This window comes from Thermobia domestica, chromosome 18 (assembly GCF_964235325.1).
Source record: "Thermobia domestica chromosome 18, izTheDome1.hap1.1, whole genome shotgun sequence".
In the NCBI taxonomy this organism is placed as follows: Eukaryota; Metazoa; Arthropoda; class Insecta; order Zygentoma; family Lepismatidae; genus Thermobia; species Thermobia domestica.
This window is the reverse complement of record NC_137471.1, coordinates 105,838,258-105,910,346: the sequence shown is the minus strand read 5'-3', so window position 1 is coordinate 105,910,346 and position 72,089 is coordinate 105,838,258.

Below are 72,089 nucleotides of genomic sequence, written 5' to 3'. Positions count from 1 at the left end.
TTTGTAACTACTCCTGATATGGCTTATACCAGGAGGGACATGTTTCCTTCTCCAAACAGGCAAATAAGAAATGTCTAATCTTGACCATTGTTTCAGGATTGAGATTTGGTTGGTTGAAGACTGACTACCTTGCACAATTTTTTTTTGTTTTTGAAGGATCTTGAGTGCTGGCAACTATTCTCTCCCGAGTATAGCTGAGGCCTGTTGCATCATGAAAAAAGTGAAAGCACTCTTTTAATGACGCAAAAGTTACTTTAAGTTTAATGATTTCGTAGCACTTCGTTTAATAATTTCGTAGCATTCCTTTCGGTTCTGCTTGTATGTGGCTTTAAAAGAATCAGCAACTGCTCATGAAGTCTTCTACCGAGTTTCATAAAAGATCTGAATGAGACCAATCAACAGCTATAGATTTCCCATTTCTAGTTTCTTCCATTTCTGTTGTACATATGCAGCTACCTTTACTCCTCCGAAACTAGTTTACATCATTTGAAGTCGTCTAGTATTGATCTCCGAGTTTATCAAGGACGGTGATTGAACTATCGTGGCTTCAATGGCTGAATTAAATTCGATCGTTGCAGATATTTCCCGAAAGGTCTTTTTTCTCTTTCGGCACTTTCCGTGTCTAATTGTAATTTATATCCATAAAATATATGGTGAAAATAGAGACGTACTTAGCGCAGATTTGAGTTGCCATTTTTAGTCCGATTTGAGTTGCCTTTTCCTTCTGCGTGTGGGTTTTAAAACACAAGACAAGAGAGACTGCAATATTCACTGCAGACGAATTGACATTCTTGCGCATTGAGACTATCACGGAAGGTAGTATTAGCTTGTGTCGCTCTGATGATAAACTGAGGCCCACAAAAGTGCTGTAGAACTTCTGTTATCGTAACAGTATTTGGGAATCAAGGATTAATTTTCCTAACGTTGTGTCTGACGTTTAGTTAATCCCCGAGAAAATTTCGTGGCCTTCATTAAGAACTGATCGATAATCATATCAGTTGGAACTTCGCTCAAGAAGGACTCCTTTTCCGCTAATTGTGAATGTTCCTTGAGTTGTTAATTTCTTGTAATTCTCTGAAACTGTATTTGCCTCCAGGGCTTCCATCTGAGTAGAGTGATGGGCAAATTTTTCATAGAAAAGAGTACCAGATGCGTGAGAAAACGGAAGCATTAATTTAATTGCCTTCAAATGATTATGACCTTTTCTATATACTGCAGCCAAAGTTAAAGGTTCGGAAAATGTCATCGTCCTAATTTTGGATTTCCTAATATGGTTTTGGTAATTTAGTTTCATTTTCTTGTAAATGTTGCATATTGATTTTGTTATCCAAACGTTGATGAATAAGATCGCTGATCCTAGAATTTGTCACCTCCCCGGACGGTTGCAAATGTCTTCATAAATGCATGTAGAGTCCCCCGTGCAAAGTCTAGAACTGTGTTCTCAATGATCTTGAGTAGGCATGGCCATTCAGCTTTTTCACTAAAGTTGTCATACTGTAGAGGATATAGCAACGTTCTTCTATACCATTTCCTGACATAGTGTATTCAATCGTGCCTAGAAATTACTTAACTGCAAACCTCCTAAATGGGGTACAACTTCGGACCGTTCAGAAATTTCTGCAGCTGAAGTACGATTTGAACACCCTACCAGTATAATGGATGATCTAATATCATAATGCATGTAAAATGTTCAATTTCCTTGCAGTTAATTACTGTATGAAGAAGAATAGAATATTAAGTATTAGTTCTTAATTTACGAACAGAACTTAAATTACGGTTACATTTTCCGAACCGTTAACTTTGGCTGCAGGTAAACATGAAACATATAAAAGTTCCTAGGCTAACTTTCCACATCTTGGAGCAGAATCAATGAATTTTCTTTCTTAGTAATAGTGTTCGAGTACTTCGTCGTCTGGGTGCCCAAAGATATCAATAGATACTGCTATTAACTTTCGATTAGCCTGAAAGTTAAACTTGTGTGTATAAAAATTTTCGGGGCGTCTTTTGGAACCTTGACTCACTTCATCAAGCTGCTATATTGTAAACGCTACACTAGATTGATATCACACTAATTTTAAGGCTATATAACCTTAAAGTCTTTCTGACTCGCACGGTTTATCTTGCACTACAGACTGCCATATCGCACACTCTTATTAAGCTTATTGGAGGATTTGAATTTCTCGATCTTCTAAACGTATTTTTGATAGGTGATATGTATACATTTTTCATTCAGGGGACTTTTGATGTATTTTTCGTTCAACAATGATATGTGTGCATTTTGTATTTATTTACTGCCTCGCATTCCGTCATAAGCTTTATTATTTACTTGTTACGAACCGTTCCAGGAACATTTCATCGATCCTGGGGTCCGGGTGATTTATTTCATCATTTTTTTGTTATTATCATTGTAGCATTGAATTATAAAGAATACAGGAACATGTAATATGATTTGGAATCTGCCGTGCTAATTGAACATTACTACAAATTGCGCTAATCTTATGAACACGCCAGTTCATGGTTTCGGCCTCCGTGGTCTAATGGTAGCGGAACAAATTCTAATTAGTAGGTCAAGGACATGACTTTCTCATGTGTTCTATAGGCAATTACAGCTCAAAAAGTATGGATGATGATGGATGAATTGGTAGAATGAAGACAGTGGACAAAATCGGGCTAATCCAAAAACTCCCACGCTCACGATGTTTGTCCATCACAAAGCTCAAATAACACGAGGAGGGATCGATCGGACGACCTCTAGCACCAGATGTGAATGCTTTACATACTGAGCCACCATTGCCCCTCGTCAAGCACCTGCACGCATTGTACGGAGACTGGCCATAATAACTAGTCGATTTTTTCTGAAGTTGGGTTGTAAAGTATGTATGATCTGTCAGGAAAGTAAATGTACACCTATTTTTCGAGTCTGGCATTCCTGCGCTCCATCCGTGGAGAGTATGAGAATTAAATCAATCAAATGTTTACTGAGGGGCAAAAAGAAAATCTTAATCTGAATAAGACATTGCAGAGGGTCACAAGCTGTGAATACGAATAGTGCATTGTGTAAATAAAGGACGACACCGAAAGAGAAAGCCAGAAACAGCTGTTAAATTTACAAAAAAAGAGTAAAAATTGTCGAAGTGGGAACATAAAACACAAATACAACAAATACGCCGACAACTAAACGGTCACCATGCCGTGATCTTGGTGTAGTGGTTAAGGTGCTGGCTTACAAATGCAAAGGACGCAAGTTCGAATCCTCAGCAAGGACATTTTTGAAAATTTTTGTTAATAATACATACAACTCATGAGAGATGGTAAAAGAGGTCGTATTTAGTTTTTCGTAGCAATTATTATTGGTAATGTTTATTACTGATAGTACTTTGTCTTTGCGTATTGCTTTTATTCTTTTCTTCATTTCAAAAGAGAAGAGTATCCGAACAAATGCCACCAAAATTCCTCATATTTTGAATGTAAACGCCATTCGCAATTAGTAAAGAATAAAAATTGAACGTTCCGATGTAGCTGCAAAAAGTAAAAAGAAAAACATGGAAGTAGACCATACTCATGGTTATTAAAAATACAATTTCTACATGCCTTACACCTCCCGACCACGTTTCTACGTTAGCAAGTAAGAGGTTTGTGTTTAGGTCAGGCTGGTCAATACGTTTTGCAAAGGGGCCCGGTTTAGCTCTGACGCACCACAGGTGCGAGAAGGGAGCAAAACACTTTTTCTCTCTCCCTCTGTGTGTCTATTTATCTATCTATCTGTATATATATAACGCTATTTGTGAATGCCATAACCACCCTAATTTTCAGCGGATTGAGACGAAACTTGGCACAAACATTAATTGTTGAAATATCTTGATGAGTTCGTTAACCAGAATAATCAGATGAAAATGTTCAAAATGACGGCCCTTCAAACTCTCAAAAATTTCCAAGGGAACCAAATTTCGCACATAAATAGGTATTTAGAAAGTTTGAATAACTTTTCCTCTTTTACTGAAATATTTGTGTGCAGAGACTTATTGAAATATTGGACCCGATTAATCGCATAAAGCATGTTCACGCCCTTTCGCTACGGTCAGGCTTTTTTTTTTTTTTTTTTTTTGCAGGAGAGGGTTATTTTCGTACCGGAACAAGATGATTGTTAGTGATGGTATGAAATTACACATTGAAAGCGAAGTAACTTGTGAAACGTGTTATTTGAAAGAATAATATAATAAATGTGCTTTCACCTAACACAGAGAACTGTAAATCATGTATTTCGAGTTCGGGGGCGCGAAGGGCGAGGAGTGTTACTTGATTTGATTTGCGTTTTAGTAACACATTGCATTGCAAATAAAGGTAGGCAACATTAGTGGTAAGTAAAATAATAATAACAATAATAAATAATAATAATAATAATAATAATAATAATAAAAATAATAATAATAAAAATAAAAGTAAAAATAATAGGTATTGTTTGAGGCAAGGCAATATCTTCCTCAATTCTTCTTCAAACGTAATAATTGTAACGCCATAACTCCCTTACAACCAAATATGAGCAATTTATATCGAGAGAACGGGAAACTGTTGAATGATGGGAGCAACGTTGGACAGTATGCACTCATAGTAATCAGAAAAATGAGCGATTTCAATGCAAAATGAACGAAGAGTCATTGTCATGGGTAGTCATGGAGCCACGGCAGAGCCCTCTTTAGGCAAAATGTCGATAACTTATATCGAGAGAACAGGAGGTGATAGTGAGATGGGACAACCGTTGGACACCGTGGACCCATAAGGCGCATCGAAAAAATTAGGGGGGCGGGCGCCAGCCAGCCATACTTATTTCCACATAATAATATAAAATTACATTGTCGAAATAGACACACGAGTTAGCTAGTAATATTTCATATTATTATTAATATTATTATTATTATTATTATTATTATTATTATTATTATTATTATTATTATCGACAGCGTCTTTTCATTACGTGTGCATGTTTGACATGAAGCCAAAGAGAAGATCCATCATTCGTAGAAAGATTAAGAGTAGTCAGTTACTTTAACTGTGAACGACACCGAAAAATACGAAAAGAGTGATTACCTGTAGCCAGGGGCGGATCCAGGGGGGAGATCGGGGTGATAGCCCCCCCCAGAAGAGGGAACTTTTTTCATTTTATATATATATATAAAACCCATCTCAAAGTTTGGAGCCCTCAAATGTAACAGTATGACAACCCCCCCCCCAGAAGTCGGTCCTGGATCCGCCCCTGCCTGTAGCGAAAAGAAACAATACTTTCTCTCAAATGGATAAAAAATCAAGCCGAGATAGATTCGAACTCGCATGGACGGCGCGAACAGCCAGTTCCTTGTCCATTTTTTTTTTCTTTAACTGACTCACCGAACGTGTTTCAGTAACTTACTTATTGCTAATTTTACTTGCTTCACTCGTTTAACTTGCTTTTTCTAATAACTTATAACGACAGGGACACGAACACAGAAACATCGAGGACAGTTAAAAATCATAGATGCTCTCCCGCCGGGAATCGAACCCGAGACACCATACACCAAAGGCGCACGTGCTAGCCACTAGACCAGCAGGGAGGGCACTGCTCACTCTCTGTGTCGTTAGGGATTACGACCACTGTATTGCCAGCTATCACTTCTGTTGGTTGTATACTATGATCACATGTTTCTTCTTTGCTGGAAGAGTTAAACCTACATTCTATGTAATACATGAGGTATTTTGATCTACATGCTCTTCATATAATGTAATAAAAGGGTCATGCTGGGAAGAAGAAAAAGAACATTCCTTGGACAAAACGGAAACTATTGGCGTCAGAAATATTTATCTACGAGGCACATGCGCAGTAATATATTTCAGAATAGTTACTGTTTAGTTCAGTAAACGAAGAAAGGGGTATAAAAAAGCAAATATGTCGCGTCAACGAGATCGACCAGAGTTGACAGAGGCGGAGCAGATTGATAATTGGTTCTTTATTCTGTAGTAGATCGTATCACAACTTTACGGGAGAGCAGAGAAAGAATTACTAACGCTGTCATATAGTAAGCTTTAGTAACACGATCATACAGACACAAATGGATGTAACTGTGAGTACTACAACTTGGATTTAACGAAAGCCGTTTAGATATTCAGTGGTTTGCAGGGTTGTATAAGACACAAAAAGTTAAGACACAATACAATTCTTCATACCTCAGCTTCCAGTAACTAGATACATGCAATTTCAGGATAGATACTGAAACTGCTGTCGGATTTTAATACATGACGTATTGCAGGATACAAAATGCTTTGCATTACTTGTTTGTTTGTAGACAGCTACTAGCTTAGTGTTCTGAAAGGTTTGTATAAGCTAGGGATAGTCAATACCGGAATTATTACTTTTCGGACTCCCTAAAGTAAAATCGGACAAATTCCGGAATTCGGAAAATTTCGATTTTTGAATAATTCCGGAATTCGGAAAAATCCGGAATTTAGAAATTTCTGATTTCGTTTACATTCCGGAATTCGGAAAAATCCGATTTTTTTCGAAATCCTGAGTTTTTCTCGATTCCGGAATTTTCTAAATTCCGGATTGTTTCCAAGTTCCGAAATTATTCTGAATTCCGGAGTGTAACTGAATTTCATAATTTTTTGAAATCCGGAAAGTGAAAGTTCCGCTTCCGAAAAATGAATTTATTTTGGTTAATATGAATCGTGGCGGAAATAAGTCTTTGACAAGGTAATGGCGACTGCTTTGAAAGAAATGGGGTGTATGAGAATTCAATCAATATTTGTAGTTTCGTGTGGAGAAAAAACAAACTTGTGAACCAACGGTTTAAGAACAACTCAAGTTATTAATGTAAACTTTTCCGACTTCATAAAAGAAATGCGAAAGACATTTTGAATCGAAGAAATATAACATACAAATTTGCAAGCGGAGACAAAGAAACCTAACGTAACCAGACTAAAAACGAATCTTTTACCGCGTAGCGATCGAGGTTCAGTGGTCAACGTGCTTGTGCTAATGCACCTTGTATATTTTTTTTTTGTTTTTGTTTTTTACTTTAGGATTTTTGATGGTGATTGATCAGCGATAACATATGTTTTATTATATTCAGACATTTGAATACTCGGATGTTTGAATATTTGAACTATCAAATCTTCAGGAATAATAATAATAATAATAATAAACTAATAATAATTATTATTATCTCGTAGAAGATTAAAAGCTAGGAGCTAATTATCGCTCAGGTCATACCATTACAAGCAGAAACGTGACATTTGGAAAGAATATTTCGGTTTGGTTTAATGTTTGCAACCTCCAACTCTTCGTCCCCCAATGACTAATTCACCATTCCTAATATAAAAGAATCACCCCGGGAACCGAACTTGTGTCCACAGATTAAAAGCGGCTCATTAACATCTGTGTGCACCCTGGAGGATTAGCATAATTGAATAAAACAGAAAAATCAAATAAAAACGAGCCCCCAAAAATCTCTCTCCAAGCAATGTACCGAATCCGGTTTAGATGCACCAGATTCAAACAAAAAAACTTCAATTACACCAAAACAGCAATCTAATAGGTAGATCCAAAAAACCTTAATGAGGAAGTTAATAATATGAAAGGATTACGCCCAAGGATTAACTTATAATAAATCTTTATTCATACTAGTAAATAAAAAAAAATTCTCGCATCGTTCATTTCGAAGAAAAGAATCCAGCCCTTTATAGAAGAGAACCATTAATCACGCATATCTCCCCAAAATTTGCCGAAGGATGCTAAACGAATTATCTTAACGAAAAATTTGGGTAAGCCTAACTTCGCCTCCTTCGTGAGGTGTCAAACGGGACTTGAACCCCTAGCCTCCCCTCCCACTAAAGGAGTGGCGTGGCCCCCGAAGCCAGCTTAAAAAAAAACGGTTCAGCGACTTAATTCGCTTTCCCCTTCACACAACCCTTTTGCTGTGTGGTACAGTTTAAGACCAACAATTTCCGTAGCTCCCCAGACTCTCTTCCTCTTAAGAGAGTTGTGGTCTGAAATTATGTCAAAAACTAAACTTTTCGCATCGCGGCGATACAGCCCTCTTGCTGTACCATGTCAATCTCTAGCCGCCTCTTCGGCTAAGAATCTGAGAATTCCAGAAAAGAGATCTCGTCCCCTCTTTGGACAGAAATCCTAACCATCTACCTCTTTAGACGGTCGAGCTGGAATCCTCCCCCACCTATGATTCTCCTGCTCTTATATAGAAGATACATCAACAGTCACCAGACAGACGCTTGGTTTAAATATTTTAAAATTAACAAACAAAAAATATCAACGGGCAAGATAGCGTTGGTTTCTGGCACTCCCCTAAGTGAGCTGTTTTTTTTTTTTAAAAAAGAAAAAAAGAAATCCTGTTGGAAAAAAGGGAACTGCATGTTAGTTAACAAGCCATAGAAACAAAATCACACAAAGACAAAAATAAAAATATAGATTATATGAAATGTAATAATAATTTTACCCGGCCGGGATTTCTCTCTAAAACTATATTAACTGATAATACAATACACAAGAATAATTAAACAAGGTAATATATACAAATATAAATAGCAGCTCCCAAAGAGGGGGCTGCATGTTGCTCACGAGAAGAGGAGTTTCTCATCTCGTTTCTAAAACAAATAAAATAACATGAGAATTAACATTTTATATTCGAGACGGGTCAAGACTAACTCAAAATTTTTGTCTCTGTTTGGAGATGAGAATCGAGACGAGACGAAACGTATCATAAACATATCCCGTCTTGTCTCGATTCTCGAAATAGTGTATGTCCATTCTTTAAGTAACAATTGCTCTGTAGACTGAATCTCATAGGCTATTTCGTTACATTATATTTCAGAGCTCATTGAATTATGCTCTGTGTAGGTATTTTGTATCAAAGCTTTTATATTTACCTCTGCATATCCTAAAAATTAGTTTATTATATGCCTTACTGTTGCGTGATATTCAGTTATATTTATTACAGTTATTTTCCTTAAAACATACAGTAGAATACTTTCTACATGCAAGTTCAATGGAACGTTGTAGTTTAAAATGTTGGTAGTTGCAGAGGTGTGTCTTGAAGCAGTAGCGTAGCCAGGATGTGTGTTTGGGGGGAGGCCAAGTGCTGTTATAGGCACATATAGAAAAATTACAAACAAAAAATTTATAAACATAAAAATATATAAAAAAAATTACAAACATCAAAGTACCAAAGTACATTGCCGGACCTCTTTGTAGGGGGCCTGCCCCTCCGGGCCCCCCCTTCCCTGCGCCACTGTCTTGAAGGTACGGAACCCTTTCCCCGAAATCTCTACTTTTAAGTAAATTTTGCCAAATTTCAACGGCAAGTTTTAAACTTTTATTATTATTATTATTATTATTATTATTATTATTATTATTATTATTATTATTATTATATCAACACCGTGTATAATCTTTAAAAGATATACGGTTTGTATCTGAATAGTAAAAGCTAATTGACTGTCGATCTCGGTCGTCGAGAAGTCTTCAGGAGGGAAGGACATCGGTCACGTTCTGGGTTTGAGTTCCGAAGGGGCAAGTTTTCGGGCTCGAGCCAAAAATTGTTAAAAGTCTCCAGCCAAACATGTTTAAAACAGCTGGGACCGGGTTTAGGCTTCTCAACGGCTCGAGCGGCTCGGCTTACAGCTCATTCACTATTGAACCGAACCAAGAAGTGAGCCGAGCCAACAGCTCACCCAACCGAGCCGATTTGAGCCATCGGCTTAGTTGAGCTGAATCCTAACGTGCCGATGGACTAATTTCAACTTAGCTGGCTTGAACCGGTTCACATGAGCCGAGTAGGGGACCCATCCCAACCGAGAAAGCTCGAACCATCGGCTCAATTGAGCTGAGTCGATGGCTCGTTCCAACAGAGCCGGCTCGGGTCATCGGCTCATCCCAACCGAGCCGACACGAGCTGTTCGCTCAGTTGATACGAGCCGAGCCGGTTGATATCGCTACCCGAGTTGGTCTTCTGCTTGGGCTCAAAAATTCGACAGTGCAGGTCTCAGCCTTGATTTTCAGAACAACAGTATATACTTATATTGGTGATTACGACATTTGAGGCTGTCTCGTAATAATAATAATAAAAAAACTTGTCTTCTCGTTATCTAGACGAGACGAGATACACAAAAATTGCCCCACGAGATGCACTCAAATTACGAGACGAGACGCACCCCTGTCGTGAGCAACATTAAAAAGTATTCCACATTAGTGCTTACATTTCTCATGGCTTTCGCTTTCCAGTCTAATCAGGCCATTATTTAAAAAAGAGTTAAAACGAGCTGAACGAGCGAGCGAGCCATTATCAAACTCGACTCAACTCGAAACTCGCCCTGGAAAACTGCTTGACCTTGACCGCTACGCGGTAAACGATTCGTCTTTAGTCTGGTTACGTTAGGTTTCTTTGTCTCCGCTTGCAAACTTGTATGTTATATTTCTTCGATTCAAAATGTCTTTCGTATTTCTTTTATGATGTATGAAAAGTTTACATTAATAACTTGAGTTTTTCTTAAACCATTGGTTCACAAGTTTGTTTTTTCTCCACACGAAACTACAAATATGACAGATTGAATTCTCATACTCTCTATTTCTTTCAAAGCAGTCGCCATTACCTGTCCAAAGACTTATTTCCACCACGATTCATATTAACCAAAATAAATTCATTTTTTGGAAGCGGAATTTTCACTTTCCGGATTTCGGAAAACTATGAAATTCAGTTACACTCCATAATTCAGAAGAATTTCGGAACTCGGGAAGAATCCGGAATTTAGAAAATTCCGGAATTGAGAAAACTCCGGATTTCAAAAAATATCCGGATTCTTCCGAATTCCGGAATGTAAACGAAATCAGAAATTTCTAAATTCCGGATTTTTCCGAATTCCGGAATTATTCCAAAATAGGAATTTTCCGAATTCCGGAATTTGTCCGATTTTACTTTCGGGAGTCCGAAAAGTAATAATTCCGGAATTGACTATCCCTAGTTTATACAAACCTTTCAGAACACTAAGCTAGTAGCTGTCTACAAACAAACAAGTAATGCAAAGCATTTTGTATCCTGCAATACGTCATGTATTAAAATCCGACAGCAGTTTCAGTATCTATCCAGAAATTGCATGTATCTAGTTACTGGAAGCTGAGGTATGAAGAATTTTATTGTCTTAACTTTTTGTTGTGTCTTATACAACCCTGCAAACCACTGAATATCTAAACGGCTTTCGTTAAATCCAAGTTGTAGTACTCACAGTTACATCCATTTGTGTCTGTATGATCGTGTTACTAAAGCTTACTATATGACAGCGTTAGTAATTCTTTCTCTGCTCTCCCGTAAAGTTGTGATACGATCTACTACAGAATAAAGAACCAATTATCAATCCGCTCCGCCTCTGTCAACTCTGGTCGATCTCGTTGACGCGACATATTTGCTTTTTTATACCCCTTTCTTCGTTTACTGAACTAAACAGTAACTATTCTGAAATATATTACTGCGCATGCCTTGTAGATAAATATTTCTGATGCCAATAGTTTCCGTTTTATCCAAGGAATGTTCTTTTTCTTCTTCCAAGCATGACCCTTTTATTACATTATATGAAGAGCATGTAGGTCTAAATACCTCATGTATTACATAGAATGTAGGTTTAACTCTTCCAGCAAAGAAGAAACATGTGATCATAGTATACAACCCACAGAAGTGATAGCTGGCAATACAGTAATCGTAATCCTTAACGACACAGAGAGTGAGCAGTGCCCTCCCCGCTGGTCTAGTGGCTAGCACGTGCGCCTTTGGTGTGTGGTGTCCCGTGTTCGATTCCCGGCGGGAGAGCATCTATGATTTTTAACTGTCCTCGATGTTTCTGTGTTCGTGTCCCTGTCGTTATAAGTTATTAGAAAAAGCAAGTTAAACGAGTGAAGCAAGTAAAATTAGCAGTAAGTAAGTTACTGAAACATGTTCGGTGAGTCAGTTAAAGAAAAAAAATGGACAAGGAACTGGCTGTTCGCGCCGTCCACGCGAGTTCGAATCTATCTCGGCTTGATTTTTTATCCATTTGAGAGAAAGTATTGTTTCTTTTCGCTACAGGCAGGGGCGGATCCAGGACCGACTTCTGAGGGGGGGGTTGTCATACTGTTACATTTGAGGGCTCCAAACTTTGAGATGGGTTTTATATATATATATATAAAATGAAAAAAGTTCCCTCTTCTGGGGGGGCTATCACCCCGATCTCCCCCCTGGATCCGCCCCTGGCTACAGGTAATCACTCTTTTCGTATTTTTCGCTGTCGTTCACAGTTAAAGTAACTGACTACTCTTAATCTTTCTACGAATGATGGATCTTCTCTTTGGCTTCATGTCAAACATGCACACGTAATGAAAAGACGCTGTCGATAATAATAATAATAATAATAATAATAATAATAATAATAATAATAATAATAATAATAATAATAATATTAATAATAATATGAAATATTACTAGCTAACTCGTGTGTCTATTTCGACAATATAATTTTATATTATTATGTGGAAATAAGTACGGCTGGCTGGCGCCCGCCCCCCTAATTTTTTCGATGCGCCTTATGGGTCCACGGTGTCCAACGGTTGTCCCATCTCACTACCACCTTCTGTTCTCTCGATATAAGTTATCGACATTTTGCCTAAAGAGGGCTCTGCCGTGGCTCCATGACTACCCATGACAATGACTCTTCGTTCATTTTGCATTGAAATCGCTCATTTTTCTGATTACTATGAGTGCATACTGTCCAACGTTGCTCCCATCATTCAACAGTTTCCCGTTCTCTCGATATAAATTGCTCATATTTGGTTGTAAGGGAGTTATGGCGTTACAATTATTACGTTTGAAGAAGAATTGAGGAAGATATTGCCTTGCCTCAAACAATACCTATTATTTTTATTTTTATTATTATTATTATTATTATTATTATTATTATTATTATTATTATTATTATTATTATTATTATTATTATTATATTATTATTATTATTTTTATTATTGTTATTATTATTTTACTTACCACTAATGTTGCCTACCTTTATTTGCAATGCAATGTGTTACTAAAAAGCAAATCAAATCAAGTAACACTCCTCGCCCTTCGCGCCCCCGAACTCGAAATACATGATTTACAGTTCTCTGTGTTAGGGAAAAGCGCATTTATTATATTATTCTTTCAAATAACACGTTTCACAAGTTACTTCGCTTTCAATGTGTAATTTCATATCATCACTAACAATCATCTTGTTCCGATACGAAAATAACCCATTCCTGCAAAAAAAAAAAAAAAAAAAAAAAAAACCTGACCGTAGCGAAAGAGCGTGAACATGCTTTATGCGATTAATCGGGTCCAATATTTCAATAAGTCTCTGCACACAAATATTTCAGTAAAAGAGGAAAAGTTATTCAAACTTTCTAAATACCTATTTATGTGCGAAATTTGGTTCCCTTGGAAATTTTTGAGAGTTTGAAGGGCCGTCATTTTGAACATTTTCATCTGATTATTCTGGTTAACGAACTCATCAAGATATTTCAACAATTAATGTTTGTGCCAAGTTTCGTCTCAATCCGCTGAAAATTAGGGTGGTTATGGCATTCACAAATAGCGTTATATATATACAGATAGATAGATAAATAGACACACAGAGGGAGAGAGAAAAAGTGTTTTGCTCCCTTCTCGCACCTGTGGTGCGTCAGAGCTAAACCGGGCCCCTTTGCAAAACGTATTGACCAGCCTGACCTAAACACAAACCTCTTACTTGCTAACGTAGAAACGTGGTCGGGAGGTGTAAGGCATGTAGAAATTGTATTTTTAATAACCATGAGTATGGTCTACTTCCATGTTTTTCTTTTTACTTTTTGCAGCTACATCGGAACGTTCAATTTTTATTCTTTACTAATTGCGAATGGCGTTTATATTCAAAATATGAGGAATTTTGGTGGCATTTGTTCGGATACTCTTCTCTTTTGAAATGAAGAAAAGAATAAAAGCAATACGCAAAGACAAAGTATTATCAGTACTAAACATTACCAATAATAATTGCTACGAAAAACTAAATACGACCTCTTTTACCATCTCTCATGAGTTGTATGTATTATTAACAAAAATTTTCAAAAATGTCCTTGCCGAGGATTCGAACTTGCGTCCTTTGCATTCGTAAGCCAGCACCTTAACCACTACACCAAGATCACGGCATGGTGACCGTTTAGTTGTCGGCGTATTTGTTGTATTTGTGTTTTATGTTCCCACTTCGACAATTTTTACTCTTTTTTTGTAAGTTTAACAGCTGTTTCTGGCTTTCTCTTTCGGTGTCGTCCTTTATTTACACAATGCACTATTCGTATTCACAGCTTGTGCCCCTCTGCAATGTCTTATTCAGATTAAGCTTTTCCTTTTGCCCCTCAGTAAACATTTGATTGATTTAATTCTCATACTCTCCACGGATGGAGCGCAGGAATGCCAGACTCGAAAAATAGGTGTACATTTACTTTCCTGACAGATCATACCATCAGACATGTCAACTGTGACGCGAAGTCGTAGCTGTTATATTAGTAGAAGTAGGAATAATAATAATAATAATAATAATAATAATAATAATAATAATAATAATAATAATAATAATAATAATAATAATAATAATAATAATAATAAAATAATAATAATAATAATAGTAAAAGTAGTAATAATAATAATTGTAGTAGAAGTACAGATCTTTATTGTCTTCAATAAAGACTTTCTCAAACCCATTACGATTAACACAGGCTGCCAACATTAGTTTCCGATCCGTCTTTTACAGTGCTGAGCCCGGATTGTGCCCGGCCCGGTAAGAGCCCGGCTCGAGATTCGGGCCGGGCCGGGTCAAGCCGGGCACAGAATTCAGAAATATTCGGGTCGGGCCGGGCCGTCTTTGGGTCTGGGTTTGCAGGGCTCTGATGGTAGTCTGTAGTGCAAGATAAACCGTGCCACTCTGAAAAGTTTAAGGTTCTATAGCCTGAAGATTAGTGTAATAGATACGTAACGTTATCCGTATAGCATCTTGATGAAGTGGGTCAAGGTTACAAAAGACGCCTCGAAATTTTTAGAGACGCAAGTTTAACTTTCAGGGTAATGGAAAGTTAATAGGAGTATCTATTACTTTCTTTGGGCATCGAGACGAGCAAGAACTCGAACACCATTAGTAAAGGAAAATATTCAGGGCTTCTGCTCCAATCTTGCAGCACAGAGTGCCTTATCGAACACTCTTATTAAGCTTATTGGAGGGTTTGAATTTCAAAACTTCTCAACGTTTTCTCACCGGTAAGTAAATTCTGGTAAGCTGAATTTCTTTACTAGCTCTAGGCCAATAGGAATTATGGAAGTGAAATTTAGAAATCAGCAGTGGTCATCAACATGTATTCGTTAATTCGTATTGGCTTAGAGCTAATAAAAAAATTTAAAATCAATCTTAAAAATGAAGCAGTCGTGCTTTCAGAGCTACTTAACCGACATTATACAATGGCGTACCTTTTAAAAAACCGTGGATTTATTTCTCCCTTTAATAAGACAAGGGTATCACAGTCATATAGTATTGGGAAGGTACAGTGGTTTGTTTTAGGTGGGCCCATGGGATTGAAAAAGTTTGTGATACCAATTGTAAAAAACATAAGTATAAATTTATCAATGATTATCAAGCAATTGCTATACTTCCTCTTTATATGCAACTATAATAATATTTGAGAGTGCTTCCTGCTGAAGAAATCAACTTAGCAGTCATAACGCTCTCACCTTGATCTTGATCGTTAGCCTGATAGAAACTGTTTAATCTAAAGAGTTGTGTTCTTACAGAGTTGTGTAGTATTCACTAGGTTCAGTTCTATCATTAATAATATTTGGGTCTGAGACCTTACTTTTGGTCTGAGACACGTGATCTGACTGATGAGACAAATAAAGATTCGAATTTAGTTTCCTTTGAGATCTTCCCTTAGACGGTTACGTGGAAAATATTTACGGTATAGTCAGGCCTGTATTGTATTCCATTAAACTAATGCATACATTTTCTCTAGCAGCAGGTCATCCTTTCTATGAAAAATTTGTACATCACTATACTCAACCCTGGAGAAAATACGGTATCAGAGGATTACAAGAAATTAACAACTCAAGGAACATTAACAATTCGCAGAAAAAGACGCCTTCTTGAGCGAAAATGCAAGTGATATAATTAACTAACAATGCTTAATGAAGGCCAAGAAATTTTCTCGGGGTTTAACTGAACGTAAGACACAATGTTACCAAGATTAATTCTTCATTCCCAAATACTGTTACAGAAGTCTAAAAGGGCTTTTTGTGGGCATCAGTTTATCATCAGATCGACATGATAAGCTAATGCCACCTTCTTTGTGTGATAATATCTCAATGCGCAAGAATGTGAATTCGACTGCGGTGAATATTGCAGAGTCTCTATTGAGCTCTGTTTATAACCCACACGTAGAAGGAAGATTCCTTCTACGCGCAACGGTGTGGACAAAAATGGCTACTCAAATCTGCGTTAAGTACATATACAATTTATGTTAAACTGAATTTTCACGTTATATTTTATGGATACAATTATGGATAGATATTAAATAACGATCGTATTTGAATCTGCCATTGAAGCCGCGACAAGTCCATCACAGTTCTTGAGAAACTTGGATATTAATACTAAACGGCTTCCAATGATGCAAATAATTTTCGAAGGAGCAAAGCCATCTGTAGCTTTTCTTACACGGTCAGGTGGAAAATATTTACGGTATTGTCAGTCCTGTGTTCGCCATCAACTTAGTATCACTGGTCATCAGAAAGCAACGAAACTGTGAGTTAATCAAATAAGCTTTTCATATAAACTCACTGTATGCTTTGATTAGTATCTGAGACCCATTTCACAGAGCAGAAAAAGTCATTTCAGGCATCTCTTGTTGAAAATTCTCCATATCCAAGTTCCAGAATGATATCACGATAGAATTGTGTTAATAAGAATATTGTATCACATTTCGTCATTCTGACATCCTCTTCACCTGTAATGCTATACACTCATGTTCTTGGTGTGTCAATGGCTTTATATGGACAAGAATAGTGGAAGAAACTACAAACGGGAATTCTGTAGCTGTTTATGAATCTGATTCAGAGTTTCTAAGACTCTTACTAGAAGACTTCATGAGCAGCTACTGATTCTTTTAAGGCTTCGTACAAGCAAAGCTGAAAAGAAATGCTACGAAATTAATAAATTTAAAGAAACTTAAGCCTCATTAAAAGAATGCTTTTACTTTTTTTTATGATGCAATAGGCTGTTACATTACATCAGATATACTCAGCAGTGTATAGTTGGCAGGCCTGGTAGAACAGATATACAACATAGAAATCAACAAAATTATCAATTGACAGAATTTTTTTTCTACTTTAGTTACAAATTGGAGATGTTCAGTTAAGAACCGTTACTGTTAACATTACCGTGAACATTGGCTGCAGTATATAGAGAAGGTCATAATCGTATTCCAAATCATCATCAGATCGACATGTTAAGCTAATGCCCCCTTCTTTGTGTGATAATGTCTCAATGCGCAAAAATGTCAATTCGACTGAGGTGAATATGCAGAGTCTGTATTGTCTTGTGTTTTAAAACTCACAGGTAGAAGGAAGTTCCTTCTACACGTATTGGAATGGACTAAAAGTGGCAACTAAATTCTGCGTTAAGAACGAATTAAATGATGTTAAACTCCATTTTCACCTTATATGTTATGGATATAAATTACAATTAGACATGGAGAGTGCCGAAGGAGAAAAAAGAGCTTTTTGGAAATATCTGCCACAATCGAATTTAAATCTGCCATTGAAGCAACGACAATTCTTGAGAAACTTGGAGAGCTATACTAGACGGCTTCAAATGATGCAAACAGTTTTCGAAGGAGGATAGGTATTTGTATATGGACAACGGTATTAGAAGAAACTAGTAACAGGAAATCTGTAGCTGTTGAAGGGTTTGATTCTGATCCATTAATAATATTGGTAGCAGACTTCATGAGCTGTTGCTAATTTTCACATAGCCATTTTTACATTTTCACATAGCCTTTCACATAGTCACAATGACAGAACAGAAAGGAAATGTTTCGAAAATATTAAATTTAAAGAAACATTATTGACATTAAAAAGTTGCTTTCACTGTTTGCATGATGCAACAGGCTGTGACACGACCTCAGCTATACTCAGGAGTGAATAGTTTGCAGCCTTCAAGTTCCTTCATAAAGAGGAGTTATGAAAGTTAGACAGAGTCTTCAACCAACCAAATGTAAATCCTGACAAAGTGGTAACGTTAGAAATTCCTTATTCGCCTGTATGGAGATGGAAAAATGCCCTCCCTGGTATAAGCCATATCAGATATAACAAGGAAGTAGTTACAAAACTCCAGTATGGCCACTTTTCCCATTACTAACACAGCAGCTGTGCATCATTCAATTGGGAATTACCTCCAACTTCAGGAGCGAAATGGTCTAAGCATGAACCGAATCGAAAGAGGTTGGTGTGTGGTCCCACACAGCTAACATCAGCTCCAGCCGGATAATCTTACTTACCTCTAGATAAAAAGTGACTGCAAGATAGGATTGTCAACGAGCCACACGTTAGTGTAAAAGAGCCGATATGAAGTATTCAAGCCAACTCTGCATTCAGCCAAGGGAGTTCATGCAGAAATGGCAAATCGGAAGTCAATCTGATATAGATGATAACGAACAACAGCTTTTAAAATTAAGTATGTCATTGACAACGGTTAATTGTTGATCCAGTCAGTTATCATTATTATTTTGTGATGTCCCCGCCTTACAGACCTAAAAAAATAGACATGAAATCAATCTTGATGAAACTTTAAATGAAAGTGTAAGGAAAAGCTATAAGACATGAAGGTGATGTATTCTTCTGTTTAGTTATTTTGGGATCCTTTAACACGAGCGGCTTTGGTACCCAAGGAGGAAATAAAACCGTAACAAAACAAACCCAATTTAACGAGCTAAACCAATTCGTTTAGATATAACTTTCGCATACTACAGTACCGTTCAATTGATATTTATAACAATCGTTTACTGTTTGATTGTTTGTATATCAAGATGTTCTACAGCAAACGATGATTCCAAGGAATTTGACATATGCAAGGACACTAAAAATTGTGTAGCTACCGTTTAGTTTTAGAATCTCCTAAAAAGAAGCAAAGTTTAACTCTCTTAATAAGGAACGATGCTTCAATATGCGGAACATGCAAAGACTGCATGTACATTTATACCCAAGAGGGCGCGCAAGAATGAAAGCTCTATTACACGTCGATCCCTGTTGCTTTCAACTTATTACCATAGGTTTTTTACGACATAAGGACAATCAATACGTACTGCCCAGCATCTTTTTCCTTTGCGACTGTAACAAGCTGCTTTTCAGTCAGAAGCCCACAAAGCTTAACAATTTTCCGTAACAGTTATATTACACTTATGGTCGTAAGCTTGTAAAGGAATCACATGCAGCTAATTGGCATTAAACTCTAATAGCATATTTTTTTTACGAGATTACCTTGTAGATTCAGGCACGCTTCTCTTCGCCTGTCACACAAGTCCGGCCGATGAATTTATGAAGCCAGCGGTTTAAAGAACTGATCCGCGATACAAAGTAATTATACAGGCCTCTTAGAACAGGTGTAGAACACTGACATCAACAAAATTATCAATTGACAGAATTTGTTTTGATACTTAGATCACATTGGAGATTTTCAGTTAAGTACACCTGAAAGATATAAAACTTCCCGGGCTCACTTTCCACATCTTGCAGCAGAAGCCCTAAATTTTCTCCCATAGTAATAGTGTTCGAGTACTTGCTCGTCCCGATGCCCAAAGAAAGTAATAGATACTGCTATTAACTTTTGCTTAGCCTGAAAGTTTATCTTGCGTGTAAAAAAATTTCGAGGCGTCTTTTGCAACCTTAACTCACTTCATTAAGCTGCTATATTGAGAACGCAACGTATCTATCACACTAATCTTCAGGCTATAGACCTTAAAGTCTTTCTGACTCGCACGGATCATTTTGCACTACAGACTGCCATATCATACACTCTTAGCTTATAACAGGATTTGAATTTCTTGATCTTCTAAACATTTTCTCATCGGTGAGTAAAGTTCTGCTAAGCTTCCTCTCTGTAGCAGATTAGTTCACCAATTGTAGTAGCTTTTTGACACCTTTCATGTATGAGACTGAATGATTAACAAGAAGAATTTCTGTAATCTTATCTATTAATTTCAACACTACCTCATTTAGCTGACTTGAATAGAGCTTGCGTGTCCTTTCCATCGACTCAAAGGTATATTTCAAGAGCAGAAAGCTACACCAGAAAATGTACCCGATTAATCGCCAGCAGTTGAGGCTTACGAAGTGTAGTCGTCACTAACACTGAACCAGACTGTCATTTGGATTGGTATGTATGCGAGCATATCTATCTCCGTTACCAGAGCCATCCTAGATCACCAAGTAAATTCTTTTACAAAAATAGAAGAATTAAATCGTCTGTAGAATTCTGCATAGATGATCACTGTATAAGTAGATTATCATGCTCACATTATACAATGGCGTGCTATGTAAAAAACCGTAGATTTACTTCTCCCTTTAATAAGACGGGGGTATCACACACGTATAGCTTTGGGAACTAACAGCGGTTTGTTTTAGGTCGCCCTTAGCAATTGAAAAATCTTGGGATACCAAGTATAAAAAAAAAAGTATTAATTTATCAATGATAATCAAGCAATTGCTATACTTCCCGTTTATATACAACTACAATATCATTTGATTGTGATACCTGCTAAAGAAATCTATTTAGCACCCATAACGGTCTCACCTGGTTCCACTAATCAAAGCATACAATGAGATTACTAATCAAAGCATACAATGAGATTACTAATTAAAGCATACAAAGAGATTATATGAAATGATTAATTTATTAGCCCATAGTTTGGTAGCTATTTGATGACCAGTGTTACTAATTTGGTAGCGAACACAGGACAACCGTTAATATTTTCCACTTAACCGTCTAAGGCAGCGTTTCCCAACCGGTGTGCCGCGGCACACTGGTGTGCCGTGAATGGACCGCTGGTGTGCCGCGAGGAATCGAAACAAAATTATTAATTTTATAGCAATAAAATTGCAAAACGTAGGGAAAAATGTATATTTATATTTCACATTACTATAAACCTCTACTATGAATCTACAATTTTAAGTTTCATACCGGGTTACTGTTCTGTACATTTCTAATGTTGAAAAACTATTTGTTATCATTGTTATGACCATTATTGCTTCTTTATTATTGCAGACTATTTCGTAACATGAAAATTTAAAATATCATTCAATCCTTTTGACAAATTACCTACATTTGTGTTTTAAAAGTAAAAGAGATTTATTTGTTTGTTCGTTCGTTATTTAGTGATCTTTCTTCTTAGTAAAAGGTTGGGTACAGTTTTTAAACAGAAAGCGTATATTTTAGAAATCTGAGTCTTATATTTCATTGCAATTGTTTTCTATTTTAAATTAGAATGAAAAATAAGGATAATGATTTACCAAGGGGGTAAAAACAGTGAAAGAGCTTTCTTCTCTGGGAGGAAGAGGAATCACGGAAAAAAATACCATTGTGTTTTATATTTACAAATAATAATATCTATAAGTGTGCCGGGAGAATCCAAGTAACAGCCGTAGTGTGCCGCAAGTTGAAAAAGGTTGGGAAACGCTGTTCTGAGGGAAGATCTCAAAAGAACCAAAAATCGATTCTATATTTGTCTCATCGATTAGATCACCGGTCTCAGACCCAAAGTAAGGCTGCTTCGGACGTTAGAATATAATGGGTTCCATATAAAGTTTTTATCATTATGCAATCGTGAAAATATTATTAATGATAGACCGAAACCTAGTGAATACTACACAGCTCTGTATGTAAGCCCTAGTAACCAGCAAAGACGCTAATTAAATGAATACTTGATAGCCTCGAGTTTTAACACACAGGAAAATTTCTATAAATATTGTATCCGTAAAAACACAATTCTTTGGATTAAACAATTTCTATCAGCCTAACGATGAAGAACAAGGTGAGAGCGTTTTGCGTGCTAGGTAGATTTCTTCAGCAGGAAGCACTCTCAAATAGTATTGTACTTGCATATAAGCGGGAAGTATAGCAATTGCTTGATTACCATTGATTGCTTGATTACAGCTGTATTATCTCAATGCTATATGACTGTGATACCTTCGTCTTATTATAGGGAGAAATAAATCCACGGTTTATAAATGGTACGCCATTGTATAATGTGAGTAAAGCAGCTTTAGAATCTGCTGTGTTTTTAAACCTAGGTACACAACACAAAATAATGCGGCCTCCGATTAATTCCTGAATTTCTTTACTAGCTAAGCCGATAGGAATTAAGGAATACATGCCGATGTTCAGTGATAATTTCTAAATTACACAGCATTGTAAGAAGGAGTTAATCCGGCATAAGCCGTTTAGCCTTACCAAGCACCTCAAAATAGAACCCTCGAATTATTGGCACACTTGTTGCACTTTAAACCATTAATTAAGAATCTATCATCCCCTTCCACCTCAAAATTATTTCTTTAATAACCGCATCACTAAGAGATCGATTAATATTTTTCTTCAGAGATTGTAGAACACTATTATAATAAAGTCAAGTATCATCTCTGCTTGAATTAGTAAGTATCTCAGCTAATGTTATTTTAATTCGATTTCTGTTGTTGTGGATGCAGATTACAAAAAGCTTCTCAATCTCGGGGATGCCTGTCCTTTCGCAAGTCACCTATCAACTTGTCCATCAAATAATGCGCTTTCTCTTTATAATACCTTATAAGCTCACCTCGATATTCATTCTCTCTCAGCTAAATCCTTCTTGTTCCGCACGTCACTAAGTTTAAACTCCTAACGACAATATGACCTGCCGTACTTTTCCCATTTCAACCCGTCCGCTCCCGTCGGTTGTACTGCATGCAAACTGATTCCACCTTTGGACCGATTAGAAATTTCTTCAGTTGAGGTACGAGTTGAACAGCTTTCAAGTATTAACTTCCATCTATAAAAAAATTCCATGCGTCTTTTTCAACCTTCACTCATTTCATCAAGTTGCTATAGTGATAACGTATCTATCACACTAATCTTCAGGCTATAAAACCTTAAAGTCTTTTTCACTCGCACGGTTCCTCTTGTACTACAGACTGCCATATCACACTGTCATATTAAACTTTTTGGAGGATTTGAATTTCTCAATATTCTCAACGTTTTCTCACCGGTAAGTAAAGTTCTAGTAAGCTTCCCATCTGTAGCAGGTTAGTACACCAACTGTATTAGCTTTTAGACACCTTTCATATCTGACACAGATTGATCAACATGAAGAATATCTCTAATCTTATTTATCAAATTAAACACTACCTTATCTCGCTGACGTGAATAGAGCTTGCGTGTCTTTCCACATACTCAAGGTATCTTCTAAACAGCAGGAAGCTACTCCACAAAATGCACCCGATTAATCGCCAGCAGTTGAGTCTTACGAAGTGTACTCATATCTAACACTGAACCTGACTGTCATTTGGCCTGGTATGTATGCGAGCATATCCATGGCCCTTGAGCAGAGCCATCCTAGATCACCTAGTAAATTCATTTACAAAAATATAAGCACAAAATCGTCTGTAGAATTCTGCATAGATGAACGCTGCATATAGCGGAATATCATGGCAAACTGCCTAGAGTACATTCCTTGCACAGTCCAGCTAAGAGCCGTTAACACTGGGAAGAAGAAAGTCGAAAAACACATATATGTGCTTAGATCTTAACTTTAGACTGTTTTCAGAGTTTATTGCATTACCAAGTGATAGAGACATTCAGATATATTATTAAGAGGAGATGTCGAGATAAGTGCTGTTCTCTTATCAAAACGAATGCAAGTGCTTAGCATGCACATAAACTTCCAAAGATTCCTTTCACTCTGCTGAATGAGATAACTTTTATTAGTAACTATCAGACAATTTAAAACAGTTCCTTTCTCTCATTTTTAAATATGTCAGTAGCTAACGAATAAACAGCTTGCCATATAGTTCAAACACTCGTCTCCTTCTACTGAATCAACTCTACTTTCAGTTATAATTTTTTACATTTTAATAAACGAATGGGGTTTCATTATATTATCAAATATGTGTGCAAGAGATTAGCAATTGTCTATTTGACATTCCCACGTTTCTTAAGCTTTTCAATGCCTTCAATTCTCAACACTTTTTAGTTGTAAATATCACAATTCACGACGCTCACATCGCCAGTCTGACCTCACACTCAAATAACCAGCCTGACCTCACATTCACTCGACCTCACGTTCGCATCACCAGTCTGACCTCACGATCACTCAACCTCACGCTTACATCACCTGTCGGACCTCATGCTCAAATAACCATCCTGAACTCACGCTCACTCAACCTCACGTTCGCATCACTAGTCTGACCTCACACTCACTCAACCTCACGCTCACATTACCAGCCTTATCACACGCTCACTTCGTGAGGTTGAAGTCGAGTGAGTTTCGAACTCGTGAGCGCCGATTTCGTGAGTTTGGACATCTGTGTGACATATAAGTGCGCACATCTACATTAATAGTAAAGCAAAACCAAACCATTAGTGTTTCCTGGAAGCACTAACGATGCACTAACGATTCCACCAGGATTTAACGTTAGTGTTTCCCGGGGGTCTAACGTGAAGTTGCAGTCCAAAAGTTTTTTGCTTCTAGCGTCCAAACTATTGCAGCAATAATGTTTCGACTTGGTATTCTGAGAAGCACTAACAAAGCACTAACGATTGCGCTGAAAAGGTCATTAGCGCTTTTGAATTTGACGGGAATTTGAGCCAATTAAAAATTCCCTATGTATTCCTTATGGGAATTTCGAGACATAGAACTGGCCATAGCCACACTAATTGTGAAGCACCAATGAAACTATTAGAGTTTTCTAATAGCACTAACGATGCACTAACGATTGCACTAGGTTTAATCATCAGTGCTTTCTGGTGGGGCTAACGTGAAATTGGCCTCCCAATTTTTTTTTCATCTAGGGTCTAAACTATTAAAGCACTAATGTTGGGAGTTGGTGTTCTATGGAGCACATAAGAGGTGCTAACGATTGCACTAGAAGAGAGCATAAGCGCTTTTGAATTTGGCGGGAATTTGAGCCAATTAAAAATTCCCTATGTATTCCTTACGGGAATTTCCTGACATATAACTGGTCGTAGTCAAAATAATTGTGAAGCACTAACGAAACTATTAGTGTTTTCCGTAAGTACTAACGATGCACTATCGATTGCAATAGACTTAATAGTTAGTGCTTCCTGCGGGTGCTATCGTGTAGTTGCCCCGCCCCAAAGTTTTTTTGCTTCTAGCGTCCAAACTATTAAAGCACTAATGTTGGAAGTTGGTGTTCTAAGAAGCACTAAGCACTAACGATTGCACTAGAAGAGATCATTAGTGATTCAATGGGGGGGGCAAGTTCTCGGACGTTCCAAAGGAACTAGATTGAACAGCGGACTAGTAACACCATTTGTATTTAATTAAATTATTGCTTCCGTTTTCTCACGAAACTGGTGATCTTTTCTATGAAAAATTTGCACATCACTATACTCTGCAGATGGAAGCCCTGGAGGCTAATACGGTATCAGAGGATTACAAGAAATTAACAACTCAAGGAACATTCACAATTCACAAAAAAAGAGGCCTTCTTGAGCGAAGATCCAAGTGATATGACTATCGAAAAATGCTTAATGTAGGCCACGAAAATTTCTCGGGGATTAACTCAACGTCAGACACAACGTTAGCAAGATTAATTATTGATTCCCAAATACTGTTACGATAATTGAAGTTCTACAGGTGTTTTGTGGGCATCAGTTTATTAGTAGAGAGACAAGTTGAGCTACTGCCACCTTCCTTGTGTGATAATATCTCAATACGCAAGAATGTCATTTCGACTGCGGTGAATATTGCAGAGTCTCTATTGTTATGTGTTTTAAAACACACATGTAGAAGGAAGAGGCCTTCTATACGTAATGGTGTGGACTAAAAATGGCAACTTAATTCCGCGTTAAGTACGAAATAAATCATGCTAAACTCTATTTTCACCTTATGTGTTATGGATATAAATTACAATTAGACATGGAAAGTGCCGAAAGAGGAAAAAAGAGGTTTCTGGAAATATCTACCATGATCGAATTTAATTTTGTCATTGAAGCCACGACAATTCAATCACAATTCTTGAGAAACTTGGAGAGCTATACTAGCCGGCTCCAAATGATGCAAATAGTTTTCGTATGTCGAAAGGTACGGTAGGTGTATACGGACAAGAAAAATGGAAGAAGCTAGAAACAGGAAAACTGTAGCTTTTGATGGATGCGATCAGTTGCTAATTTTCACATAGCCATTTTCACATTTTCACATAGCTAATTTTCAAATAGCCTTTCACATTTTCACAATCACAGAACTGAAAGTAAATGCTTCGAATGAATTAAATTTAAAGAGAACCTATCCTCATTGCTTTTAACTTTTTCATGATGCAACAGGCTGTGTCACGACCTCAGCTATACTCAAAAGTGAATAGTTTGCAGCCTTCAAGTTCCTTCAATTAGAAGAATTGTGAAAGTTAGACACCGTCTCCAACCAACCAAGTATGAATCCTAACAAAGTGGTAACGTTAGAAATTTCTTATTCGCCTGTATGGAGATGGAAAAATCCCGTCTCTCGAATAAGCCATATCAGATATAAGAAGGAAGTAGTTACAAAGCTTCAATATGGCCGCTTTTCCCATTACTAACAAAGCAGCTGTCCAGCAATCAATCCAGTTCTAGGAACGAAATGGTCTAAGCATGTACTCAATCGAAACAGGTTGTGTGTGAAAGAGGATATGCGAATTCGAGGGACCCTCATAGCTACCATCAGCTCCAACCGGATAATCTTACTTACCTGTAGATAAAAAGTGACTGCAAGATAGAATTGTGAACGAACCACATGTTAGTGTAAAAGAGCCGATATGAAGTGTTCAGTATTTTATGCATTATGCCAAGGGAGTTCATGTAGAAATGGGAGATCGGAAGACAATCTGCTATAGATGATAACGAACAACAGCTGTAAAAAACCAATATGTCATTGACCGGCTTAATTGTTGATCCAATGAGTTATGATTATTATTTTGTGATATCGTCCCCGTCTTATAGACCTAACAAAATGGAGATGAAGACGATGTTGATGTAAATCTGAAAGAAGGTATAAAAACAAGGAATAAAACATGAAAGTTAAATATTTTGGGATCAATTAACAGGAGCGGCTTTGGTACCCGAGGAGGAAATAAAACCTTAGCAGGACAAATCTAACGAGTTAAACCAATTCATTTAGATATAACATTCGCATACCACAGTACCATACAATTGACGTTTATAACAATTGTTTATTGTTTGATTTTTTATATGTTAAGATGTTCTACAGAAAACGATTGACTCCAGTAAACCTGACATCCGCAATGACACTAAAAATTTTGTAGGTATCGTTTAGTTTTCAAATCTCCTAAAAAAAAGCAAAGTTTTACGATAATAAAAAACGATGTTTGATATGCGGTACAAGCAAAAATTCCATGTACATTTTTATCCAAGAGGGGGCGTAATAATGAAAGGGCTAGTACACGTTGATCCCTGTTGTTTTCAACTTGTTGCCCTAGGTTTTATACGACTTAAGGACAATCAATGCGTACTGCTGAGCATCTTGTTCATTTGCTGGATTTCAGTCAAAATGCCACGAAGCTAAATATTTTTCCGTAAAAGTTATATTACAGTTATGGTCGTAAGCTTGTAAAAGAATCACATGCAAGTTATTGGCATGACAGTTTATTAGCATAATTTTAGGTAATTAAGTACAAGTTTATTTTGTAGACCCAGGCACGCTACTCTTGGCTGTGAGAGAAGCCCGGGCGATGAATTTATAAAGCTAGCGGTTTAAAGAACTGATTCGCGACACAAAGTAGTTATACATGCTTGGTAGGACAGGTGTAGAACACAGACATCAACAAAATTATCAATTGACAGAATTTGTTTTGATATGTAGGTCACATTGGGAGATTTTCAGTTAAGTACACCTGAAAGATATAAAACTTCCTAAGCTCAAAAAAGAATGCAATCAGTTAGCATGCACTACAATCAACGAGACATAGTAATATTTGATAAGAAGAGCAGTGAGATTAGGATTTTTCAATTGCACCTTACACGCTGTAATTGAATAAAATCTGATGGAAAATTACTTTCATATGGCAAAAGTTTTACGGTTCATCTACAAGGCTCCCGACTGTGGTTTTCTGCAGAAATAATGGTATTACTAATTGTAGATATCAAGATGCATTTAGATAAAAAGATAATCACAGTAGATGTCGAGATCCGCCATGATACTTGCATTAGAACGTGTGGAATGAGTTTGCATGCAGTACAACCGTTGTGAGCGGGCGGGGTTTAAAAGGAAAAGTACAGCAGCTCATATTGTTCTTAGGATTTGCTAATTCGAAATATTCGAGTTTAAACCCTCTGACGTGCGGAACAACAAATCTTTAGCTGAGAAAGAATGAATATCACAGTGAGCTCATAAGGTATAGTGCAGAGAAGGCGCGTTGAAAACATGCACAGGTTCATGGGTCACTAGCGATAGGATAAGCATCCCCGAGCTTGTGAAGCTTTTTGTAATATGCATCCACTACGTCAGAAATCGCTTTAAAATGGGAACACTAGCAGATATGTCACTTGACTTTTTTGTAATAGTATTCTACAATGTCTGAAAAGAGATAATAAAAGATTATATCGATGTCTAAGTGATGCAATGATTAAAGAAATAATTTTTAAGATCCAAGGGGATGTTCGATATTTAATTGGTGGTTTACAGTGCAAGAAGCTCGCCAAATATTCGAGGGTTCCGTATGGAGGTTAACGGTTAGGCTAAACGGATTATGCCGAGTTACGTCCTTCTTACAATGCTGTGAAATTTAGAAGTCAGCAGTAGACATCGGCATCTATTTCTTAATTCCTAATGGCTTAAAGCTAGTAAAGGAAGTCAACAATGATTCCAAAGCCGTAAAATCTTGTGTTGTGTACTTAGGTGTTAAGGCGAAGCAATTGTGCTTTTAGAGATCTCTAACTCAAATTATACAATGGCATACCATGTAAAAGACCGTGGATTTACTTCTCCCTTTTTAAGACGAGGGTATCACAGACGTATAGCTTTGGGAACGAACAGCGAATTGTTTTAGGTGGGCCCTTGAAATTGAAAAATGTTGGGATACCAAATGTAAAAAACGTATTAATTTTTCAATGATATTCATGCAATAGCTATACTTCCCCTCTATATAAAACTACAAAAGTATTTGAGATTTCTTCTACTGAAGAAATCTACTTAGGACTCATATCGCTCTCACCTATTTCTTAATTGTTATTCTGACACCCATACGCTTTCACCAGGTTCTTGATCTTTAGCCTGATGAAAACTGTTTAATCCAACGAATTGTGTTTTTACGGATATATTATTTATAGAAAGTCTCCTGTGTGTTAACAACCGAGGCTATTAAATAGGTGTTTAATTAGCGTCCTTGATGCTCACTAGGGTTAGAAAAAAATTTATGTAGGATTCACTAGGTTCCGGTCTATCATTAATAATATTTTCCCGATTGTATCCAGTAAAACATGCTATGGAACCCATTATATTCTAACCTCAAAGTAGCAGCCTTACTTTGGGCCAGAGACCGGTTATCTGATCGATGAGCGAAAAAAGAGTGCATTTTAGGTTCTTTTGAGATCTTCTCTTACCATTTACGGTATAGTCAGTCCTGTGATCGCTACCAACTTAGTAACACTGGTCATCACAAAGCAACCTTTTCATATAGCTCACCGTATGCTTTGATTAGTAACTAAGTGCCACACATTTCATAGAGCAGAAAAACTTATTAATTTCAGGTCTCTTGAAAATTCTCCTTATCCAAGTTCTTGAATGAGATCACTGTAGCATTATATTAATAAGAATATCGTATCACATTTCGTCATTCTGACATCCTCCTTCCCTCAAACGATATACAGTCATGCTCTTGGTGTGTCAATGCTGTCTGACTCGGAATATTTAATCAAATCTTCACTCGCATCTCGTGTCTCGATTTCCTATTCTCAAACAACCTTTGGATAGCTATTCATCTTGTGAAAGTTTCTCCTCAACGATTGTGTAATGGTGACGTACACGCCTCTCCTTTTCATATAAGCAGTGCAGTGCCTCTTTATTTCTTCAATATTTGAACATCAAGTACTAATACTATATATTCTACTCTTTCGCATACAGTAAATATGTGCAAGAAAAGTGAACAAACAAATTGTGTAATCACATTAGATAAACCGTTATACTGCAAAGGTCTCAAATCGTACCTGCAGCCGAAGAAATTTTTGAACTGTCCAAAGTTGTACCGCCCTTAGGAGGTTTCCACTTCAGTAATTCTAGGCATGATTGGATACATTGTCAGGATATGGTATAGAGGAACTTTCGGGTATGCTGCACACTATGACAACATTAGTGAAAATTCTGAATGTCCATGCCTACTCAACATCATTGAGAACTCACTTCTAGACTTAGCTCGGCGACGCTTACTTGTGTTTATGGAAACATTTATTCATTGTCATGGAAACATTATGACATTTACAAGAAAATGAAACTGCATGACAAAAACCATTTACAGAACCTAAAGATTAAGACGGTGACCTTATCCGAACCTGCAAACTTTGGCAGGTATATATAGAGGTCATAATCGTATTGCAATTGATCCAAAGGGACTAGATTGAACAGGAAACTGAAACTTTATTTGAATGCTAGTAAATTAATGCTTCCGTTTTCTCAAGCAGCTTGTCATCTTTTCTATGAAAAATTTGCACATCACTATACTCGACAGATGGAACCCTAGAGGCAAATACGGTGTCAGATGATTGCTAAAAATTAACAACTCAACGAAACTTCATAATTCGCAGAAAAAGATGTTTTTTTGAGCGAAGTTCCAATTGATATGACAATCGATCAGTTTAATGAATGCCAAGAAATTTTCTGGAGGATTAATTCAACGTCAGATATAACGTTAGCAAGATAAATAAATAATTTCAAACTACTGTCACGATAACAAAAGTTCTAAAGTACTTTTGAGGGGACACTTTGTCATCTCAGCGGCACGTTGAGCTAATGCCACCTTCCATGTGTGATAATATCTCATTGCACAAGAATGTCAGTTCTACTGCGCTAAATGCAAACGAGTCTTTGTTGACCTGAGAATTAAAACTCACACCTAGAAGGAAGATTTCTTCTACACGCAATCGTGAAAATATTATTAATGATAGACTCGAACCTAGTGAATACTATACTACTCTGTATGTACGCCTTAGTGAGCAGCAGGGACTATAATTAAATGCATATTTGATAGCCTGGAGTGTTAACACAGGAGACTTTCTTTAAATAATATATCCGTAAGAACACAACTCCTTGGAGTAAACAGTTACCATCAAGCTAACGATCAAGAACAAGGTGTGGCGTTATGGGTGCTAAGTAGATTTTTCAGCAGGAAGGAATCTCAAATAGTATTGTAGTTGCATATAAAAGCGAAGTATAGCAATAGCTTGAATAACAATGATAAATTAATAAGTATGTCTTTTACAGTTGGAATCACAACATAATTCAGTCCCAAGCGCCCACCTAAAAAAAACCGCTTTACGTTCCCAAAACTATATGACATTGATATCCTCGTCTCATTAAGGGGAGAAGTAAGTCCAAGGTTTTTTAAGTGCTTCGCCATTGTATAATGCGAGTTAAGTACCTCTAAGAGCATTATTGCTTCGTTTTTAAGACCTAGATATACAACACAAGATACTGCGGTTTCCGATTCATTGTTGAATTTCCTTACTAGCTGTTAGCCAATAGGATTTATGGAGTATATGGCGACGTCCACTGCTTTCTAAATTTCAAAATATTTTTAGCAAGACATAAGCCGCCATAAGCTTTTTAGTTTTACCGAACACCTCGAAATAGAACCCTCGAATTATTGGTACAACTGTTGCACCCTAAACCGCTAGTTAAATTCAATCATACCCCACCATCTTCAAAATCATTTTTTTAATCACCGCATCACTTAGTGATCGATTTAATCTCTTATTATTATCTTTTTTCATACATTTTGGAATATTATTAAATGAAGTCAAGTGACATCTCTGCTAATGTTATCTTTTTAAGGTGATTTCTGACGTAATGGATGCATATTACAAAAAGCTTCAGAAGCTCGGGGTTGCTTGTTCTATCGCAAGTGACCCATCAACTTGTCCATCATTTTAACGCGCTTTCTCTTTACTATACCTTATGAGGTCTCCCTGATATTCAGTCTTTCTCAGTTAAAGACTTCCTGTTCAATACGTCACTGGTTTTAAGCTCGAATATTTTCAATTTGCAAGTCCTAAGGACAAGATATGCTGCCGTATTTTTCCCACTTCAACTCACACTCTCTCGCCGGTTGTACTGCATGCAAACTAATATCTACGATTAGTAATACAATTATTTCTGCGGAAAGGCACAGTCGGCAGCCTTGTAGATATGCCATATCAAAGTAATTTTTCGAAGCTTTTAGACTATTAGAGGGTGTAAGTTGCAATTCAAAAATCCTATTCTGAGTACGCTTCTTTTCAAATATTACAATGACTGGTTAGTTGTAGTGCATACTAACTGCTTGCATTCGTTTTGAAAAGAGAACAACACGTATTTCGACATATTCTTTTAGTAAAATATCTGAATGTTTTTGCAATTTGGTAATACAATGTTCTCTGAAAACAGTCTGATGTATAAACCTAAGCTAATATATGTGTGTTTCGACTTTCTCTGGCCAATATTAACGGCTCTTAGCTGGACTGTGCAAGGGATGTACTCTAAGCACTTTGCCATGCTATTCCGCTATATGCAGCGATCATCTATACAGAATTCCACAGACGATTTGGTGCCTCTATTTTCGTAAAGGAATTTACTTGTAATTCTAGGATGGCTCTGGTCAACGGCCATAGATATTCTCGCATACATACCAGGCCAGTGGACAGTCTGGTTCAATTTTAAAGATCAGTACACTTTTTAACCCTTAACTGCAGGTAAATTTTGTGGAGTAGCTTTCTGCTTTTGAGAAGATACCTTTGAGTCGATGGACAGTACACGCAAGCTCTGAAAAGTCAGCGAGATAATTAGTGCTAATTTAATAATTAAGATTACACAAATACTTCTTGTTGATCATTCCGTCTGAGATATTAAATGTGTCATAAAGCTAATTCAGTTCGTGCACTAATCTGCTACTGAGGGGAACTTAGCAAAACTTTACTGATCGGTGAGAAAATGTGTAGAAGATCGAGAAATTCAATTCCTCCAATAAGCTCATTAAGATTGTGCGATATTCCCTCTGTAGTGCAAGATAAAGACTTTAAGGTTCTATAGCCTGAAGATAAGTGTGATAGATACGTAGCATTATAAATATAGCATCTTGATGAAGTGAGTAAGGATTACAAAAAACGCCTTGTAATTTTTTATAGACGCAAGTTAACTTTCAGGCTAATCGAAAGTTAATAGAAGTATCTATTACTTTCTTTGGGCACCGACACTAGCAAGTACTCGAACACTATTACTAAGGGAGAAAATTTAGGACTTCTGCTCCAAGATGTGGGAAGTGAGCCTAGGAAGATTTATATATTTTAGGTGCAGTTAACTGAAAATCTGCTAACGTAACCTGAGTACAAAAAAATTTTGTGAATTAATAATTTGTTGATTTCTCTGTTCTACACCTGTGTGCGGAGCCTGTTTAACTACTTAGTATCGCGAAACAGTTTTTTAAACCGCTAGCTTTAAAAATTCATAGGACGGATTTCTTTCACAGGCCAAGAGAAGCGGGCCTGGGTCTACAAAGTAAACACGTTTCCAATTACCTAAAAAACATCTATTAGAGTTTCAGGCCAATATCCTGCATGTGAATCCTTTACTAGTTTAGGACCTTATGTGTAACTTATTATTGTTAAGCTTCGTGGTTTTCTGACTGGGAAGCAGCTTGGTACAGTCGCAAAGGATCGACGCGTGGTAGAGCTTTCATTCCTTCGCCCCTCTTGGATAAAAATGTAAATGGAGTCTTCCCATGTATCGAATATCGAAACATCGTTCAATATTATGAGAGCTAAACTTTGTTCTTTTTGGCGGATTCGAAAACTAAACGGTAGTTACACAATGTTTAGTGTCCTTGCAGATGGCAGAATCCACGGAGTATGTCATCTGCTGTTGAACATCTTAACATATAAACAATCAAACAATACAAAATTTTATAAACGTACAATTAAATAATACTGTAGTACGCGAATGTGATATCTAAATGAATTTTTTTTATTGTTAACTTAAATAAGTCCATCTACGGTTTCATTTTTTCTTTGGGTAACAAAGCAGCTCGTGTTAAAGGATTCCAAAATATGTAAACACAACAATAAACCACCTTCGTGTTTTATACCTTGTCCATACACCTCCATTTAAAGTTTCATCAAGATCGTCTTCATGTTCATTTTGGTAGCTTTATAAGGCTGGAACGCTTTACAAAATAATAATCATAAGAGATTGGATCATCATTTAAGCCGTTGTAAAAGAAATATTGGTTTTCTACAGCTGTTGTTCATCATCTAAATCAGATTGTCTTCCGATCTGCCATTTGTAAATGAACTCTCTTGGCAGAATGCAGAATAGCTTGAATACTTCATATCGGCTATTTTACACTCACATGTGTCTCGTTCACATTCATATCTTGCAATTACTTTTTGTCTACAGGTAAGTAAGCTTATCCGGCTGGAGCCGATGGTAGGGTTGTGGATGCTTGATTTCGCATATCCTCTTTCACACACCAACCTCAATCGATTGGGTTTTTGCTTAGACCATTTCCTACTTGGACTTGGGGCTACTTCCGAATTGAATGGTGCTAACCTGCAATGGTAGTAGGGGATAAAGTGGCCATATTGAAGCTTTGCAACTACTTCCTTGTTATACCTGTAGGGTTACAAGAGGAAGGACATGTTTCCTTCTCCATACAGGGGAATAAGAAATGTGTAATCTTGAACATTTTGTTAGGATTGAGATTTGACTCCTAACTCCGTTTAAGACTCTGACTGACCTGTACTGTTCTTTTTTCTTTTTGAAGGATATTGAAGACTTGCAACTACTGTCTCCTGAGTATAGCTGAGCTCGTGTCACAGCCTGTTGCATCATAAAAAAGTTAAAGCAAACTTTTAATGACGCTAACTTTCTTGAAATTTATTGATTTCGTAGCATTTCCTTTCCGTTCTGCTTGTATGTGGCATTAAAAGAATCGGCAACTGCTCATGAAGTCTTCTACCAAGATTCTTAAAAGATCTGAATCACACTCATCAACAGCTACAGATACCCCGTTTCTAGTTTCTCCTATTACTGTTGTCAATATACAGTTACCTTTGCTCCTTCGAAAACTCTTTGCATCATTTCAAGCAGTCTAGTATTGATCTCCAAGATTCTCAAGAACCGTGAGCGAATTGTCATAGCTTCAAATGCACAATTAATTTCGGTCGTTGAGATATTCCCCGAAACCTATTTTTGTCTACTTCATCATCAAATTCACCAGAGACTGAATGTCTATCTTCCCAATCCATTAGTTTATTCTTCTTGGTAGGTGGTTCCAAGTTATGCCAACTAGCCTAAAGGAGACGATGGTGATGAGAAATAAATGAAATAAAGTTGAGGGACAGAGGAGAACGTCGCGAACCCCCCACACGGTGTTTTTCCACCACAAAGCTCACTTGGCGAGAGCTCGGATGAAACCAGGGACCCCATTTACCAGAGGTGAACGCTCAACCACTGAGCCGCCGTTCCAGGAACACCTAAACGAACCTGGCGACTTGGTGATTTATTTGATCATTATATTTTGTTATATTTGTAGCATCATACTATAAACAATACATGAACATGTAACACCATTCGATATTTGCCTTGCTAATTGAACATTACTACAAATTGCACTGGTCTTAAGAGCACGCAAGTTCATGGTTTTGCCTTCCGTGGTCCAATTGTAGCGTACCAAATTCTTCTTACTAGGTCAAGTACTTGACTTTATCATATGTTCTTTAGGAAACTACGGCTCAGTCTACATGGATGATGATGGGATGAATTGGTGGAAAGAAAACAGTGGGAGGAAAGAGGACCACCCCAGAAACTCCCCCGCAAATGATGTTTGTCCACAACAAAGGTCACGTACCATGAGTAGGGATTGATCCGACGACGTCTAACACCAGATGTGAGCGTTTTTTCTACTGAGCCACTGTTCTCCCTCGTAGATCAAGCATCGGTTACATTCTACGCTGACAGGCATTTCTCCATTTTATTCTGTACTTAGAAGGTAAATTCGGTACCACCAGACGTGTCAACTCTGACGCGAAGTCATAGTAGTTGTAGTAGTATTAGCAGTGGTCGTAGTAGTAATAGTAGAAGAAGTAATAGTACTAGTAGTATAAGTAGTAAATAGTAATAGTATTACCAGTACATTGCAGTCTTTAATAAAGAGTAAGTTTCCCAAACACGTTACGATTAACATAGGCTGACAGTAAGACCGTACAAACACGGCAAAATACAGGTAGTGGAGGACATTGAAAAAACAAATAGGCTGACAACATTAATTTCCGAACTGTTTTTAGAGTGTCAGGGCCGAGCCGGGCACCGTCCGAAATGTGCCCGGCCCGGTTCGGTCCGATTCGGCCCGAAATATGCACGAATTACTTGAAACATGTCGGACCGGGTGGGGCAGGGCCGGGCCGGGCACCGGGCCGAACCAGGCGCGCTCGGCCCGTGCCGGGCTCTGACTACCATATCGCACACTCTTATAGAGCTTATTGCAGCTTTTGAATTTCTCGATTTTCTAAACGTTTTCTCACCGGTGAGTAAAGTTCTGGTAAGCTAAACCTCTGTAGCAGATTAGTGCATCAACTTTATTAGCTTTTTGAATATCTGAGACTGAATGATCAGCAACAACTATTTCTGTAATCTTATTTATTAAATTCAACACTAACTTATCACGCAGACGTGAATAGAGCTTGCGTGTTCTGTCCATCGAGTCAAAGCTATCTTCTGAAGAGCAGAAAGCTAGTCCACAAAATGTACCAGATTATTCGCTAGTAGTTGAGGCTTACGAAGTGTACTAATCTCTAACACTGAAGCAGACTGTCCATTGGCCTGGTATGTATGCGAGCATATCCATAACCGATGACCAGAACAATCCTAGATCACCAAGTAAATTACTTTATAAAAATAGAAGCACTAGATCGTCTGTAAAATTCTGCATAGATGATCGCTGCATATAGCGGAATAACATGGCAAACAGCCTAGAGTACATTCCTTGCACAGTCCAGCTAACAGCCGTTAACATTGGTAAGAAGAAAGTCGAAACAAAGATATGACCTTAGATATATTTATTTATGTCTATGATTCCCTTTATGTCGTATAAAAGATGGAGCAATAAGATGAAACCAACAGGGATGGACGTGCAGTAGAGCTTTCATTCTTATGCTCCCTCTTGGATAAAAATGTACATGCAGTCTTTCCATGTATCGCATATCGAAACATCGTTCTCTATTAAGAGTGTAAAACTTTGATCCTTTTTAGGAGATTCGAAAACTAAACGGTAGTTACACTATGTTTAGTGTTCTAGCAGATGGCAGAATCCATGGAGTATGTCATCTGCTGTTGAACATCTTGACATATAAACAATCAAACAATAAACAATTGTTATAAACGTCAGTTGAAAAGTACTGTAGTATGAGAATGTTATATCTAAATGAATTGGTTAACTTGTAAGTGTCCTCCTACGGTTTCATTTCGTCTTCGGGTAACAAAGCAGCTCTTTTAAAGGATTCCGAAATATGTAAACAGATCAATACACCACCACCATGTTTTATACCTTGTCCTTACACCTCCATTTAAAATTTCATCAAGATCGTCTTAATGTCCATTTTGTTAGGTCTATAAGGCGGGTACGGTATTACAAAGAAATAATCATAATAGATTGGATCACCATTTAAGCCGTTGTCATGATATATTGGTTTTCTACAACTGTTTTTCATCATCATCTATATCAGACTAGATTGTCTTCCGATCTGCAAAGAACTACCTTGGCAGAATGCAGAATACCTGGAATACCCCTGTTTTACACTTACATGTGTCTCGTTCACAATCCTATCTTGCAAAAACTTTTTATCTACAGGTAAGTTAGCTTATCCGGATGGAGCCAATGGTAGCAGTGTGGATGCTGGATTTCGCATATCCTCTTTCACACACCAACCTCAATCGATTTTGTTCTTGCTTAGACCATTTCCCACCTAGACTTGGAGCTACTTCCGAATTGAATGGTGCACACCTGTCGTGTTAGTTGGGGTAAAAGTGGCCAAATTCAAGCTTTGCAACCACTTCCTAGTTATACCTGATAGGCTTATATCAGGAAGGACTGGGAATAAGAAATGGGAATCTTGAACATTTTGTTAGGATATAGATTTGACTCCTAACTCACAGGCTCCTAACTCACAGTTGAAGACTCTGATTAACTTGCACAGTTCTTTTTCTTTTTGAAGGATCTTAAAGGCTTGAACTCTCTTGAGTATAGCTGAGCTCGTGTCACAGCCTGTTGCATCATTAAAAAAAGTGAAAGCAAACTTTTGATGACGCTAAGTTTCTTGAAGTTTAATGATTTCGTAGCATTTACTTTTGGTTCTGTTCGTATGTGGCATTAAAAGAATCAGCAACTGCTCATTAAGTTTTCTACCAAGATTCTTAAAAGATCTGAACCACACCCATCAATAATTACAGATACCCCGTTTCTAGTTTCTCCTATTACTGTTGTCAATTTACAGTTTTCTTTGCTCCTTCGAAAACTCTTTGCATCATTTCAAGCAGTCTAGTATTGATCTCCAAGATTCTCAAGGACCGTGAGCGAATTGTCAGCTTCAAAGCCACAATTAATTTCAATCGTTGAGATATTCTCTGAAACCTATTTTTGTCTTTCGGCTCTCCCCGTGTCCAATTGTAATTTATGCCAATAAAATGTTACGTGAAAATAGCGCATAACATAATTTATATACGTACTTAACGCAGATTTGACCCAATTTTTAGTCCACACCATTGCGTGTATAAGGGCTCTTCCTTCTACGTGTGTGTTTTATTACACAACAGATCAGAGTCTGTGCAATATTCACCGTTGTCAAATTGACATTCTTGCGCATTGAGATATTATCAGACAAGGAAAGTGAAGTGGAAATTCGCTCAAAAAGGCCTCTTTTAATGCTAATTGGGAATGTTCCTTGTGTTGTTAATTTCTTGTAATCTTCTGATAGCGTATACTGCAGCCAAAATTAACGGTTCGGAAAATGTCACCGTCTTAATTTTGAGATTTCCTAGTATGGTTTTTGTCATGCAGTTTTATTTTGTAGTAAATGTTGCATATAGATTTCCTCATCCATGCGTATAAGATCGCAGATCCTAGATTTTGTCATCTTCTCTGACGGTTGTAAATGTCTTCATAACCCCATGTAGAGGTCCCCCAGCAAAGTCTAAAAGTGAGTTCTCACTGATCTTCAGTAAGCATGGCTATTCAGCAGTTTCAGTAAAGTTGTCATAGTGTACAGGTTACACCAAAGTTCTTCTATACCATTTCCTGACTTAATGTATCCAATCGTGCTTCGTAATTACTTAACTTCAAAACTCCTAAAGCGTTACAACACAGCACCCTTCAGAAATTTCTTCAGCTGTGGTACGATTTGAGCACCTTTCCAGTATAATGGCTGATGTAATGTGATAACGCATGTGCTCTTTTCTATTTTCTTGCAGTTTTTTACTGTATGCAGAAGAGTATTTAGTATTAGTACTTGATATTGAAATATTGAAATATTGAAGAAATATTGAAGAAATTCAAAGGAACCACGCTGCTTATATCAAAAGACTAAGTGTGACTCTCACCATTACACAATCGTTGTAGCGAAGCTTTCACAAGATGAAGAACTATCCAAAGGTTTTTTGAGAATAAGTAGTCGAGACGACATTGACACACCAAGAACATGAGTGTATAGCATTAAAGGGTAATTGAATGTCACAGTGAAAAAATGTGATACGATATTCTTTTCAAGAGAATGCTACCGTGATATAATATTAATTTTAAATACAAGAACTTGGTTATAGAGAATTTTCATCAACAGACATCTGAAATAAATGACCTTTTCTTCTCTATGAAATGTGTGGCACTTAGTTACTAATCAAAGCATACAACGAGATTATATGAAGAGATTATTTGATTAGCACACAGTTTGTTTGCTTTGTGATGACCAGTGTTACTAATTTGGTAGCGAAAACAGGACTACCGTAAATATTTTTTACCTAACCGTCTAAGGGAAGATCTCAAAAGAACTTAAAATCGATTCTATACTTGTCTCATCGATCAGATCACCGGTCTCAGTCCCAAAGTAAGGCTGCTTGGGAAGTTGGAATATAATGGGTTTCATATCAAGTTTTTATCATTATGCATTTGTGAAAATATTATTAATGATAGACCGGAACCTAGTGAATCCTACACAGCTCTGTATGTAAGTCCTAGTAAGCAGTAGGATGCTAATTAAGTGGATACTTGATAGCCTCGAGTATTAACACAGGAGATTTTCTATAAATATTGTATCCGTAAAAAAACAAATCTTTGGATTAAACAGTTTTTATTAGGTTAACGATCAAGAACAAGGTGAGAGCGTTTTGCGTCCTAGGTAGATTTCTTCAGCCGGTAGCTCTCTCAAATAGTATTGTAGTTGCATATAAACGGGAAGTATAGCAATTGCTTCATCATCATTGATAAATTAATACTTATGTTTTTTACATTTGGTTTCACAACATGTCATCATGTTTAAGAGAATTAGATATACTGCAGTGGTTGAAGCAACAAGAACAAATATTCCCAAAGTGGTGTAAATTAGCACGTCAGTATCTCGTCATCCCTGCTTCTAGTGCGTCTACTGAAAGAGCTTTCAGTACTACAGGCTATATAGCTCAGGAACGGAGAAATTGATTTACTGCTTTATTGACATCAAACACAGACCTAATTACAGTGTTACTTAGTATATACGTTATTAAGATTATATAGGGTAATAAAACTCTTAGTAATAATTACATTCGGCTTACATAAATAATAGAATTCTTAAAACTACTTACACCCTTTGCCAGTACATCAAGGTTGGAATCTTCTTTAACTAACTTGTAGGTTGCACTAATTCTCCATATAGGAGATCTGCTTAAGACGTTTGTTTTTGCTGTCAAAAAAAGTGTATTTTTCGAAGCAGTGCGCAATTTAGTGGATGGTACGTGGATACATATTTGGTAGTTAAGTTCGGGATAGTCTATTTTCCCATGAAAGAGCTTGTGTAAAGGTGATAAATCAATATTTCTTCTCCTTAGTTCTAATGTTTCAAATTTAAAATTTTCAACAATTTTAATGTAGCTTTCAAATTTCGGGTAGAATTTTGTTTTCTTAAGTGTAAGAAGCCTTAATAACTTATTTTGAGTACGCTCAATCAAGAATGAGTATTTCTGTATATTAGGGTTCCATATATTGCTACAATTTCCTAATTTCGACCTGACGTATGCATAATACAGTACAATTAAAGTTTGGTCATTTTGGAAATCTTTAGTAACAATAAATAGGATATCCAAAATTTTTGTAACCTTATTTGGAAATAGTTTCAATATGTTGAATAAAGGATAGTTTTGAAGGAAAAAAAACTCCCAAGTCCCGACTTTCTCGTATGTACTTTAGGAAATTACGGCTCAAGAATTGGTAGAATGAAGAAAGTGGACGAAAACGGGCTAATCCGAAAACTCCCACTCTCACGGTGTTTGTTTACCACAAAGCTCACATAACACGAGGAGGGATCGATCCGACGACCTCTAGCACCAGATGTGAGTGCTTTACCTACTGATCCACCGTTGCCCCTCGTGAAGCATCTGTTCGCATTCTACGCAGACTGATTTTAATAACTAGTATTTCTTTGATTTTTCTGTATTTAGATTGTAAAGTATGTACCACCAGACATGTCAACGCTGAAGCGAAGTCGTAGCAGTTATAGTAGCAGAAGTAGTAGTAGTAGTAGTAGTAGTAATAGTAGTAATAGTATGAGTAATATTAATAATAGCAGTAGCAGTAGTAGTTATAATAAGAGTAGTAGCAATTCAGAACTTTACAGTTTTCAATAAAAAGTTAATTTCAGAAACACATTACACAGGCTGCCAACATTAGTTTCCGATCCGTCTTTCACAGAGTTTGGGCAGAGCCAGGCGGCCCGGTTCGGCCCAATATGTTCCTGGCCCGGTTCGACCCAAAATGTGCCCGGCCCGATTCTGCCCGGATTGTGCCCGGCCCGGTTAGAGCCCGGCTCGAGATTCGGACCGGGCGGGCCGGGCCGGGTCGTGCCGGGCAAAGAATTCAGATCCATCCGGACTTGGCCTAGGTTTGCTGGGCTCTGGTTTAAACCCACTGACATGCGGAATAAAAATTCTTTAGCAGAGAAAGAATGAATATCACGGTGAGTTGATAAGGTATAGTAAAGAAAAAGCGAGTTAAAATAATGGACAAGTTGATGGGTACCTTGCGATAGAGCAGGCATCCCCGAGCTGGTGAACCTTTATGTGATATGCATCTGCAACGTCAGAAATCAATTTAAAATGAGTACATTAGCAGAGATGTCACTTGACTTCATTATAATAGCATTCTACAATGTTTGAAAAAAAATATTAATAAGAGAAGCGATGGTTAGAGAAATAATTTTGAGGATTGACGGCATGTTCGATTATTAATTAGTGGTTTAGAGTACAACAGGCGTGCCAATAATTCGAGGGATCAATTTCGAGGTGTCCGGTAAGGCTCAACGGCCTATGTCGGCTTATGTCCGGCGATGTAATGCGATTTTATGTAATGTAAATCATAATGTAATGCATATTGTAATGTGATGCCTGCTTATGTCCTTAACACGGTAGCAGACGTGTCCTTTGCCATGTCTACTTAAGATCATTGAGAACTCATTTCTAGACTTTGGTCGGCGACCTTTCCATGTGGTTATAAAGACATTTACAACCGTCGGAGGGGATGACAAAATCTAAGATCTGCGATCTTAATCGACAATGTCTGGATGATGAAATTAATATGCAACATTTACAAGAAAATGAAACTCCATGACAAAAACTATACGGAGGAAATCTAAAAATTAAGACGGTCGCCATTTCCGAACTGTTAAACTTTGGTTAACACGGGACTAGAAATTTGATTTGTACGTAATTAAATTAATGCTTCCGTTTTCTCACGCAGCTAGTTATCGTTTCTATGCTAAATTTGCACATCACTATACTCAGCAGTTGGAAACCTTGGAAACACCTACGGTATCAGTGAATTACAAGAAATTGAGGAACATACACAATTCGCAGAATAAGTGGCCTTCTTGAGCGAAAGTCCAAGTGATATGATTATCGAACAGTGCTTAAGGAAGGGCTCGAAATTTTGTTTGGGATTAACTCAACGTGAGGCCCAACGTTAGCAAGATTAATCCTTCAATCGCAAATACTGTTACGATAAGATCTACAGGACTTTTGTGGGCATCAGTTTATCATCAGAGCGACACGTTGAGCTAATGCCACCTTACTTGTGTGATAATGTTTCAATGCGCAAGAATGTCAATTCAACTGCGGTGAATATTGCAGAGTCTCTATTGTCTTGTGTTTTAAAACCCACACGTAGAAAGAAGAGTCCTTCTACACGCAATGGTGTGGAGTAAAAATGGCAACTCAAATCTGCGTTAAGTACGTATATAATTTATGCTAAACTCTATTTTTACCTGATATTTGATGGATATAAATTACAATTTTGGATATAAATTAAATTACTATCATACTTAATTCTCCCATTGAAGCCACGACAATTGAATCACAGTTCTTGAGAAACCTGGAGATCAATACTAGACGTCTTTCGAAGCAGCAAAGGCAGTTGTATATGGACAAAAGTAATAGAAGAAACTAGAAATGGGAAATCTGGATTCTGCTGGTTGGTGTGATTTAGATCTTTTAAGAATCTTGGTAGAAGACTTCATGAGCAATTTCTGATTCTCTTATAGCCACATACAAGCAGTCCTGTACGGTAGTCCTGTGTTCCCTACCAAACTAGTAACACTGGTCATCACAAAGGAACCAAACTGTGGGCTAATCTAATATTCTCTTCATATAATCTCATTGTATGCTTTGTTTAGTAACTAAGTGCCACACATTTCATAGAGAAGAAATGGTCATTTATTTCAGATGTCTGTTGATGAAAATTCTCTATATCCAACTTCTTGAATGTAAAAGTAATGTTATATCACGGTAGCATTGTCGTGATAAGAATATCGTATCACATTTCTTCACTCTTACATCCACTTTCCGTCTATTGCTATACTCTCATGTTCTTGGTGTATAAATGCTGTCTTTCTCGGAGGATTTAATCAAGTCTTTACTCGCGTGTCACTACTCCATTTCTTATTCTCAAACAAGTTTTAGATAGCTATTCATCTTGTGAAAGCTTCGGCAAAACGATTGTGTAATGGTGAGATAAAGAACCTCTTCATATGATATAAGCAGTGTAGTGCATCAGTATTTCTTTAATATTTTAACATCAAGTACTAATACTATATATTCTACTCTTCTGCATACAGTAAATAACTGCATGAAAAGTGTACAATCCACATGCGTTATGATATTAGATCATCCATTTTATTGGTAAGGTGTTCAAATCGTGCCTCAGCTGAAGAAATTTCTGAACGGTCTAAAGTTTCACCCCCTTTAGGAGGTTTGCAGTTAAGTAATATCTAGGCACGATTGAATGCACAATGAAAAGAAATGGGTTAGAAGAACGTTGGTGTATTCTGTACACTATGACAACTTTAGTGAAAAAGCTGAATGGCCATGCCTACTCAAGATCATTGAGAACTCACTTCTAGACTTTGCTCGGCGCCCTCTGCATGTGGTTATGAAGGCACTGCTACCGTCGGAGGAGATGACAATATTTAGGATCTGCGATCTTATTCAACAACGTCTGGATGACAAAATCAATATGCAATATTTACAAGAAAATTAAATTGCATGACCAAAACCATATTAGGAAATCTCAAAATTAGGACGGTGCCATTTTTCGGACCTTTAACTTTGGCTGCAGTATATAGAGAAAAACATAATCGTATTGCAATCGTAAGTGACTAAATTGAACAGGGAACAAGAACCTCATTTGATAGCAATTAAATTAATGCTTCTTTTTTCTCACGCAGCTGGTCACCTTTTTTATGAAAATTATCAACTCACGGAACATTCACAATTCGCAGAGAAAGAGTCTCTCTTGAGCGAAGTTCCAATTGATATGATTATCGAAAAGTGCTTAATTAAGGGCAGGAAATTATCTCGGGGATTAACTCAACGTCAGACACAACGTTAGCAAAATTAGTCCTTGATTCCCAAATACTGTTACGCTAAATAGTGGAACCCTCGAATTATTGACGCGTCTGTTGCACTCTAAACCACTAATTAAAAAAAAAGTCCACTTCCATCCTCAAAATTATTTCCATAATTACCGCATCACTTAGAGATCGATTTAATTTTTTTCTAATATCTGTTTTCAGAAATTGCAGAACACTTTTACAAAGAGTCAAGTGACATCTGTGCTATTTTTCTCAATTTTTAGGAGGTTTCTCACGTAGTGGATGCATATTACAAAAAGCTTCACTACCTCGTGTTTGCTTGTCCTATCGCAAGTAACCCATCAACTTGTCCATCATTTTAACGCTCTTTCTCTTTACTATACGTTATGAGCTCACCGTGATATTCATTCTTTCTCAGCTAAAGAGTTCTTGTTTCGCACGTTATATGGTTTAAACACGACTATTTCGAATTTGCAAATCCTAAAAGGAATATGAGCTGCCGCACTTTCCCCATTTCAACCTGCCCGCTCTCGTCGGTTGTACTGCATGCAAACCGTTTCTACTCGTTCTAATGCAAGCATTATTGCGGTTCTCGACACGTACTGTTATTATCTTTTTATCTAAACGCATCCTGATATCTACAATTAGTAATACCATTATTTCTGCAGAAACCCAAAGTCGGCAATCTTGTAGATAAACGTTAGTGCTTCTGCTATTCACATGATTTTAGTCTCTTAAGCATGTGATTTGCAATTGAAAAATCCTAATCTCACAACGCTTCATATCAAATATTACTATGTATGGTTAGTTGTAGTGCATGTAGTCAGTTTTTTTTAATCTTTCGTCATTTTCCGTGACTCATTGTAATATATATCCATAAGATATATGTTGAAAATATCGTTTAACATAATTATATACGTACTGTACGTAACGCAGATTTTACTTGCCATTTTTCGGCCACACCATTGCGTGTAGAAGAACTCCTAGTTCTACGTGTGGGTTTTAAATCTCAGTACAACAAAGACTGTATTAAGCGCAATCGAATTGACATTCTTGTGCAATGAGATATTATCACACAAGGAAGATGGCATTAGCTCAACGTGCCCCTGAGATTACAAAGTGTCTCGTCAAAATTACTTTAGAACTTCTGTTATCCTAACAGTTTTTTGGAATGATTTATTAATCTTGCTAACGTTGTGTCTGACGTTGAGTTAATCCTCCAGCAAATTTCGTGGGCGTATTGTGAAGGTTCCTTGAGTTGTTAATTTCTTTAGTCTTCTGATACCGTATTTGCGTCCAGGGCTTCCATCTTCTGATACCGCATTTGCCTCCAGGGCTTCCAACTTCTGATACCGTATTTGCCTCCAGGGCTTCCATCTGAGTATAGTGATGTGCAAATTTTTCATAGAAAAGATGACCAGCTGCGTGAGAAAATGGAAGCATTAATTTAATAGCCTTCAATTAAAGTTTCTAGTCCCCTCTTCAATCTAGTCTTTTTGGATGAATTACAGTACGATTAGGACCATCTCTATATACTGCAGCCAAAGTTTACCATTCGGATAAGGTCAGAGCCTTAATTTTGAGGTTTCCTAATATGGTTTCTGTCATGCAATTACATTTTCTTGTAAATGTTGCATATTCATTTCCTCATCCAGACAATGTTCAGTAAGATCCAAGATCCTAGATTTAGTCATCTCCTCCGAGGGTTCTAAATGTTTTCTTAAACACAGGTAAGGGTCGCGAGCAAAGTCTAGAAGTTAGTTTTCAATGATGTTGAGTAGGCATGGACATTCAATTTTTTCACTAATATTGAAATAGTGTACAGGATACCCGAAAGTTCTTCTATACCATTTCCTGATGTAATGTATCCAACATGCTTAGAAATTACTTAAGTAGACACTTCCTAAGGGTACAACTTTGGACAGTGCAGCAATTTCAAGAGCTGCAGGTACGATTTGAGACCTTTCCAGTACGATGGCTGATCTAATGTAATTACACAAGTGCTTTGTTCACTTTTCTTGTACTTATTTACTGTATGCGGAAGAGTAGAATATTAAGTATTAGTACATTATGTTGAAATATTGAAGAAATAAAGAGGCAATACACTGCTTATATGAAAACGAGAGGTGTGTATTCCAGCATTACACAATCGTTCTGGCGAAGCTCTCACAAGATGAAAAGCTATCCAAAAAGTGTTTGAGAATAAGAAATCGAGACGCGAGATGCGAGTGAGGATGAAGACAACATTGACACACCAAGAAAATGAGTGTATAGCATTAGAGAGAAAGTCGATGTCAGAGTGAAGAAATGAGATACGATATTCTTTTCGAGACAAAGCTACCGTGAAATAAGATTACTTTTTCATTCAAGGACTTGGATATAGAGAATTTTCAAAAAGAGACATCTGAAATAAAAGACTTATCCTGCTCTATGAAATTTGTGGCACTTAATTACTAATCAAAGCATACAGTGAGCTTATATGGAAAAATTATTTGATTCGCCCACTGTTTGGTTGCTTTGTGATGTCGAGTGTTACTAAGTTGGTAGCGAACACTGAACAGACTATACCTTTAATATTTTCCACCTTACCGTCTAAGGGAAGACCTCAAAATAACTTAAAATTGATTCTTTGTTTCATCGATCAGATCACTGGTCTCACACACAAAGTAAAGTTCCATCGGAGGTTAGATGTAATGGGTTTCATAGCAAGTTTTTTCAATATACAATCGGGAAAATATTAATAATGATAGGCCGGAAACTAGTTAAACCTACACAACTCTATGTAAGTTCTAGTGAGCAGCAATGACGCTAATTAAATGCATATTTCATAGTCTCTTGTGTTAACACACAGTAAACTTTGTTTAATAAATCCGTAAGAACACAACCTTTTGGATTAAACCGTTTCTATCAGGCTAACGATCAAGAACAAGGTGAGAGCGTTAAGGGTGTAAAGTAGATTTCTTGAGGAAGAAGCACTCTCAAATGGTAAATTAGTGTTTATAAATGGGAAGTATAGCAATTGCTTGATTATCACTGATAAATTTATACTTATGTTTTTTACGTTTGGTATCACAACATTTTTGATCCCCATGGACCCACCTAAAACCGCTGTATGATCTCAATACTGTATGACTGTGACACCCTCGTCTTATTAAAAGGAAACTTAAATCCACAGTTTTTTAAATGGTACGCCATTGTATAATGTGAGTTAAGTAGCTATAAAAGCACTATTGCATCGTCTTAAGACCTTGGTACACAACACAAGATCATATGGTTTCGGATTCATTGTTGACTTCCTTTATTAGCTTTAAACCATTAGGAATAAAGGAATAGATGCCGATGTCCACTGCTGACTTCTAAATTTCACAGCGTTGTAAGGACATAACCCGGCATATTCCGTTTAGACTTACCGGTAACCTCCATAGGAAACCCTCGAATTATTGGCGCGATTGTTGCACTCTAAACCACTAATTAAAATCGAACATCCCCTTGCATCCTCAAAATTATTTCTTTAATCACCACATCACTTAGAGATCGATATAATCTCTTATTAATATCTCCTTTTAGACATTGTAGAATACTATTAGAATGAAGTCAAGTTACATCTCCGCTATCGTTCTCATTTTAAGACGATTTCTCACGTAGTGGATGCATATTACAAAAAGCTTCACAAGCTCCCTGATGGTTATTCTATCGCAAGTACCCATCAACTTATCGATCATTTAACACGCTTTCTCTTCACTATACTTTATGCTCACCGTGATATTCATTCTTTCTCTGTTAAAGATTTCTTGTTCCGCACGTCAGAGAGCTTAATCTCGAATTTTTCGAATTTGCAAGTTCTAAGGACAATATCTGCTGTCGTACTTTTCCCATTTTAACGCAAGTTCTCTCGTCGGTTAAACTGCATGCATAGTGATTCCATTCGTTCTAATGCAAGTATCTTGGCGGATCTCGACATCTAGTTTTATTGTCTTTTTATCTAAAGGCATCCTGTTATCTGCAATTAGCAATGCCATTATTTCTGCAGGAAGCAACAGTCGGCAGCCTTGTAGATAAACCTTAAATCTTTTGCCATATGAATGTAATTTTTCAACAGATTTTAGTCAATTACAGCGTGTAAGTTGCAATTGAAAAATCCTAATCTCACTACGCTTCTATGTCTGGTTGATTGTAGTGCGTGCTAACTGATTACATTCTTTTTGATAACAGAAAAATATTTATCTCGACATTTCCTCTTAATAGAATATTTGAATGTTTCTCCAATTTGGTAATACAATGTTCTCTAAAAAAAAGGTTGAAGTAACTATCCATGTACACATCAGTGTGCTTAGACTTTCTTCTTACCAATGTTAACGGCTCTTAGCTGGACTGTGCAACGAATCTACTCTAGGCAGTTTCCCATGATATTCCTCTATATGCAGCGATCATCTATGCAGAAATCTACAGACGATTTGATGCTTCTATTTTTGTGAAGGAATTTACTTGGTGTTCTAGGATGGCTCTGGTCAACGGAGATGGATATGCTCGTATACATACCAGGCCAAATGACAGTCTGGTTCAGTGTTAGAGATGAGTACACTTCGTAAGACTCAACTGCTGGTGATTAATGGGGTACATTTTGTGGATTACCTTACTGCTCTTCAAAAGATACCTTTGAATCGATGGACAGGACACGCAAACTCTATTCAAGTCAGTTAAATGAGGTCATGTTGAATTTAATAGATAAGATTACAGAAATTCTTCTTGTTAATCATTCAGTCTCATACATGAAAGGTGTCAAAAAGTTAATAAAATTGGTGAACTAATCTGCTTCAAAGAGGAAGCATAGCAGAACTTTACTCACCGATGAGAAATCGTTGAGAATATTGAGAAATTCAAATCCTCTAATAAGTTTAAAATGCCTTTAATGCTGACGGCTTCAAATGATGCAAACAGTTTTTTAAGGACGAAAGGTAGCTGTATATGGAAAAGAAAAATGGAAGAAACTAGAAAGAGAAAAACTGTAGCTGTTTATGGACAAGAAAAATGGAAAAAACTAGAAACAGGAAAACTGTAGCTGTTGATGGGTGTGATTCTGAACTATTAAGAATCTTGGTAGAAGACTTCATGAGCAGTTGCTAATTTTCACATAGCCTTTCACATTTTCACAATCACAGAACTGAAAGGAAATTCTTCGAATGTAGTAAATTTAAAGAGAACCTATCCTCATTGCTTTTTAACTTTCTCATGATGCAACAGGCTATCCCACGACCTCAGCTATACTCAAAAGTGAATAGTTTGCAGCCTTCAAGTTCCTCCAATTAGAAGAATTGTGAAAGTTAGACAGTATTCAACCAACCAAATCTGAATCCTGACAAAGTGGTAACGTTAGAAATTTCTTATTCGCCTGTATGGAGATGGCAAAATGCCGTCCCTGGAATAAGCCATATCAGATATAAGAAGGAAGTAGTTACAAAGCTTCAATATTGTCACTTTTCCCATTTCTAACACAGCAGCTGTCCAGCAATCAATCCAGTTCCAGGAATGAAATGGTCTAAGCATGAACTCAATCGAAACAGGTTGTGTGTGAAAGAGGATATGCGAATTCCAGGGACCCACATAACTACCATCAGCTGCAACCGGATAATCTTACTTACCTGTAGATAAAAAGTGACTGCAAGATAGGATTGTGAACGAACCACATGTTAGTGTAAAAGAGCCGATATGAAGTATTCAATATTTTATGCATTCTGCCAAGAAAGTTCATGTAGAAATGGAAGATCGGAAGACAATCTGATATAGATGATAACTAACAACAGCTGTAAAATACCAATATGTTATTGACAACGGCGTAATTATTGATCCAATGAGTTATGATTATTATTTTGTGATATCGTCCCCGCCTTATAGACCTAACAAAGTGGAGATGAAGAAGATCTTGATGTAAATCTTAAAGAAAGTATAAAAACAAGAAATAAAACATCAAGGTTAAATATTTAGGGATCCTTTAACACGAGCGGCTTTGGTACCCGAGGAGGAAATAAAACCTTAGCAGGACAAATCTAACGAGTTAAACCAATTCATTTAGATATAACATTCGCTTACCACAGTACCATTCAATTGATGTTTATAACAATTGTTTATTGTTTGATTGTTTATATGTTAAGATGTTCTACAACAAACGATTGACTCCAGTGAATCTGACATCCGCAAGGACACTAAAAATTGTGAAGGTACCGTTTAGTTTTCAAATCTCCTATAAAAGAAGCGAAGTTTTATGATAATAAAAAACGATGTTTGATATGCGGTACGAGCAAAGATTCCATGTACATTTTTATCCAAGAGGGGGAGTAATAATGAAAGCACTAGTACAAGTCAATCCCTGTTGCTTTCTACTTGTTGCCCTAGGTTTTATACGACTTAAGGACAATCAATGCGTACTGCTCAGCATCTTGTTCTTTTGCTGGATTTCAGTCAAAAGGCAACGAAGCAAAATAGTTTTCCATAACAGTTATATTACACTTATGGTCGTAAGCTTGTAAAAGAATCACATGCAGGTTATTGGCATTAAACTTTATTAGCGTATTTTTAGGTAATTAATACAAGATTACCTTGTAGACCCAGGCACGCTACTCTTAGCTGTGAGAGAAGCCCGGGCGATGAATTTATAAAGCTAGCGGTATAAAGAACTGATTCGCGAATCAAAGTAGTTATACAGGCTTGGTAGAACAGGTGTAGAACACAGACATCAACAATATTATCAATTGACAGAATTTGTTTGATATGTAGGTCACCTTGGGAGATTTTCAGTTAAGTACACCTGAAAGATATAAAACTTCCTAGGCTCACATTCCACAACTTAGAGCAGAAACCCTCAATTTTCTCCCATAGGAATAGTGTTCGAGTACTTGCTCGTCCCGGTGCCCAGAGAAAGTAATAGATACTGCTATTAACTTTCGCTTAGCCTGAAAGTTTAATTTGCGTGTATAAAAAATGTCGGGGCGTCTTTTGCAACTTTGACTCACTTCATCAAGTGTCTATATTGAGAACGCAACGTATCTATCACACTAATCTATAGAACCTTAAAGCCTTTGTGACTCCCACGCTTCATTCTGCACTACAAAGTGCCATATCTTCTACTTTTAATGACCTTAATGGAGGATTTGAATTTCTCGATCTTCTAAACGTTTTCTCTCCGTTGAGTAAAGTTCTGCTAACCATCCCCTCTGTAGCAGAATAGTTCACCAACTGTATTAGGTTTTTGACACATTTAATATCTGACACGGAATGATCAACAAGAAGAATTTCTGTAATCATATTTATTAACTTCAACACTACCTCATTTAGCTGACGTGAATAGAGTTTGCGTGTCCTGTCCATGCACTCAAAGGTATCTTCTAATGAGTAGAAAGCTACACCACAAAATGTACCCAATTAATCGCAGCATTTGGTTCTTACGAAGTGTAGTCATCTCTCAACCTGTCATTTGGCCTGGTATGTATACGTGCATATCCGGGCGGGTTGAATGGTAAAGTACGGCAGGTCATATTGTCGTTAGGACTTGCAAATTCGAAATATTCGAGTTTGAACTTAAGACGTGCCGAAAAAGGTCTCTAGCTGAGAGAGAATGAATATCGAGGTGAGCTAATAAGGTATAGTAAAGAGAAAGCGCGTTATTTGATGGTCAAGTTGATAGGTCACTTGCTAATTGAAGGAGAGATAATACTTGTCTTCAATTTAATAGTATTCTACAATGTCTAACGACAGATATTAATCGATCTTTAAGTGTTGCGGTGAATAAAGAAATAATTTTGAGGATGGGCGGGGATGTTCGATTTTTTATTAGTGGTTTAGATGGCAAAACGAAGCAGTAGTGCTTTTAAAGCTCCTTAACTCCAATTATATAATGGCGTACCATTTAGAAAACCGTGGATTTACTTCTCGCTTTAATAAGACGAGAGAATCACAGTCATATAGCTTTGAGAACGCACAGCGGTTTGTTTAAGGTGGGCGTTTGGTATTGAAAAATGTTGTGATACCAAATGTAAAAAACATAAGTATTAATTTATCAATGATAATCAAACAATTGCTATACTTCCCTTTTATATGCAGCTACAATACTATTTGAAAGGTCTTCCTGCTGAAGAAATCTACGTAGCTAGTTTAACGCTCTCATCTTGTTCGTTAGCCTGAAAGAAACTGTTTAATCCAAAGAGTTGTGCTTTTACGGATACAATATCTATAGAAATTCTCTTGTGTGTTAAAACTCGAGGCTATCAAGTATGCATTTAATTAGCGTCCATGCTGCTTACTAGGTCTTACAAACAGAGTTGTGTAGGATTCACTCGGTTGCGGTCTATCATTAATAATATTTTTACGATTGAATAATGATAGAAACCTGATATGGAACCCATTATATTCTAACTTTCGAAGCAGTCTTACTTTGGGTCTGAGACCGGTGATTTGATGTATGAGACAAATATAGAATCTATTTTTGGTTCTTTTGAGATCTTCCCTTTGACGGTTAGGTCGAAAATAATTACGATAGTCCCGTGTTCGCTACCAAATTAGTAACACTGGTCATCACAAAGCAACCAAACTGTGGGATAGTCAAATAATCTTTTCATATAATTTCATTGTATGCTTTGATTAGTTACTAAGTGCCACACATTTCATAGAGAAGAAAAGGTCATTTATTTCAGATGTCTGTAGATGAAAATTCTCCATATTCAAATTCTTGAATGTAAAATTAATCTTATATCACGGTAGCATTGTCTTGATAAGAATATCGTATCACATTTCTTCACTCTGACATCCACTTTATCTCTAATGCTATACACTCATGTTCTTGGATTATCAACGCTGTCTTACTCTGGAAGATTTAATCAAGTCTTCACTCGCGTCTCGCGTCTCGATTTTTCTTTCTTATACAACCTTTGGATAGTGTTTCATCTTGTGAAAGCCTCGGCACAACGATTGTGTAATGGTGAAATACACACCTCTTTTTTTGATATAAGCAGTGTGGTTCCTCTGAATTTCTTCAATATTTCAACAAGAAGTACTAATAGTAAATATTCTATTCTTCTGCATACAGTAAAAAATTGCGAGAAAATGGAAAAAAGCACATGCGTTATGACATTAGATCAGCCAAGGTGTTCAAATCGGAGCACACCTGAAGAAACTTCTGAACTGTCCATAGTTGTAACGCAGTTTGAGGAGGTTTGCAGTTAAGTAATTTCTAAGCACGATTGGATACATTAAGTCAGGAGATGCTGGAGAAGAACTTTGTTGTATCCTGTACACTATGACAACTTTACTGAAAATGCTGAATGGCCATGCCAACTCAAGGTCATTGAGAACTCACTTTTAGACTTTGCTCGGGGACCTCTACATGGGGTTATGAAGATTCTTACAACCGTCGGAGGAGTTGAAAAAATCTAGGATCTGCGATCTTATTCAGCTACGTCTGGATGAGGAAATCTGTATGCAACATTTACAACCAAATAAAACTGCATGAGAACAACCATATTAGGAAATCTCAAAATTAAGACGGTAACATTTTCTTAACCGTTAATTTTTGCTCCTGTATAAAGGTATGAGATTACAAGAAATTAACAACACAAGGAACATTCACTTTAGCAGAAAAAGAGACGTTTTTGAGCAAAGTTCCAAGTGATATGATAATCGAACAGTGCTTAACGATTGCCACAAATTTCTCTGGACGATTAACTCAATATGAGACACAAAATTAATCCTTCATTCCCAAATACTGTTACGATGAAAAAAGCTCTACAGTGCTTTTGGGCACATCAGCTTATCATTAGAGCTACAGGTTGAGATAATGCCACCTTCCTTGTGTGATAATGTCTCAATGCGCAAGAATGTCAATTCCACTGCGGTGAATATTGCAGAATCTCTCTTGTCTTGTGTTTTAAAATCCACACGTAGAAGGATGAGTCCTTGTACACGCAATTGTGTGGACTAAAAATGGCCAGTCAAATCTGCCTTAAGTACGTATATAAATTATGTTAAGCGCTATTTTTACCTAATATTTTATGGGCAAAAATTACAATTAGATACGAAAAGTGCCAAAAGACGAAAATAGCTTTCGGGGAATATCTGAATGATGGAAATTAATTATGCTTTTGAAGCTATGACAATTCAATCACGGTCCTTGAGAATATTGTTGATAAATACTAGGCTGTTTCAAATGTTGCAAAGAGTTTTCGAAGGAGCAAAGACAGCTGTATATGGACAACAGTAATAGAAGAAACTAGGAACGGGGAATCTGTAGCTGTTGATGAGTGTGAATCAGATCTTTTAAGAATCTAGGTAGAAAGCTTCATGAACAGTTGCTGATTCTTTTAATGCCACATAGAAGCAAATCGAAAAGAAATGCTATGAAATCATTAAATTTCAAGAAACTTTAGGGTCATTAAAAGACTGCTTTCACTTTTATTTTATGATACAACAGGCTGTGACACTACCTCAGCTATACTCAGGAGAGAATAGTTGCAAGCCTTAAAGATCCTCAAAAAGAAAAAGAATTGTGCATGTCAGTCTAAGTCTTCAACGGAGTTAGTAGTCAAATCTCAATCCTATGAAAATCTTTAATATTACACATTTCTTATTTAACTGTATTGAGAAGGAAACATGTCTTTCCTATTATAAGCGTATCAGGTATAACAAGGAAGTAGTTACAAAGATTCAATATGGCCACTTCTTCCCCTACTAACAAGGCAGGTGTGCACAATTCAATTCGGAAGTAGCTCCAAATCCAGGTGGGAAATGGTCTAAGCATGAACCCAGTCGATGGAGGTTGGTGTGTGAAAGAGGATATGCGTAATCCAACATCCACACAGCTACCATTGCCTTCAGCCGGATAAGCATCTTTAACTGTAGATAAAAAGTGATTGCGTGATAGCATTTTGAACGAGACACATGTAAGTGTAAAAGAGCCGATATGAATTTTCAAGCTATTCTGCATTCTGCAAAGAGAGTTGATTAACAAATGGCAGATCGGAAGAAAATCTGATTTAGATGACGAACAACAGCTGCAGAAAACCAATATTTCTTTTACAACGGTTTAAATTATGATCCAGTCTCTTATGATTATTATTTTGTAATATCGTCCCAGCCTTATAGACCTAGCAAAAAGAACATGAAGACGATCTTGGTGGTTTATTTTTCTGTTTACATAATTTAGAATCCTTTAATAAAAGAGCTGCTTTGTTACCCGATAGACTTATTTAAGTTAACGATCAAAAACCAATTCATTTAGATATCACATTCGCGTACTAAAGTATCATTCAATTGCACGTTTATAAAATTTATTATTGTTTGATTTATTATATGTTAAGATGTTCAACAGCAGATGAGATATTGCATGGATTCTGCCATCTGCAAGGACACTAAACATTGTGTAAATACCGTTATGTGTTCGAATCCGCTAAAAAGAAGCAAAGGTTAAGTCTCTTAATATAGAATGATGTTTCGATATGCGATACATGGAAAGACTTCATTTACTTTTTTATCCATGAGGGGCGAAGGAATGAAAGCTCTACTACACGTCGATCCCTGTTGGTTTCAACTTATTGCTCTAGGTTTTATACGACATAAGGACAATCAATGCTTACTGCTAAGCACCTTGTTTCTTTGCAACTGTACCAAGCTGCTTTTCAGTCAGAAAACCACGAAGCTTAAGAATAATCCTTTACACATATGGTCCTAAACTAAGGATTGACATGCAGGATATTGGCCTGAAACTCTAATTGGTGTTTTTTAGGTAATTAGAAACGTGTTTACTTTGTAGACCCAGGCCCGCTTCTCTTGGCCTGTGAGAGAAGTCCGTCCGATGAATTTGTAAAGCTAGCTGTTTAAAAAACTGTTTCGCGATACTAAGTAGTTAAACAGGCCCGGCACACAGGTGTAGAACACAGAAATCAACAAATTATTAATTGACAAAATTTTTTTGTACTCAGGTTACGATAGCAGATTTTCAGTTAACTGCACCTAAAATATATAAATCTTCCAAGGTTCACTTCCCACATCTTGGAGCAGAAGCCCTAAATTTTCTTCCATAGTAATAATGCTCGAGTACTTGCTAATGTTGGTGCCCAAAGAAAATAATAGATACTTCTATTAACTTTCGATTGGCCTCAAAGTTAACTTGCGTCTATAAAAAAATTCAAGGCGTTTTTTGCAATCTTAACTCACTTCATCAAGATGCTATATTTATAACGCTACGTATCTATCACACTAATCTTCAGGCTATAGAACCTTAAAGTATTTCTGACTCGCACGGTTTATTTTACACTACACAGGGAATATCGCACAATCTTAATGAGCTTATTGGAGGAATTGAATTTCTCGATCTTCTAAACATTTTCTCACCGATGAGTAAAGTTCTGCTAAGTTCCCCTCTGTAGCAGATTAGTGCACGAACTGAATTAGCTTTATGACACATTTAATATCTGAGACGGAATGATCAACAAGAAGTATTTCTGTAATCTTAATTGTTAAATTAACACTAATTATCTCGCTGCCTTGAATAGAGCTTGCGTGTACTGTCCATCGACTCTCAAAAGCAGAAGGTATCTTCTCAAAAGCAGAAAGCTACTCCACAAAATGTACCCGATTAATCGTCGGCAGTTAAGGGTTAAGAAGTGTACTTATCTTTAACATTAAACCAGACTGTCCACTGGCCTGGTATGTATGCGAGAATATCTATGGCCGTTGACCAGAGCCATCCTAGAATTACAAGTAAATTCCTTTAAAAAAATAGAGGCACAAATCGTTTGTAGAATTCTGCATAGATGATCGCTGCATATAGCGGAATAGCATGGCAAAGTGCTTAGAGTACATTCCTTGCACAGTCCAGCTGAGCCGTTAATAATGGCCAGAAGAAAGTCGAAACAGACATATATGAGCTTAGAACTATATTTCAGACTGTTTTCAGAGAACATTGTATTACCAAGTTGCAAAAACATTCAGATATTTTACTAACTTAAAAATATATATGTCGAGATACGTGTTGTTCTCTTTTCAAATCGAATGCAAGCTGTTAGCATGCACTACAACTAACCAGTCATTGTAATATTTGAAAAGAAGCGTAGTCAGAATAGGATTTTTCAATTGCAACTTACACTCTCTAGTAGACTAAAATCTTTGAAAAATTACTTTGATATGGCATATCTACAAGGCTGCCGACTGTGGCTTTCCGCAGAAATAATAGTATTACTAATCGTAGCTATCAGTTTGCATACAGTACAACCGACGAGAGAGTGTGAGTTGAAGTGGGAAAAATACGGCAGCATATATTGTCATTAGGACTTGCAAATTGAAAATATTCGAGTTTAAAACCAGTGACGTACTAAACAGGAAGTCTTTAACTGAGGAAGACTGTATATCACGGTGAGCTCATAAGGTATATTAAAGAGAAAGCGCGTTAAAATGATGGACAAGTTGATGGGTCACATGCGATAGAACAAGCAACCCCGAGCTTGTGAAGCTTTTTGTAATATGCGTCCACTACGTCAGAAATCGTCTTAAAAAGATAACATTAGCAGAGATGTCACTTGACTTCATTGTAATAGTATTCAACAATGTATGAAAAGAGATAATAATAAGAGATTAAATCGATCACTGAGTGATGCGGTGATTAAAAAAATGATTTTGAAGATGGAGGGGTATGTTTGATTTTTAACTAGCGGTTTAGGGTGCAACAGTTGTTCGGTTTCGGGTGCAACAGTTGTTCGGTTTAGGGTGCAACAATTCGAGGGTTCTATTTCGAGGTGTTCGGTAAAACTTAAGGGCTTATGGCGGCTTATGTCTTTCTAAAAATATTTTGAAATTTAGAAAGCAGTGGACGTCGCCATGTACTCCATAATTCCTATTGGCTAACAGCTAGTAAGGATATTCAGCAATGAATCGGAAGCCGCAGTATCTTGTGTTGTATACCTAGGTCTTAAAAACGAAGCAGTAATGCTCTTAGAGGTAACTTAACTGACATTATACAATGGCGAAGCACTTAAAAAACCTTGGACTTACTTCTCCCTTTAATGAGACGAGGATATCAATGTCATATAGTTTTGGGAACGTACAGCGGTTTTTTTTAGGTGGGCGCTTGGGACTGAATTATGATGTGATTCCAAATGTAAAAAACATACTTATTACTTTATCAATGATATTCAAGCTATTGCTATACTTCGCTTTTATATGCAACTACAATACTATTTGAGATTCCTTCCTGCTGAAAAATCTACTTAGCACCCATAACGCCACACCTTGTACTTGATCGTTAGCTTGATGGTAACTGTTTACTCCAAGGAGTTGTGTTCTTACGGATATATTGTTTAAAGAAAGTCTCCTGTGTTAACACTCCAGGCTATCAAGTATGCATTTAATTTTAGTCCTTGCTGCTCACTAAGGCGTACATACAGAGTAGTATAGTATTCACTAGGTTCGGGTCTATCATTAATAATATTTTGACGATTGCATCCTGAAAAAAATTGTTATGGAACCCGATACATTCCAACCTCCGATGGAGCGTTACTTTTGGTCTGAGACTGGTGATCTAATCGTTGAGACAAATAAAGAATCGATTTTAGTTTTTTTTGAGATCTTCCCTTAGACGGGTAGTTGGAAAATATTTACGGTAGAGTCAGTCCTGTGTTCGCTACCAACTTAATAACACTGTTCATCACAAGGCAACCAAACTGTGGGCTATTCAAATAATCTTTCTATATCATACTAATGATCTATATCCCGTCTGTAATTTCTTCCATTATTCTTGTCCATATACAGGTTCCTTTATCCTTCGAAAACTTCTTGCATCATTTGAAGCCGTATAGTATTAATCTCCAAGTTTCACAAGAACCGTGTTTTAATTGTCGTTGCTTCAATGGCAGACTTAAATTCGATCGTTGGAATGCTTCCCGAATGTCTTTTTTAATCTTTCGTCACCTTCTGTGTCTAATTGTAATTTATATCCTTAAGATATAAGTTGAAAATAGCCCTTAACATTATTTATATACGAACTGTACTTAAAGCAGATTTTACTTGACATTTTTCGTCTACACCAGTGCGTGTAGAAGAACTCTTCCTTCTACGTGTGAGTTTTAATTCTCAGTACAACAAAGACTCGTTTACATTTAGCGCAGTCGTACTAACATTCTTGTGCAGTGAGATATTATCACACATGGAAGGTGGCGTTAGCTCAACGTGCCGCTGAGATGACAAAGTATCTCCTCAAAAGTACCGTAGATGCGAGCTACTTGGACCCAATTTTGCAACAAATTTGTTCTTTCGGCCTATTTTCATCCACGAAAACTCGAAAGTTATTGTCATAACCCATATTAAGTGGAACTACAGGCTTTATTGCACATATCGAGGACAGTTTTAGTTACATATATTGAAAACAAAGCACAGGAGATTATTGTAAAAAATGGGTCCAAGTATAAATTGCGTTCGGGCTACTTGAACCCACCCCCATATTTTCCTACAGAAAACCATTGAAATCTGCTCTGACACTAAGTAGGACGTAGGTGTTCCAGGAACAACACTTTTTATTTACTGCAAACCACAAGGAGAACATGTTAAGAGGTACTATCAAATATAATGATTGTAATAGCTGATTACGTTTTCTTCTGCAGCTGCACGATCCCTATCTATATTAGTAGCGAATCTAGTCGTTGACTGGAGGTGCATTTTCTAAAATAACTTCACTCAATCTGGACTGGGAACATTGTCTTAGAAAGCAATGACAGTTCTCACATACATGGCAAAATAGGACTTCACAATAAATCTAAAATCAAGTTAATTAACGAGGAATCCGAAGTCACAAACTTTATCAAGATGACTAGCGAAGGCTTCTCCTTCTTCAGTGAACAGGAATTCTTCAGGAATTCTTCTTCTTCAGTGAACAGTTTCAGGTGACCCGGATTCTGCCTTGACCTGTTCTTTAATCTTCCTTCTATGCTGGAACGACTTATCTTGAAGTGAGCTTCTGTTTCTTTTCGCGACATTTTCCCCGACTGAATTGCTGGTAAATTTTCTCCAAGCTGTTATGAAAAATCAGCATATTTTCGACCTGCAGGCAATCTTTTATATTGATGTACCATTTTGTACCGGTATCCTTAAGGAAACAATGAAAAGTCATTACTTGTGTGACACGTGACAACAGACCTTTATTTTTCATTAATAAAGATAACAAAGGATGAGGTGCGATAAAGATAACAAAAGATGTGGGACAAAATATCCATGGTTTCCAGGTCATATGTACAAACTTCATATACTGTATAATCTAATTACGCACACATCTTATTGTATATGAGAAAGTTTACCATGTCAGTTTCATTAACCTATATGTAACCACTTATGTGTTTACTTAGCATTGGTTCCACTTCCTTGCAAATTGTGTCCACACATAAAAGTTTGGCGGTCAATAAATACACTGTTTTTAGTCAACGACCTTTCTCACCAATGCTGCTCAATCGTAGCCTACCACACAACTAGTTTCAATGTGTGTACACCTGCATTTTGATCCCATCTAATGGATCTAACTCTGAACTCACTGATTATTGCATTGCATATGGGATTTTAAACGAGTTTCTGGTATGGGTCCAAGTAGCCCCTTAAGGGTCCAAGTAGCCCGCAATTACGGTACTTTAGAACTTTTGTTATCGTGACAGTAGTTTGAAATGATTTATTTATCTTGCTAACGTTATATCTGACGTTGAGTTAATCCTCCAGAAAATTTCGTGGCCTTCATAAAGAACTGATCGATTGTCATATCAATTGGAACTTCGCTCAAAAAGATATCTTTTTCTGCGAATTATGAAGTTTCGTTGAGCTTTTAATTTTTAGCAATCATCTGATACCGTATTTGCCTCCAGGGCTTCCATCTGTCGAGTATAGTGATGTGCAAATTTTTCATAGAAAAGATGACCAGCTGCTTGAGAAAACGGAAGCTTTAATTTAATAGCCTTCAAATAAAATTTCCTGTTCAATCTAGTCCCTTTGGATGAATTGCAATACGATTATGACCTTCTCTATATACACCTGCCAAAGTTAGCCGGTTCGAATAAGGTCACCGTCTTAATTTTTAGGTTCCCTAATATGGTTTTTGTAATGTAGTTTCATTTTCTTGTAAATGTTAAATATTGATTTCCTCATCCAGACATTGCTTAATAAGATCCAAGATCCTAGATTTAGGCATCTCCTCCGAGGATTGTAAATGTTCACATAAACACATGTAAGCGTCGCCGAGCTAAGTCTAGAAGTGAGTTCTCAATGATGTTGAGTAGGCATGGACATTCAGAATTTTCACTAATGTTGTCATAGTGTGCAGCATACCCGAAAGTTCCTCTATACAATTTCTTAACATAATGTATCCAATCATGCCTAGAAATTACTGAAGTGGAAACCTGCTAGGGCAGTACAACTTTGGACAGTTCAAAAATTTCTTCAGCTGCAGGTACGATTTGAGACCTTTGCAGTATAATGGCTTATCTAATCTGATTACACAAGTTGATTGTTCACTTTTCTTGCACATAATTACTGTATGCGAAAGAGTAGAATATATATAATTAGTACTTGATGTACAAATATTGAAGATATAAAGAGGCACTACACTGCTTATATGAAAAGGAGAGGCGTGTACCTCACCATTACACAATCGTTGAGGAGAAACTTTCACAAGATGAATAGCTATCCAAAGGTTGTTTGAGAATAGGAAATCGAGACGAGATGCGAGTGAAGATTTGATTAAATCTTCAAAGTAAAACAGCATTGAGACACCAAGAACATGACTGTATATCGTTAGAGGGAAGGAGGATGTCAGAATGACGAAATGTGATACGATATTCTTATCAAGACAATGCTACAGTGATCTCATTCAACAACTTGGATACTTAGAATTTTCAAGAGACCTGAAATTAATAACTTTTTCTGCTCTATGAAATGTGTGGAACTTAGTTACTAATCAAAGCATTCAGTGTGCTTTATGAAAAGGTTGCTTTGTGATGGCCAGTGTTACTAAGTTGGTAGCGAACACAGGACTGACTATATCGTAAATATTTTCTACCTGACCGTGTAAGAGAAGATCTCAAAAGAACCTAAGGGGGGCGCGGTGGCTCGGTGGTAGAGCGTTCACCTCTGGTGCTTGGGGTCCCGGGTTCGATCCCAGCCTCCGCCTAGTGAACTTTGTGTTGGACAAACACCGTGCTCGTGGGTTTTCTCGGGGCTCTCCCGTTTCCTCCCATTTTCTTCATTCCACCATTTCACTCATCTCTCATAATCACCGTCTCCTTTAGCCTACCCGGCATAAGCGTGAGACGTAAAACTCAAAGATTTCATTTCATTTTTCAAAAGAACCTAAAATCCACTCTTTTTTTCGCTCATCGATCAGATAACCGGTCTCAGGCCCAAAGTAAGGCTGCTCCTTTGAAGTTAGAATATAATGGGTTCCATAGCATGTTTTACTGGATACAATCGGGAAAATATAATTATGATAGACCGGAACCTAGTGAATCCTACATAAATTTGTATCTAACCCTAGTGAGCATCAAGGCCTCGGGTGTTAACACACAGGAGACTTTCTCTAAATAATATATCTTTAAGAATACAATTCGTTGGATTAAACAATTTTCATCAGCCTAAAGATCAAGAACCTGGTGAAAGCGTTATGGGTGTCAGAATAACAATTAAGAAATAGATGAAAGCGATGTGAGTCCTAAGTAGATTTCTTCAGCAGAAGAACTCTCAAATAATTGTCTAGTTGAATGTAGAGGGCAAGTATAGCTATTCATGAATATCATTGATAAATTAGCCTTACCGTTAACCTCCATACGGAACCCTCGAATAACTGGCGAGCTTCTAGCACTCTAAACCACTAATTAAATATCGAACATCCCCTTGGATCCTCAAAATTATTTCTTTAATCATTGCATCACTTAGAGATCGATATTATCTCTTATTAATATCTCTTTTCAGACATTGTAGATTACTATTACAATAAAGTCAAGTGACATATCTGTTCCCATTTTAAGGCGATTTCTGACGTAGTGGATGCATATTACAAAAAGCTTCACAAGCTCAGGGATGCTTATCCTATCGCAAGTGACCCATGAACTTGTGCATCTTTTCAATGCACCTTCTCTGCACTATACTTTATGAACTCACTTTGATATTCATTCTTTCTCAGCTAAAGATTTCTTGTTCCGCACGTCACAGGGTTTAAACTCGAATATTTCGAAATAGCAAATCCTAAGATCAATATGAGCTGCTGTACTTTTCCTTTTTCAACCCGCCCGCTCACATCGGTCGTACTGCATGGAAAATCATTCCACACGTTCTAATGCAAGTATCATGGCGGATTTCGACATCTACTGTTATCTTTTTATCTAAATGCATCCTGATATCTACAATTAGGAATACCATTATTTCTGCAGAAAGCCACAGTCGGCAGCCTTTTAGATCAACCGTAAAACTTTTGCCATATGAAAGTAATTTTCCATCAGATTTTAGTCAATTACAGCGTATAAGTTGCAATTGAAAAATCCTAATATCACTGCTCTTATCAAATATTACTATGTCTCGTTGATTGTACTGTATGCTAACTGATTGCGTTCTTTTTTAAGCCTAGGTAGTTAGGTGTACTTAACTGAAAATCTCCCAATGTGACCTACATATCAAAACAAATTCTGTCAATTGATAATTTTGTTGATGTCCGTGTTCTACACCTGTTCTACCAAGCCTGTATAACTACTTTGTATCGCGAATCAGTTCTTTAAACCGCTAGCTTTATAAATTCATCGGCCGGGCTTGTCTCACAGCCAAGAGTAGCGTGCCTGAGACTACGAGGTGTTTCTTTTACAAGCTTACGACCATAAGTGTAATATAACGGTTACGGAAAACTATTTAGCTTCGTGGCCTTTTGACTGAAATCTAGCAAATGAACAAGATGATCAGCAGTACGCATTGATTGTCCTTAAGTCGTATAAAACCTAGGGCAACAACTTGAAAGCAACAGGGATAGACGCGTACTTGTGCTTTCATTATTACGCCCCCTCTTGGATAAAATGTACATGGAATTTTTGCTTGTACCGCATATCAAACATCGTTTTTTATTATTGTAAAACTTTGCTTCTTTTTAGGAGATTTGAAAACTAAACGGTACTTACACAATTTTTAGTGTCCTTGCGGATGTCAGGTTCATTGGAGTCAATCGTTTGCTGTATAAAATCTTAACATATAAACAATCAAACAATAAAGAATTGTTATAAACGTCAATTGAATGGTACTGTGCTATGCGAATGTTATATCTAAATGAATTGGTTTAACTCGTTAGATTTGTCCTGCTAAGGTTTTATTTCCTCCTCGGGTACCAAAGCCGCTCGTGTTAAAGGATCCCAAAATATTTAACCTTCATGTTTATTCCTGGTTTTTATACCTTCTTTTAGATTTACATCATCGTCGTCTTCATCTCCATTTTGTTAGGTCTATAAGGCGGGGACGATATCACAAAATAATAATCACAACTCATTGGATCAACAATTAAGCCGTTGTCAATGACATGTTGGTTTTTTACAGCTGTTGTTCGTTATCATCTATAGGAGATTGTCTTCCGATCTCCCATTTCTACATGAACTCCCTTGGCAGAATGCATAAAATATTGAATACTTCATATCGGCTCTTTTACACTAACATGTGGTTCGTTCACAATCCTATCTTGCAGTCACTTTTTATCTACAGGTAAGTAAGATTATCCGGTTGGAGCTGATGGTAGCTATGTGGGTCCCTGGAATTCGCATATCCTCTTTCACACACAACCTGTTTCGATTGAGTTAAGGCTTAGACAATTTCGTCCCTGGAACTGGATTGATCGCTGGACAGCTGCTGTGTTAGTAATGGGAAAAGTGGCCATATTGAAGCTTTGTAACTACTTCTTTCTTATATCTGATATGGCTTATTCCAGGGACGGCATTTTTCCATCTCCATACAGGCGAATAAGAAATTCATAACGTTACCACTTTGTCAGGATTCACATTTGGTTGGTTGAAGACTCTGTTTAACTTTCACAATTCTTCTAATTGAAGGAACTTGAAGGCTGCAAACTATTAACTTTTGAGTATAGGTGAGGTCTTCACACAGCCTGTTGCATCATGAAAAAAAATAAAAGCAATGAGGATAGGTTCTCTTTAAATTTAATACATTCGAAGCATTTTCTTTCAGTTCTGTGATTGTGAAAATGTGAGAGGCTATGTGAAAATTAGCTATGTGAAAATGTGAAAATGGCTATGTGAAAATTAGGAACTGCTCATGAAGTCTTCTACCAAGATTCTTAATAGATCACAATCGCACACATCAACAGCTACAGTTTTCCTGTTTCTAGCTTCTTCCATTTTTCTTGTCCATATACAGCTACCTTTCGTCCTTCGAAAACTCTTTGCATCATTTGAAGCCGTCTAGTATAGATCACCAAGTTTCTCAAGAATTTTGATTGAATTAACGTGACTTCAATGACAGTATTAAATTCGATCATGGCAGATATTTCCAGAAACCTCTTTTTTTCTCTTTCAGCACTTTCAATGTCTAAATGTAATTTATATCCATAACATATAAGATGAAAATAGACTTTAACGTGATTTATTTCGTACTTAACGCAGAATTGATTTGCCATTTTTAGTCCACACCATTGCTTGTAGAAGGACTCTTCCTTCTACATGAGGATTTTAAAACACATAACAATAGAGACACTGCAATATTCACCGCAGTCGAAATGACATTCTTGCGCATTGAGATATTATCACACAAGGAAGGTGGCATTAGCTCAACTTGTCTCTCTAATGATAAACTGATGCCCACAAAAGTTCTGTAGAACTTCAATTATCGTAACAGTATTTGGGAATGAATAATTAATCTTGCTAATGTTGTGTCTGACGTTGAGTTAATCCCCGAGCAATTTTCGTGGCCTACATTAAGCATTTTTCGATAGTCATATCACTTGGATCTTCGCTCAAGAAGGCGTCTTTTCTGTGAATTGTGAATGTTCCTTGAGTTGTTAATTTCTTGTAATCCTCTGATACCGTATTATCCTCCAGGGCTTCCATCTGCAGAGTATAGTGATGTGCAAATTGTTCATAGAAAAGATGACCAGCTGCGTGAGAAAACGGAAGCAATAATTTAATTAAATACAAATGATGTTACTAGTCCCCTGTTGAATATAGTTCCATTGGAAAGTCCGAGAACTTGCCCCCCCCCATTGAATCACTAATGATCTCTTCTAGTGCAATCGTTAGTGCTTAGTGCTTATTAGAACACCAACTTCCAACATTAGTGCTTTAATAGTTTGGACGCTAGAAGCGGAAAACTTTGGGGCGGGGCAACTTCACGATAGCACCCGCAGGAAGCACTAACTATTAAGTCTATTGCAATCGATAGTGCATCGTTAGTGCTTCCGGAAAACACTAATAGTTTCGTTAGTGCTTCACAATTACTTTGACTACGACCAGTTATATGTCAGGAAATTCCTGTAAGGAATACATAGGGAATTTTTAATTGGCTCAAATTCCCGCCAAATTCAAAAGCGCTTATGCTCTCTTCTAGTGCAATCGTTAGCGCCTCTTATGTGCTCCATAGAACACCAACTCCCAACATTAGTGCTTTAATAGTTTAGACCCTAGATGAAAAAAAATTGGGGGGCCAACTTCACGTTAGCCTCCCTAGAGAGCACTCATTATTAAATTTAGTGCAATCGTTAGTGCATTGTTAGTGCTATCAGAAAACGCTAATAGTTTCATGGGTGCTTCACAATTAGTGTGGTTTTGGCCAGTTCTATGTCTCGAAATTCCCATTAGGAATACATAGGGAATTTTTAATTGGCTCAAATTCCCGCCAAATTCAAAAGCGCTAATGACCTTTTTAGTTCAGTCGCTACAGCTTTGTTAGTGCTTCTCAGAATACCAGTCGAAACATTATTGCTGCAATAGTTTGGACGCCAGAAGCAAAAAACTTTTTGAGTGCTACTTCACGTTAGACCCCCGGGAAACACTAACGTTAAATGCTGGTGGAATCGTTAGTGCTTCCAGCAAACACTAATGGTTTGGTTTTGCTTTACTATTATTGTAGATCTGCGCACTTATATGTAACACAGATGTCCAAACTCACGAGATCGGCGCTCACGAGTTCGAAACTCACTCGACTTCAGCCTCACGAAGTGAGCGTAAGATAAGGCTGGTGATGCGAACGTGAGGTTGAGTGAGCGCGAGTTCAGGATGGTTATTTGAGCATGAGGTCCGACAGGTGATGTAAGCGTGAGGTTGAGTGATCGTGAGGTCAGACTGGTGATGCGAACGTGAGGTCGAGTGAGCGTGAGGTCACGCTGGTTATTTAAGCGTGAGGTCAGACTGGTGATGTGAGTCGAAGTGAGTTTTTGAGTGTGAGGTTGAGTGAGGTTAGGTTAAAGTGTCACCTCTGGTTACGAAACTCCCATAAATACATGGAGAGTATATCACTGGGACAAATTCCCGACAAATTCAAAACAGCTAATGATATCTTTAATACAATCGTTAGTGCTTCGTTACTGCTGCCTAGAGCAGTGACTCTTAACACTAGTGCTGCAATAGTTTGGACACTAGAAGCAAATAAAAACTTTGAAGGACAAACGTTAAGTTAGTCCCCCAGGAAGCACTAACAATCAAACCTAGTGCAATTGATAGTACATTGTTGGTGGTCCTAGATAACACTAAGAGTGGAAGAGAATGTAAATAATGAGTTTTTATTCACACATACTCTCTCTTTCACTCTTCTCCAAAACCCATTCCAGAGTTTGGAGCTCTTAAAAGTAGGTTTAAGTAGGAGTATTAATAACCACGGAGGCTCCAGAAGTACATCGTAGATCTGCCTCTCGAAGGAGAATGCGTGAATAAACACTTGTTATTCACATTCAGTTTGCACATCTCAAAAAACAAACATTATTTTCATTCACTTCAATCTACTACTGCATTCTACTAAACTGTAACGCCTTTTTATGTTTAAAAATAATTATTCATTTTTCAATAATTGTAAATGTATAAGTTCAGTAATTCACCATGAATAGAGTCAACTAGAAGTGTTTTTGTAGCGTGTGGTTGTGTGAGTTTGAGGTCAGACTAGTGATGCGAACGTGAGGTTGAGTGAGCGTGAGTTCACGATGGTTATTTGAGCATGAGGTCCAACAGGTGATGTAAGCGTAAGGTTGAGTGATCGTGAGGTCAGACTGGTGATTGCGAACGTGAGGTCGAGTGAGCGTGAGGTCAGGCTGGTTATTTGAGCGTGAGGTCAGACTGGTGATGTGAGCGTCGTGAATTGTGATATTTACAACTAAAAAGTGTTGAGAGTTGAGGGCATTGGAAAGCTTGAGTAACGTGGGAATGTCAAATAGACAATTGCTAATCTCTTGCACACATATTTGATAATATAATGAAACCACATTCGTTTATTAAAATGTAAAAAATTATAACTGAAAGTAGAGTTGATTCAGTAGGAGGAGACGAGTGTTTGAACTATATGGCAACCTGTTTATTCTTTAGCTACTGACTTATTTAAAAATGAGAGAAAGGAACTGTTTTAAATTGTCTGATAGTTACTAATAAAAGTTATCTCATTCAGCAGAGTGAAAGGAATCTTTGGAAGTTTATGTGCATGCTAACCACTTGCATTCGTTCTGATAAGAGAACAACACTTATCTCGACATATCTCTTACACTTATCTCTTAATAATATATCTGAATGTGTCTATCACTTGATAATGATGTATTCTCTGAAAACAGTCTAAAGTAAAGATCTAAGCACATTTATGTGTTTCTCGACTTTCTTCTTGCCAATGTTAACGGCTCTTAGCTGGACTGTGCAAGGAATGTACTCTAGACATGATATTCCGCTATATGCAGCGTTCATCTATGCAGAATTCTACAGACGATTTTGTGCTTATATTTTTGTAAATGAATTTACTAGGTGATCTAGGATGGCTCTGCTCAAGGGCCATGGATATGCTCGCATACATACCAGGCCAAATGACAGTCAGGTTCATTGTTAGATATGAGTACACTTCGTAAGACTCAACTGCCGGCGATTAATCGGGTGCATTTTGTGGAGTAGCTTTCTGCTGTTTAGAAGATACCTTTGAGTATGTGGAAAGACCCGCAATCTCTATTCACGTCAGCGAGATAAGGTAGTGTAAAATTTGATAAATAAGATTAGAGATATTCTTCTTGTTGATCAATCCGTCTCAGATATGAAATGTGTCTAAAAGCTAATACAGTTGGTGCACTAATCTGCTACAGAGAAGAAGCTTAGTAGAACTTTACTTACCGGTGAGAAAACGTTGAGAATATTGAGAAATTCAAATTTTCCAAAAAGTTTAATATGACAGTGTGATATGGCAGTCTGTAGTACAAGAGGAACCGTGCGAGTCAAAAAGACTTTAAGGTTTTATAGCCTGAAGATTAGTGTGATAGATAAGTTGTCACTATAGCAACATTATGAAATGAGTGAAGGTTGCAAAAGACGCATGGAATTTTTTTATAGATGGAAGTTAATACTTAAAAGCTGTTCAGATCGTACCTCAACTGAAGAAATTTCTAATCGGTCCAAAGGTGGAATCAGTTTGCATGCACTACAACCGACGACAGCGGACGGGTTGAAATGGGAAAAGTACGGGAGGTCATATTGTCGTTAGGACTTGCAATTTCGAAATATTCAAGTTTAGTGACGTGCGGAAGAAGAAGGATTTAGCTGAGAGAGAATGAATATCGAGGTGAGCTCATGAGGAATAGTAAAGAGAAAGCGCATTATTTGATGGACAATAGAAATCGAATTAAAATAACATTAGCAGAGATACTAACTAATTCAAGCAGAGATGATACTTGACTTTATTATAATAGTATACTACACTGTCTGAAGACAAATATTAATCGATCTCTAAGTGATGCGGTTATTAAAGAAATAATTTTGAGGATGGACGGGGATGTTAGATTCTTAATTAATGGTTTAAAGTGCAACAGGTGTGCCAATAATTCGGGGGTTCTATTTTAAGGTGCTTGGTAAGGCTAAACGGCATATGCCGGATTAACTCCTTCTTACAATGCTGTGTAATTTAAAAATTATCAGTGGACATCGGCATGTATTCCTTAATTCCTATCGGCTTAGCTAGTAAAGAAATTCAGGAATTAATCACAGGCCGCATTATTTTGTGTTGTTTACCTAGGTTTAAAAACATAGTAGTAATGCTTTTAAAGTTGCTTTACTCACATTATACAATGGCGTACCATTTATAAATCGTTGATTTATTTCTCCCTATAATAAGACGAAGGTATCAAAGTAATATAGCATTGAGATAATACAGCGGTTTTAGGTGGGCCCTTGGGATTGAAAAATGTTGTGATACCAAATGTAAAAATCATAAGTATAAATTTATCA